The sequence below is a fragment of the Salmo salar genome, chromosome ssa15 (assembly GCF_905237065.1).
Source record: "Salmo salar chromosome ssa15, Ssal_v3.1, whole genome shotgun sequence".
Lineage (NCBI taxonomy): Eukaryota > Metazoa > Chordata > Actinopteri > Salmoniformes > Salmonidae > Salmo > Salmo salar.
The window spans coordinates 75,150,657-75,204,398 of NC_059456.1; the positions used below are offsets into that span (position 1 = coordinate 75,150,657).

The 53,742-nt window shown below is 42.1% G+C and overlaps 1 protein-coding gene and 1 pseudogene across 1 annotated transcript; both read left to right on the forward strand.

Annotated features, from left to right (window-relative positions):
* Nucleotides 1-10,382: 10,382 nt before the first annotated feature.
* On the forward strand, nt 10,383-21,577 carry LOC106572131 (uncharacterized protein KIAA2013 homolog). Its single transcript, XM_014145995.2, has 3 exons — nt 10,383-13,142; nt 16,762-17,648; nt 19,948-21,577. The coding sequence occupies exons 1-3, from the start codon at nt 12,179-12,181 to the stop codon at nt 19,978-19,980; spliced, it is 1,884 nt and encodes a 627-aa protein (XP_014001470.1). The 5' UTR covers nt 10,383-12,178; the 3' UTR covers nt 19,981-21,577.
* Nucleotides 21,578-23,741: 2,164 nt separating this feature from the next.
* Nucleotides 23,742-36,637, forward strand: LOC123727315 (atrial natriuretic peptide receptor 2-like; annotated as a pseudogene).
* Nucleotides 36,638-53,742: the final 17,105 nt, after the last annotated feature.

A 53,742-nucleotide genomic window follows, 5' to 3' on the forward strand; every position in this document is an offset into this window, starting at 1 on the left:
GTTCCATGAACGCCTTCCAGACCCTTGAAGTGAACTGGGGACCCCGATCAGACACTATCCTCAGGCACCCCGTAGTGCCGAAAGACGTGTGTAAACAGAACCTCCGCCGTTTGTAGGGCCGTAGGGAGACCGGGCAAAGGGAGGAGACGACAGGACTTAGAAAATCAATCCACAATGACCAGGATCGTGGTGTTACCTTGTGAAGGTGGAAGATCGGTTATGAAATCCACCGACAAGTGCGACCACGGCAGTTGTGGAACGTGTAAGGGTTGTAACTTACCTCTGGGTAGGTGTCTAGGAGCCTTGCACTGAGCGCACACTGAGCAGGAGGAAACATAAACCCTCACGTCCTTAGCTAAAGTGGGCCACCAGTACCTTACACTAAGACAGCGCATCGTGGCCCACCTTGCCTGGCGAGGATTAAGTCTCCTCGCCTCCCGGATGTACTCCAGATTGTGGTGGTCAGTCCAGATGAGAAAAGGGTGTTTAGCCCCCTCAAGCCAATGTCTCCACACCTTCAAAGCCTTGACGACTGCCAACAGCTCCCGGTCCCCCACATCATAGATTCGCTCCGCCGGGCTGAGCTTATTAGAAAAGAAGGCACAGGGGCAGAGCTTAGATGGCGTACCCGAGCGCTGAGAGAGCACAGATCCTATCCCAGCCTCAGACGCGTCCACCTCCACTATGAATTGCAAAGACAGATCCGGATGAGCCAACACCGGAACCGAGGTAAACAGAGCCTTCAGTTTCCTAAAGGCCCTGTCCGCCCCAGCCGACCACTGCAAACGCACCGGACCCCCCTTCAACAGTGAGGTAATGGGAGCAGCTACCTGAACAAAACCCCAGATAAACCTCCGGTAGTAATTGCCAAACCCTAATAATCGCTGCACCTCCTTCACCGTGGCCAATTACGCACGGCTGCAATGCGGTCACTTTCCATCTCCACTCCTGACGTGGATAGGCGATACCCTAAGAAGGAGACGGACTGTTGAAAGAGCAGGCATTTCTCAGCCTTGACATACAGGCCATGCTCCAACAGGCGACCAAGCACTCTGCGCACCAGGGACACATGCTCGGCGCATGTAGCGGAGTATATCAGAATGTCATCAATATACACCACTACACCCTGCCCAAGCAGGTCCCTGAAAATCTCGTCTACAAAAGATTGGAAAACTGAAGGAGCATTCATCAACCCGTACGGCATGACGAGGTACTCATAATGCCCTGAGGTGATACTAAATGCTGTCTTCCACTTGTCTCCATCTTGGATACGCACCAGGTTGTACGCACTCCTGAGATCCAGTTTAGTGAAGAAGCGCGCCCCGTGCATTAACTCAATCACCGTGGCGATTAGAGGTAGCGGGTAACTGTACCTCACCGTGATTTATTAAGAGCTCGATAATCAATGCACGGGCGCAGACCTCCATCCTTCTTCTTCACAAAAAAGAAACTTGAGGAGACGGGTGAAATGGAGGACCTAATGTACCCCTGACGCAGGGATTCGGAGATATATGTCTCTATAGCCACCGTCTCCGCTTGCGACAGGGGATACACCTGACTCTTGGGAAGTGCAGTGTCTACCATGAGATTTATCGCACAATCACCCTGTTGATGGGGTGGTAATTGAGTCGCCTTCCTTTTACAGAAGGCGAGAGCCAAATCGGCATATTCGGGGGGAATGCGCACGGTGGAGACCTGGTCTGGACTTTCCACCGTAGTAGCACCAACGGAAACCCCTACACACCTACCTGAGCACTCTCGCGAACACCCCATGAGAGCCCTCTGTGGCCAAGAAAAAGTGGGGTTATGACTAGTTAACCTCTCTCGGGTATGTGGGACGAAATCGTCCCACCTAGTCAACAGCCAGTGGAATCGAGTGGCGCGATATTCAAAAACCTTAAAAATGCTATAACTTCAATTTCTCAAACATATGACTATTTTACACCATTTTAAAGACAAGACTCTCGTTAATCTTACCACATTGTCCGATTTCAAAAAGGCTTTACAACGAAAACAAAACATTAGATTATGTCAGGAGAGTACCCAGCCAGAAATAATCACACACCCATTTTTTCAAGCTAGCATATAATGTCACAAAAACCAAAACCACAGCTAAATGCAGCACTAACCTTTGATGATCTTCATCAGATGACACTCCTAGGACATTATGTTATACAATACATGCATGTTTTGTTCAATCAAGTTCATATTTATATCAAAAAACAGCTTTTTACATTAGCATGTGATGTTCAGAACTAGCATACCCACCGCAAACTTCCGGTGAATTGACTAAATTACTCACGATAAACGGTCACAAAAAACATAACAATTATTTTAAGACTTATAGATACAGAACTCCTTTATGCAATCGCTGTGTCAGATTTTAAAATAGCTTTTCGGCATCAGCACATTTGCAATATTCTGAGTAGATAGCTCGCCATCACAGGCTAGCTAATTTGACACCCACCAAGTTTGGTGTTCACTAAACTCAGAATTACTATAAGAAAAATTGGATTACCTTTGCTGTTCTTAGTCAGAATGCACTCCCAGGACTTCTACTTCAACCACAAATGTTGTTTTGGTTCAAAATAATCCATAGTTATGTTCAAATATCCTCCGTTTTGTCCGTGCGTTCAGGTCCCTATCCGAACGGTGACGCGTGGACGCATGACGTGACAAATTTTTTGGAAATATTCCATTACCGTACTTCGAAGCATGTCAAACGCTGTTTAAAATCAATTTTTATGCGATTTTTCTCGTAAAATAGCGATAATATTCCGACCGGGAGACGTTGTTTTCGTTCAAAGACTGAAAGAAGAAAATGGTGTCTTCACGTGCACGCCCGTGTCATTGTTCTCAGATCGACCACTTTCCAAATGCGCTACTGTTTTTCAGCCAGGGACTGCAGAGTCATCATTCCCCGTTCTGGCGCCTATGGGAGCCTTAGAAAATGTCACGTTACAGCAGAGATCCTCTGTTTTCGATAAAGAGGCTATAGAAGGCCAAGAAATGGTCAGAGAGGGCACTTCCTGTATAGAATCTTCTCAGGTTTTGGCCTGCCATATGAGTTCTGTTATACTCACAGACACCATCCAAACAGTTTTAGAAACATTAGGGTGTTTTCTATCCAAATCAAACAATTATATGCATATTCTAGTTTCTGGGCAGGAGTAATAACCAGATTAAATCGGATACGTTTTTTATCCGGATGTGAAAATACTGCCCCTTACCCAAGAGAGGTTAACCAAGGTAGGCCCAGCACCACGGGATACGCAGGAGTGTCAATAAGGAAAATACTACTTTTTTTCCTTGTGACCCCCCTGCGTCACCATACTCAAAGGAGCTGTGACCTCCTTGATCAACCCTGACCCTAATGGTCGACTATCTAAGGTATGAACGGGGAAAGGCACATCCACGGGTACAATAGGGATCCCTAAAATTTGAGCAAAAGCTTGATCAATGAAATTCCCAGCCGCGCCTGTATCTACTAGCGCCTTATGCTGGGAACGCGGGGGGGAAAAAAAATCAGGAAAAGTAACAGACACAAATATATGTGCCACAGAGGGCTCTGGATGAGAATGGTGCCTACTCACCTGGGGTGGCGCCAGAGCGCCCTGCCTGCCACCTCGATTCCCAGAGGAACCTACCCGGCACCGACCAGCAGTGTGACCTCTGCGGCCACCAATGGTGCACGAGCGGGAACCCCCTCCAGTCGCCCTGTGCACCCTCCCTCCCAGTTCCATGGGTAGAAGAGAGGGGGTGCGGGAGGATGGAACCACCAGACCCCAATCTGGACGTCCACGAGCAGCCAGCAGGTTGTCCAGCCGGATGGACAGATGCACCAGCTGGTCGAAGGCGAGGGTGGTGTCTCTGCAGGCCAGCTCCCGACGGACGTCCTCACGCAGACTGCAGCGGTAATGGTCGATCAGGGCCCTGTGATTCCATCCCGTACAGGCTGCCAGGGTCCTGAACTCCAGGGCAAAATACAGGATGCTCCTCGTCTCCTGCCTCAGATGGTAGAGGCGCTCACCCACCACTCTGCCCTCGGATGGGTGGTCGAAAACTGCCCGAAAACGGTGGGTGAATTCCTCATAATGGTCCAGCGCCGCATCTCCCTCTCCACACACAGCGCTGGCCCACTCCAGGGCTCACCCGGTGAGGCACGAGACGAGGGCGAAACTCTTCTCACTGTCAGTTGGAACTGGGTGGACCGTGGCCAGATAAAGTTCTAATTGGAGTAGGAAACCCTGGCAGTTGGCAGCACTTCGGTCGTAACCCTGAGGCATGGCTAGACAGATGCCACCGGGTTCAGGTTGACAAGGGGCGTTCCGGATAGACCCCGGTTGGGCTGGTGGAGGCGTTGGATGAATTCCCTGTCTCTCCCAGAGGTCCATATTCTGGACAACGCGATCCATGGCGGCGCACAGATGGTGTAGTTTCTCCGCATTCTCCTGGATGCGCTCCTCCACCTCCCTGTCCGGGGTATCTTCTCCTGCTGACTTCAATATTGAGGTCGGTGATTCTGTCATAATCATGTATGTAGGTGGCAGGGAAGTCAGGCGCAGGAGAAACCAAATTAGTTAAACTGGAGTATTTAATAACAAAAAACAAACTCCAAAACCAAAGTACAAAAATAACATGGGTAAAAATAACCCGTCGCACACCGATACAAAATACACACTTACATAACATCACAAACAATCACCGACAAGGACATGAGGGAAAACAGAGGGTTAAATACACAACATGTAATTAATGGGATTGGAACCAGGTGTATAGGAAGACTAGACAAAACCAATGGAAAATGAAAAACTGATCAATGATGGCTAGAAGACCGGTGACGTCGACCAACGAGCACCACCCGAGCAAGGAGGGGCATCTACTTCGGCAGAAGTCGTGACAGGTGCCCTTTCCTTGAGAGCAAAACAATTCACATCTCTTGTCCCCATTCGTTTAACGCGGAGTGCCTGCTCCCTCTGACCAGCAGAAACACAAAAATGATCACAAGACCACTTCTGATTACCCTCATCGATTCCACAGCATCCAACTCTGTTTTCACCCACCCTGAAACCACAAATGGATTTGCCAAAAGGCAAGGGTCAACTTTTTCCAAAAACTTTACTCCTGCTATCACAGACTCATCTTTATCCTGACCCTCGGGCTCTGAGAATTTCACCACACCTACCACCTCCGATACTTCGCACTAATTCACTTCAATTTCTCCTCCTGTCTTCAGCTCACTCTGCTTACACTTTCTAGCATTCTTCTTTAACAAACCATCTCCCTTTTTTCCGCCATTTTTAACCGACTCAAGCTAACCCTCCCTCTCTCTCTCTCTAAGACCTTTTCTGCCTCTCTTTTTCCCTCCATTCCTCCTTCATATTCATCTCCTAATAATAATACTGCACTTCCCGTGACATACATCTTGCAGGGGCGGAAATCCCGGGGGGGACGGGGGGGACACGACCCCCCCATCCTGGGAAAAATATGATTTGTCCCCCCCAATATATCACTGAAACATAACTATGTAATTTAAATAATATTAATAATACGCAATGAAAGCAATTGTGCTGATTATAGACACTTAATAGCGCGTTTTTAAGTTTCACAATGGTTTGATCCACTGCCAGTTCCTTAGCTTGCTACGTAACTGACGTGAGGTTAATCCAGTCAATCGCGCACACACACTAGCTGAATATGCAGAGCTAGCGCGCAAATATTAACTATTAAGCTAGCTAGTACCTATTCCATTTATGTGGCGTCGTCAAAGATGGAATCATCATGCAGATAATGTAAGTTAGTGCTTCAAAGTCCCTGTGATAAGGTTAGCGATAAACTGAAATCCAAACTGAACAGAACTACACTCTCTTCTACCATTGTCTTAAATATATTTAATGGTCTCGTTGCAAAAGCTAAATTGTCGCAAGTGAACTTTTATTTATTTATTTTATTTCACCTTTATTTAACCCGGGTAGCAAAGATTATAGCAAACACCACTGAAACTGAATTGGTGCTCGCTAGCTTTGCAAATTCAGCTATTGTTGGAAGCCAGCCAATATGAAACAAACTATTAAAATGACAAAAGGTTGCAGCATATGTTGTGTAAATGGTGAACTCATACAGCTGTCAACTCTTGTCATTTTAATCCGTTTCACATTTGCTAGCTACCTTTTAGATCGAAGCCCAAATAGAACGATAAAAGATAAGATGATTGAAGCCCATCTCCTACTGTAAATAACCTACACACTGTGTGTGTAGCCAGCCAGCCAGGTAGAAAAATGGCAGAAAAATAAAAGACGGACATCAGAGTATTTTTCAATACACCAAAACGCATATTAAGAACCCTAGTAGCCTAATATCTCAAAGACTAGTTGATAAAATGTTCATAAGAAAGAAATGAAATTCTAATGGAAATGTTTCACAATGATGTCATTAGGCAGAGCAGGCAACAGATGGCACACAGACAGCAGAGTTGGGGACAGATATGCAGGGACAGACTGGCAGAGACAGGGAGTCTCAGGTAAGTTTGTTGAGTCTTTGTTTGGCAACATTATGAAAGGTTCTCAATTTTTTTGACTTGTAAAATAGGAACATAATTGGAAAATGCCATGGATACCCCCACTCTCAACTTAAACTGGTGACTGAACTAAGATTTGTTAAAGGCAATGGTATTGCTGTTGTGATTAGTCGTGTAGTTTTGGGTACCGGTAGTTAGGAGTACGGCAAACACCTTATTTCTTTGGTTCCTCAATATACATTTACCATATTACAATGTAGGCTATGTGTTACAGCACTACTGTTGGTGTCCCCCTCAGGAATTGCTCTTGAGAAAATTTCATATAATTGTCCCCTCCAAAGTTGATATCAGATTTTCGCCAATGACATCTTGTTCTTGCCTTCTCAAGGGACACCATTTAACCGGCTTTCACAATTTCCGTACAATCAGCACGTAGCGCTCAACAGTGCATCCCAATTGTAAAGCAGCTGCTTCGTCTTGATGGTCTTCTTTATCAATAGCTACCGGGACCCTTTCCATTTAAAACAAGCGCACTCTTCCATCCACCATTTGAGCCAGCCCCGAGCACCACAAAACACAGGGCTTTTATAGGAAATTACAGCCAATCCCCAGCTACCTGTCTGATTAGCTAACTTGCTGCAAGGGCATCTGATCACACTAGCCCCGCAACCCACTTATCCACCAATCCATCTTGTGACACAACGTTAACATTGCCACAAAGTTCAACGTTCTTAGCAACCAAGACACCATTTTTTAAACATGTACCTGGTCATGACCCTAGCTTAAGGTCAAGGGTGAGCGGTGGGCCTAGTAACGCCAATTAACTGCTGCTGTGAGAATAGCATTACATGCAAGTGCGCTCTTCTCTCTCTCTCACACACACTGTGTGTGATGTAATGGGGGGAAAAAAGAGGGCTCAATTCAAATAATGAGGCTGAATATATCCTCTGAATTGCCTAGTCTGTGGTTGCTCTCACAAAATGCGTACTCAATACTAGCCTACACTACCACCTGGTGGACATGGAATGTACCATAGATGGATTCAGAAGTGTTTTCTTTTTTTATTATGAAACCACGTTCATAATTATCCTCAATCTCTAAATGTTGGGAATTCAGGCTTTATTTGAAAAGTTTAAGGTTACTTTATCAATAGATAATTTCATGAATTTTGACCAGAGTAGGTGGCCAAGACTCAAAAAAAGTGTATTCACAGCTGTCCCCCAGTATGAGATGTTAATGAAGCAATAATACTGACCAAATTGAAGTGTCTTGAATTTTGTTTGCGTGTTCAAAAAAGTATTTTCAGTCAATAATATTTAATGGCTTTTAGAAAGTGCTCACAACTTGTGTCTTTAGTTTAGTTTGTGTGTTCTACAGTCTTTTAAAGAGAGGGGTGACTGGGACAGGCAGTGCAACATCCATAAAGTTTTTTTAGGAAAAGTGTTTGACAAACATGCACCTTACAACAGATCATCTTGAAACTTTCTCTGTAAAGCTAACTTTCATCAAGGTTTTATAGGGTCTATAACTGGTGTGCGTGGCCAAAGAGCTCTATTTTCAACAAATGTAAATGCCTGGGGTTTGCTAAACGGCATTGGCGCTTGGTTTGGAACAGGTCCTATAGTCAGATGACATGAAAATAGAGCTCTTTGGCCACGCACACCAGTGGTGGGCTGAAAAAAATCCCAAAACAAATCCAAAAAAGTATTATATTTGTGTCTAAATTCAACTAGTAAAGTTTCATTATGACATACATTATGATTAAAAAAATAACTATGGGTGTGTATACTATTCAGGCTACCTGTAATCCTAAGGTACTATGCCTTCTGATTACATTTGAAAAACATTTCAAATGACAACTAAATGTGTTATGACAGATGTTGATCAATACAACATTAAGATTTGATTGTCTATTTCAGACTGAAACATCCATAACAGAGGGTGTTTTTTGTTTTCAGCCAGCTTTTCCTTCTAAATGGCAATCCATGTTTTGACTTAAGACTTACAAACTCACAGATTTTTGCTAATATGTTCAGTCTCCCCAAAACGCTTGTCCATTTCCTGTAACATCCATATACACTACATGGCCGAAAGTATGTAGACACCTGCTCGTCAAACATCTCATTCCAAAATCATGGGCATTAATATGGTGTTGGTACAAGCCATCAACCAAAGCCGAGCTGCTTGAATTTTTGCGCCAGAAGTGGCATAAAGTCACCCAACATCAAATGTGAAAGATTGGTGGAGAGCATGCCAAGATGCATGAAAGCTGTGATTGAAAATCAGGGTTATTCCACCAAATATTGATTTCTGAGCTCTTCCTAAGTTAAAACATTAGTATTGTGTTGTTTACAAATGAATATGAACTTATTTTCTTTGCATTATTCGAGGTCTGACAACACTGCATTGTTTTTGTTATTTTGACCAGTTTTGACCAGTTTTGACCATTTTCTGCAAATAAATGCTCTAAATGACAATATTTTGGGGGGGAATTTGGGAGAAATGTTGTCAGTAGATTATAGAATAAAACAAAAATGTTCATTTTACCCAAACACATACCTATAAATAGTAAAACCAGAGAAACTGATAATTTTGCAGTGGTCTCTAATTTTTTCCAGAGCTGTATATATTTTTTGCTCTGAGAAAGCTGGACTGTAGTATGTAGACCTTGCCAAGTTGCTCTGTAATGTTTATTTAAATTGCTTTTCTCTCATCTCTCCTGCCTTTGTACTGGATTTTTTTTGTGGGGGGGTTTCAAGCTCTTTATACTGTAAATTTGAATAGCATTTATTAAATGCATGTGTCAACAATGAAAGTGTACAGTTGCTTATGTTTTTCACTTTGGATGTACAGGAGTTAAAATATTTATAAATGTAATGCATATGAAATGGAAAAGTAAAAAAAGAACAACAAGCATGTTTACCAAAATAATTTGTTTGCAATGCCACTTATTTTTTTTATATATAGACAGAATGGTTCCATTAATAGGCCTACACTCTTTCACTGAACCAAATATACAACCCCAGGGGTTCTTCTTAACTGAACCAACATTTGTTCCATAAAGAACCCTATTTATGAATTATTGCTACTAATAAAAAAACACCATTTATAGCTAAGAATATAATATAATAAACATACACTACATGTACAAAAGTATGTGGACACCTGCTCGTTGGACATCTCATTCCAAAATCATTGGTATTAATATTGAGTTGGGGCCCCCTTTGCTGTTATATTAGTGAGGTCGGGCACTGCTGTTGAGCGATTAGGCCTGGCTCGCAGTCAGCGTTCCAATTCATCCAGAAGGTGTTCGATGTGGTTGAGGTCAGGGCTCAGTGTAGGCCAGTCAAGTTCTTCCACACCAATCTCGACAAACCATTTCTGTATGGACATGACTTCGTGAACGGGGGCATTGTCATGCTGAATCAGAAAGGGGCCTTCCCCAAACTGTTGTCACAAAGTTAGAAGCACAGAATTGTCTAGAATGCTGTAGTGTTAGGATTTCCCTTCACTGGAACTAAGGGGCCTAGCCCGAACTATGAAAAACAGCCCCAGACCATTATTCCTCCTCCGCCAAACTTTACGCTTGGTATTGTGCATGGTGACCTTAGGCTTGTGTGTGGCTGCTCGGCCATGGGAACCCATTTCATGAAGCTCCAGACGAACAGTTATTGTGCTGACATTGCTTCCAGAGGCAGTTTGGAACTCAGTAGTGGGTGTTGCAACCGAGGACAGACGATTTTTACACGCTACGCGTTTCAGCACTCAGTGGTCCCCTTCTGTGAGCTTGTGTGGCCTACCACACAACCTCCTGTGGTGTGCACATACTTTTGGCCATGTAGCTTTTTTTTTTTTTTTTTATATTTACAAGTCTGCTTTTTGGTGTATACAGTCCCCCCAAGGGGTTCTTTGGACACACACAGTATTCATGTATTCTCTGTTCGTCCATTCTGTGAGACATTAAAGTTGTGATTTTGTGTGCAAATGTAATATCCATAACACTGGAATGGCCCTAAAAAACAAATACAAGCAGTATACTAAACTATTACACATGTACAAGAATAGCAAGCTCCTTCATCACATCAGCTTGAAGCATTTAATCAAGTTACTTGTTGAACCTACATTCAACCAAAACTTCAATCACTTGCTTACTGCACAGCCCACGGGAGAGATATCGGTGTGAAATTGGATTTGTAGAATGAGTGGAGTTATTTTCCAAACCAGAGGTAGTACTCACACTGATGTTGTTTATGTGGCGTTCTGCGGTAGTGGTCCAGCTCCTGTCTGAAGGTCTCTGTTGAAGAGCAGCACAGGGTCCCCTGTCTCCATTAGGTGGGGCACCTCTGTGGAGGTATGTGGCCCCCTCCAGAAAACCTCTCTCTGGCATTAGCGTTCAGCATAGATGGCTTCCTCTGAGGAACTCAACACCAACCCTCCCTCTATGTAGGGCAGTGGCTTGGAGAGGGTCGAACGCTTCATAAGATGGAGAAGGTGGGCTTTGGGAGGGAGATGCAGGGGATCCTATCCATCATCAGGGAGGAGGGGGAAATCGGGGGCGGACATAGTCACTTTTGGCTTTACTCCCCGTGACATCATACCGACGAATCTTCATCCCCCAGTAACTCACTGAAACTTCAAAAAAGCTCTGGGCTTCAAGAATAGGGAGGGACAGGATAGGGACTCTTTACTGAGCTCACAAACATCATGTTTAAGTTCAGAGTTCTCCTGCTTTAGGCTGCTCAGAGATCCTTAACTCCAATCTTCCTCTTTTCACAGACGCTCTACCTCTCCTCCTCAGTCTGTCTCAAAACGTTGTATCATCAGAGACTACATCAGTAGTAGCCTAGATTCGATGGATAAACGAGGCTAAAATAGCTATTATTGCTGAAACTTTAAAGGCAATAAAAAACAATTTCAATGTCGTAAAAATGATCATGCGACTGACCCAATTCCGACACTTCCGGTTTCTGTCATCAACATCATTTACGCTAATTTCAGTAAATCCAAAAGTGTCAATGATAGATTGGTGAGTTGCTTGAACAAAGTAATCCACTTCAACAAGGAATGAAATCTCACAACTGCAAGACACAAGCAACAAATGAGCAACAATTGCACTCAATGGACGTATTGCCACGATGTGAGAAACAAATGCAAAGTGTCGCCTAATTTGCATCGCAACAATGCTAGTTTGCAACCACCATAGCTAGCTAACTTTAAATATTAACAGTTAGGTTGTTACAGTCAGTAGCTTGTTATTGTAAGCTTTGTTAGATTTGACAGTAAGCAAGGTTTGACATGGAATGTATGTTGCTCTTGGTCGGATAGCAACATAGCTAGTCATACAATATTTTGAGTACCAGTTTACTAGTTAGCTAACTAGCTAGTAAAGAGCTAGCTACCAGTTTAGCTCATTTCCCCAGTGCATTGCTAGCGAACGTTAGCTAGCTAGTTGTCAACAGGAAGTACAACACTTCACACATTTAGCGAAATACTTTAAGTGGTAATCTAGCTAGTCTGTTAACGTTGGTTTTGGTCAGATTTGAATGGAGAACCAACTTTGACCGTCCATTTTGTTTGTTGTCATTATCTAACGTAAGCTAGTTAGCTCATTAACACGAGTTGCAAACTTGAGTTAAAGTGACTCTTAAGCCTAAATTCAAAATGTGGCTCCAGCAAAGACTAAAGGGCCTACCAGGTGTGCTGTCAAGCAGCTGGGCTAGAAGAATGCTCATTGGACTGCTGGTTTTCCTCATCTTCTACTGGTACCTTAGCTCAGAGGGCGCTTTGAGGTTGTTTAGTGGCTCAGGCCAATCAGGGGGGCCTGCCGGACAATGCCTCCAGACTGAGATCCACAGGTGGAAGTCACTGGTGGACCGGGGGGAGGGCATCTACAGCACTCCCCAGGAGAAAGCGGTCACGCCTTTTGTCACAGGTAACGGCCATTTCCTGGTGGACATTGACTCCAACAGACTGTGGGTGGCCTCGTCCTCCCAGCCCGGCTCGGCCCCTGTCCACCAGACTGAGTATTCGCCCATAGTGGGTGTCCACCTCCCTGGGAAGCGAGCCGAGGCGAGTGCAACCATGCTCTGGTTCCGCAAAGGGGCTGTCCTGTCCGTCCACTGTGTCCTCCCGGGGGACAGCTCCGGGTCAGCCCGTGACTGCCTCACCGTCCGAGAGGAGTTCATCGCCCACCGCAGCCGGCCCAACGTCTACCTCCAGAGGATCCACGTCAACAACCCCTCGGAGCGGGCCGCCACCCTGGAGGTTTCCACTGAACCGTCCTTGTTCGGGAGCAAGTTCTCAGCCAGCGTGGAGAAGGTGGAGGAAAAAGAGGTGGTGTTGTCGTCAGGCCGCGTGGTTCTGCCGGAGAAGAACCAGATATTGCTGGTGGTGGTGGCCACCAAGAAGCTGGGCAGCCGCATCCAGGTGGCGGCCAAGTCGGAGTACGCAGAAAGTGTGCTGTCGGTGGTGTGGACGTCGGAGCCCATTGAGTCGACCAAGTTGCAGGAGACCTTCACTAGGCTTAGAGAGGGGGCCAAGAAAGAGCTGGGCGAGCTGCTGAGGGCTAACATAGAAGATCTGGTCCAGGACCACCAACAGGCCTGGATGGACCTCTTCATCTCTGGTAAGTAAAAGTCAAAGCTGAGATGCCATGTCTTTTCTATTTACAGTATGCAGTCAAAAAGTGATTGAAATCAAATGGAACTACCCATCCATTAATTGTTTTGTCCTGTACAGTTTCCGAAAAAACTCACACACTAAATACCACACACTAAATACTGTGGTATTTAGTGTGTGAGTTTTTTCGGAAACTGTACAGGACAAAACAATTAATGGATGGGTAGTTCCATTTGATTTCAATCACTTTTTGACTGCATACATTTTGATTTTGTTAAGCAGGCTTTTATATAAAAAATGAGTTACATTTTTTTTTAGCGTCAATTATCAAAAAATGCATAAACGTCATTTTCAAGTATGTTGTGGCTTAGACCCTATTTTACACCATCTAAGGTGTTTGCGTTGTGCCCACCATCGGTTGAGACGAAGCTTACGGGCTGCGTCTCGTAATATACAGCAGCATCGTACAGTGAAATATCAGAAGCCATTCACTTTCATTGGAAGGAAAGCAAGAGAAGCGGACTGTGCGGGGGAACCGTTGAGCAATGTGAGCATGGGCGAGGGAGCTGAATAGGGTGGGACTAAAGTTGGCAATAGATTAACTTTATGCAAATTCTCCACGATATTGTGGCGCAAGTGACCAGTCGAAGCTCACCATGGCTTCCAGACCCTACTAGGATTGGCTGACAATGGCTATTGATACCTAGCACTACCAAGCTTGTTTGCTAGCACACACATGAAGGTGAAGCTAACGTGGCTAAGCGAGTATTGCTTGTATAGTTCAAACTAGGGTTGCAAAGGGTCTGAAACTTTCTGGTAAATTTCCAGCATCCCGGAGTCACCTCTTCACTGTTGACTTTGAGTCTGGTGTTTTGCGGGTACTATTTAAGCTGCCAGTTGAGGACTTGTTCAATCTAATGTACTTGTCCTCTTGCTCAGTTGTGCACTGGGGCCTCCCACTCCTCTTTTTGGTTAAAGCCAGTTCGCGCTGTGAAGGGAGTAGTACACAGCGTTGTACGAGATCATCAGTTTCTTGGCAATTTCTCGCATGGAATAGCCTTCATTTCTCAGAACAAGAATAGACTGACGAGTTTCAGAAGAAAGTTCTTTGTTTCTGGCCATTTTGAGCCTGTAATCGAACCCACAAATGCTGATGTTCCAGATAGTCAACTAGTCTAAAAAAAAGGCAAGTTTTATTGCGTCTTTAATCAGAACAACAGTTTTCAGCTGGGTTTTCTAATGATCAATTAGCCTTTTAAAATGATAAACTTGGATTAGCTAACACAACGTGCCATTGGAACACAGGAGTGATGGTTGCTGATAATGGGCCTCTGTACGCCCATGTAGATATTCAATTAAAAAAATCTGCCGTTTCCAGCTACAATAGTGATTTACATTTTTATTTATTTTATTTAACTAGGCAAGTTAGTTAATATCAAATTCTTATTCACAATGACGGCTCACCGGGGAACAGTTGGTTAAAACCTGTTGGGGCTAGGGGGCAGTATTTGCACGGCCGGATAAAAAACGTACCCGATTTAAACTGGTTACTACTCTTGCCCAGAAACGAGAATATGCATATAATTAGTAGATTTGGATAGAAAACACTCTAAAGTTTCTAAAACTGTTTGAATGGTGTCTGAGTATAACAGAACTCATATGGCAGGCCAAAACCTGAGAAGATTCCATACAGGAAGTGCCCTGTCTGACAATTTGTTCTCCTTCTGTGGCATCTCTATCAAAAATACAGCATCTCTGCTGTAACGTGACATTTTCTAAGGCTTCCATTGGCTCTCAGAAGGCGCCAGAAAGTGGAACGACGTCTCTGCAGTCTCTGGGCGAAAAACAGCAGGAGTTTTTGTGAGTGGTAGGGCAGGGAACAATGACACTGGAGTGCGCGTCCACGAGAGGACTCCATGTTTTTCTTTCAGTCTTTGAACAAATACAATGTCGCCCGGTTGGAATATTATCGCTATTTTACAAGAAAAATTGCTTTTAAACAGCGTTTGACATGCTTCGAAGTACGGTAATGGAATATTTTGAATTTTTTTGTCACGAAATGCATTCGCGCGTCACCCTTCGGATAGTGACAAAACGGAGGTATTTGAATACAACTATGGATTATTTCGAACCAAAACAACATTTGTTGTTGAAGTACAAGTCCTGGGAGTGCATTCTGACGAAGAACAGCAAAGGTAATCCAATTTTTCTTATAGTAAATCTGAGTTTGGTGAGGGCCAAACTTGGTTGGTGTCAAATTAGCTAGCCGTGATGGCCGTGCTATCTACTCAGAATATTGCAAAATGTGCTTTCGCCGAAAAGCTATTTTAAAATCTGACACCGCGATTGCATAAAGGAGTTCTGTATCTATAATTCTTAAAATAATTGTTATGTCTGTAGTAAATTCAAAGGAGCTTTGCGGTGGGTATGCAAGTTCTGAACATCACATGCTAATGTAAAAAGCTGTTTTTTGATATAAATATGAACTTGATTGAACAAAACATGCATGTATTGTATAACATAATGTCCTAGGAGTGTCATCTGATGAAGATCATCAAAGGTTAGTGCTGCATTTAGCTGTGGTTTTGGTTTTTGTGACATATATGCTTGCTTTGAAAATGGCTGTGTGATTATTTTTGGCAGGGTACTCTCCTGACATAATCTAATGTTTTGCTTTCGCTGTAAAGCCTTTTTGAAATTGGACAATGTGGTTAGATTAATGACAGTCTTGTCTTTAAAATGGTGTAAAATAGTCATATGTTTGAGAAATTGAAGTTATAGCTTTTATGAGGTATTTGTATTTCGCGCCACGCGATTCCACTGGCTGTTGACTAAGCGTCCCACCTTGCCCAGGGAGGTTAAGATCAAATCAAAGAGGACATTTTATATTATAGAACAAACTTGCCCAGGGAGGTTAACTGCCTTGTTCAAGGGCAGAACGACAGATTTTTACCTTGACAGCTCGGGGATTCGATCCAGCAACCTTTCGGTTACTGGCCCAACACTAACCACTAGGCTACCTGCCACCCCACTGTACTGTATTTCTGATCAATTTGATGTTATTTTAATGGACAAAAAAACAAGGCCATTTCAAAGTGACCCCAAACTTTTGAACGACAGTGTATATTTAAAAGTGTTTTTAGATCATTTACGTTAATGTTATTTAAACTTATTATTTAACTTTTTTTCCAAGAAATTATAAAATACTTTGTCAACCCTGTTTTGGAAGATTGTAAATTATATGAAACTCAACCTTTTATATTTTCCAGTAATGAAGACATGGATGCTTTATGGTAGGGTGGGGTATGCAAAATGGGTCAACTTTGAGCACCTCTATCTCCTAAATGTTTTTGTCATTCATGTCCAAAAAATTACTCTATGACCACTTCTAACATGGGAAAATATGTATAGAATTTTTTGTTCAAATCAAAAGGGGTGCGGTCAAAAAGAGATTGAAATCAAATGTAACGACCCGGATGATATTAACACAACCCAGTATTTACAAAAAATACAAGCGTTCTATCTGATCGTGATGAATGACTAAGCTAATGAATTATGTAGTTCTAGATCAAATGACTATGTAGACATTTTCTGTTCCCACATCTTACTGTGTGTGTCTCCTGCAGGGGTGGAGATGCGTAAGATCACTGACGCGCATACGCCGTCCAGCGCCACGGTCAACACCACACTCTACTACGTCCTCTCGGCCTCGCCGGCACCCCTGCTCGACCGCCGTCTGGGCGCTGAAGAACGCGCCCGTCTGGAATCCAGCCTCAACTACGCCGACCACTGCTTTAGTGGGCATGCCACCATGCATGCCGATAACCTGTGGCCAGAGCGGGTCAGCAGTGTGGCCCAAGTCCTGCAGCTGGTCACCCTGTGGACCCTCACCCTGCAGAAGAGGGGTTGCAAGGTGCTTGTGGCGGCAGGTGCCCATGGCGTCATGCAGGGCGCCGTACTCAGCTTCGGAGGCCTCTCCTTCAACGAAAACCACCTGCAGTTCCAGGCGGACCCGGACGTGCTGCACAACAGCTACGCGCTGCGAGGCATCCACTACAACCAGGACCTGATCAACCTGGCTGTGCTTCTGGACGCCGAGGGCAAGCCCTTCCTGCACGTGTCGGTCAAGCCCTTCCTGCATGTCTCGGTCAAGCCCCAGGAGAAACCCGTAGCTCTGTACGCCTGCGAGGCGGGATGCCTCAACGAGCCGGTGGAGCTGACGTCGTCAATGGTAGAGTCCAAGGGCCACGTGTTCCCGGTGATGGTGACGCAGCCCATCACACCACTGCTCTACATATCCACGGACCTGCGCCACCTGCAGGACCTGCGGCACACACTGCACCTCAAAGCCATCCTGGCACACGAGGAGCACATGGCCAAGCAGGACCCGGGCCTGCCCTTCCTCTTTTGGTTCGGCGTGGCTTCTCTCATCACCCTTTTCCACCTCTTCCTCTTCAAGCTCATCTACAATGAGTACTGCGGCCCCAGCGCCAAGCCCCTCTTCAGGAGCAAGGTATAATAACACAAACACAACAAACTGCTTTGAACTGATGAACACAAAAACTGTCCAAATTATGCTCTTCTCGCTTTGTTTTATGTGTGTGGTGGAGAATTCCCTTTCACTTTCATTCCTCCTCGGGTGTCTTTCTCTGTCTCAGCTGGGACATAGTTTGGATGTGTGCTTGGAATGTTTTTTGGAGTGGATTTGCATAATTGCTGTGCGCCGCCTCGCCCTTTTTTTCTGCTCTCTTCCGTACAAACAATAATTTATTTGGTGATTTTTCATTTTGTGTGAAAGGAATCAGTTTGTGAAGACATTTGACGACAAATGCTTTAATCGGAAAGTAAGGAACAATTTATTTTGCAATACATAGCCTATTACGAATATATTCTAACATGAGCCATGTACATTTTATTTGAAAACTTCTGTCATTGAACGCACCAGTATTAGTCCTCATTTAAAATGGTGGACCATCCCAGTTCTGTTAATCAACATTTCATTACATGCAGTAATGCAAGTTGTTTTAATCCATCGATTTCCGAACCCTTACATATATTTCCAAATGTAGCCTAGAGCATTTCCCGTCTGTGTGAAAGCAAACAAATAGTTTTTTCCCCCAACCATAAGCCTCTAGTGTAGCTAATGTATGTTTAAGTTGAGTTCACCCTCTTTTTGATCCCTATTCTGGTGCCTTGAAGTCTCTTCTCAATCAACAATGGTGTAAATGTGGGTTTCCAATCTTTTCAGTTCTGTTCGCTTCTATAGTAGCCTAGTTACTACCACCTCGATTTGATACACGGCATACTAATTTCGAGTGGTTTAAAGTATACTGAACAAAAATATAAACACCATGTGTTGGTCCCATGTTTCATGAGCTAAAATATAAGATCAATACTCACAAAAAGATTATTTCTCAATGTTGTGCACAAATTTGTTAACGGCCCTGTTAGTGAGCATTTCTTCTTTGCCAAGATAATCCATCCACCTGACAGGTGTGGCATATCAAGAAGCTGATTAAACAGCATGATCATTACATAGGTGCACCTTGTGCTGGGGACAATAAAATGTGCAGTTTTGTCACACAACACAATGCCACAGACCTCGAGTTTTTAGGGAGCATGCTGACTGCAGGAATGTCCAACAGAGCTGTTGCCAGAGAATTGAATGTTCATTTCTCTACCATATGCCGCCTCCAATGTCGTTTTAGAGAATTTGGCAGTACGTCCAACCGGTCTCACAACCGCAGACCACATGTAACCACGCAAGCCCAGGACCTCCATGTCCGGCTTCTCAGGGGGTGCTGAGTAGTATTTCTGTATGTAATAAAGCCCTTTCGTGGGGAAAACTCATTCTGATTAGCTGGGCCTGGCTCCCCAGGGATTGGGTCTATGCTCTCCCAGGTCCACCCATGGCTGTGCCCTTGCCCAGTCATGTGAAATCCAAAGATTAGGGCCTAATGAATTTATTTCAATTGACTGTTTTCCTTATATGAACTGTAACTCAGTAAAATCGTTCAAATAGTTGCATTTTGCATTTAGATTTTTGTTCAGTATAGGCTAGGCTAAGTAACTATCTGTGCTATGTCTCAAAATTAGAAAGAGAGACACCAAAACTGGAACATAAACAGGTCCAACGAGGTGGTACGAACTAGTCCGGGAATTATCCAAAAGCTTCTTGATGCCTGTCTCCTATCATGTACAAAAATACCCATCTATCTACAGCATTGGTTGCAGAATTAGATGTCTGTTTTAAAATAATGGGCATTACAAAGGAGGAACATTTCTACTGTAAGTGGTTGTCTTGGATTAGCTTTGACTGAGTGCTGCCAGTTATCCCTTTCACCGTGTGACATTGTTTTGATTTGGCTGGGGTTTTTTTCGATGGTGTTTTCTATTGATTCACTCTGACTAAATTAAGAAATTAAATTGACAGAAGGACTTGGTTCTCTCTGATATTCAGAGAGCTTGCTGTTACTCATACCTATGTGTGGATAGGTATTTGGCCTATCCCCAACCGATTCCTAGCCGCTAGCTCCTATGCTCTTGTGGAGGTCTTGACAACGGCCAATGCAATGTTGCTGTAGCTTAACATTGCTTTCTGATGGGCCAGGTGGAATTGCTGCCATATTTCTTACGCCTTTCCAATCCTCTTCGATCTCCACATTTGCCCAGGGGGTAGAAGCTCTGGTTTAAATGAGCTCTATGGTCGATTTGGGATTGAGGCATCTGCGAGTAGGAGCTTGCTTCAGTAAACAGCCTTGCATTTCCTGTTTCCTATTCCTGTTTGTAACCCTCCCCTTTAACCTCACCAGGTGACGAAGCCAAGTGAGGAAATGGAAGCTTAGGAAGCAGCCATGACATCACAGGTGCAGAGTAGCAGCCAGCGATGGCAGCATGAGACAAATTACATTTCCAGAAAGTGTGTTACTGTACATGTCATTATTTGTCAATGATTTGTATTGAGATGGTCATCAATGTTTGACTTTCGACATGTTGGAGCTGAATTCAGAGAAAGAAGCTCACCTCACCTGATGACCTCTTTCATTGGCAAGGCTAACGAAAGTCTGTCACTGTTTACAATGCTTCCATTTGTTTTGGCTGGATGACTCCCTCGGTTTGAACGAAGAATAGGGATTCTATTTATATGGTTCTAGACATAGCTTTGTTTTGTTTCTACCATATAGAATTCTGAAAAATGTCAGTTATTCCTTCACCTTTTTTCAAGATGGTGGAATCCTAACCCAAGCCCACACATATATTTTACCCTGCGATCATAACCAAGTGGGATGGTGGTATTTACCACATATGACTGGGGAAAATCCACTTGAATGCCCCTCCAACTGGTAATTACTAGAGGAAAATGTATTTATCATCCCTGAGCTCCTACTTCTCCCACATGGTGACCTCTGACGTCACCCACTAAGGAAATGACCTCGATAACAACATTTTCGGCAATTTAATCCAACAAAACATTATTTATAAAAAGCAATCTATTAATATTGTTTTTGAACACTATAATTTGATAAACTAAAAGAACAGCTATTATGCTGTGGTTGACTCAGCTTGTTGGGTTGGCAGCGTAGCCTAGTGGTTAGAGCGTTGGACTTGTAATCGAAAGGTTGCAAGATCGAATCCCCAAGCTGACAAGGTGCAAAATATGTCCTTCTGCCCCTGAACAAGGCAGTTACCCCACTGTTCCTAGGCCGTCATTGAATAAAGGTAAATTGTTGGCCATTAGCCAATCTGCATTTGTCAATGAGTTCAATGCATGTGAATACATCCAACTGGTATTTACGACTTCACAAGTGGTTATTATCGCAACTTTAAGATAGGATTAGTCCCTAAGAAATCATCTCCATTAAAAATGGATTGAGATGTAAACATTGACATTTAAATTAGTTATTTTAGTTGGTTTACTTAAATGGGTTTTGTAGCCTGTATGTTTCCAGTTTCCACTTCGCACTGTTCACTCTGACACATTAAACCAATAGAATTACATTTGGACATGTAGTAGATTTTCTACTTCATACAGGCTACTCTTAACATTTAAATGTTAGGTTAATTAATCCACCATGATTTAGTGAATTTATGCACATTATCTTAATGTTGTTTAAATACTCCACAGTTACTAGATAAACTGAGTTTCTACAACTGATTTATTGTGAAGTGTGACTTAATTGTTTTCTTCAGTTTTTTGTGTGTTTTTTTTGCATTTATTGTTCATCTTTGTTTATATAGCATTTTTAAGGGCTTTTTTCGAATCTGTTTTTTTGTCTGTAACTAACTACTGAGTGTGCCTTAACAAGTTTAATTTATTCTGATTACACCTAGAATTTGGTTGGATTGTATTTGAATATTGTATGAAAATGTGATTTGGGAGAAAATAAAAATGTACGTTGTAAGTTGATTTCAATTTGGCTAAAAAATAAATGTATACAAAGACTTTGAATTAAGATGTAAATATGTTAAACAATTTCTGACAGTATACAACAACTTGTTTGTGAATTGAAAGTGAAATCTGTTGTATTTCTAATCAAAGTTATTAGGCTCTATGCACGTGTGAAGGGGTTTGAATTAAATTGGTTTAATTACCAAAGGATGGTATATAGCTTTTAAACTACATGTTGTTTTCCACAAAATTGAATGTCCTTTGCGTTCTCTCACCCCATCAAAAATAAAATGATATCAAGGCTGGTCAAAATCCACAAGGCCTAATTAGTAATGCAACATGGGGTTTAAATGCATGACAAGAAGTATTTCTCTGATTTTCCTTTTATTATGGAGCAGACACTGAATTAGGCAAATCAATAACTGCATTCTAGTTATAATTTCCCTTAGTCTCTTGTTCCATTATTCGGCATACTATAATTTTCCCTTTTTATTTAAGCATTCAATAATAGATAAGCAGATACTCAAGGGTGGATGCAGCTGTCATTGAGATCCATGTACAGCAAAAGCAATTACACACTATTCATTGAAGATGCAATATGCAGAAATCGCTCCTCCATTTCCTGGTTGCTAAAATTCTACTGGTTTTTCCTAATTTCAGTTTGTGTGACAAAACAAGCAAGTATAGTTTAGAGAATCATTGTACCATTTACACTGCTATTTTACATAACCAAAAAAGTATTTTTACCTGTTTGAAGCTGGTGTACAAAACCGAAAGTAGAAGATGCAAAAACTAAACTTACGCACGGGAAGGATAGAAATATTGCACATAGAAGTTCCTTTCAGTGTGAATGACAGATGTATAACTCACATTTCTATGTGAATTTGGTTGAGTTTCCCAGATTTACTTCCCCTCTTCATGGAAACACAAATGTTCAACTAATTTAGGAGATTTTCTGATAAAGAAAACACAAATTATTAAATATATAAGCATGAAACTCAATAGGAGTCCATAGATTTGCGTGCAGATAAGATTATGCCCAGCAGTAGCCAACTTGTTACCTCAAAATGTATGTTGGAACGAAATATATTGAGTGTAATAACACAGGATATTTTAACTATCTTAATTTGATGGGAAATTGTCGTCAAAAATGTCAATATGAAAATGTATTTCAAAGAGAAGCAAGATAAATTGAGTTAGAATTTAATGTATTACTTGTTTTCTGTTGAAAAGCCTTGGGTGAAAGGAGGTGAGAGACTTTATTGGCATGTATTCCTCCCTTTGCAGAAATTAAACCACACAATTATCCAACACACGTCACTAGTTGCATCCTATTTATAAGCCTCCTGTCTGATATCAGGAACAAGCAATATTGCGGAGCCAAATGACAGACATTTTTGTAATAATTGTTAACATAATGTCTGCCTTCTATTCTCTTTCAATTGCATCATACAAATGTAGGACTACATAACTTTGATATCCGCATTTTACTTTCGGACGACGAGTCCAAGTCATCTTTGGAGTAACGTTACATGAAAAAGGAATGCTTCGCATTCCTGACTGTCCTCGTCTTCTCTGAAAAGAATATTTACCCAAATTCAGAACAGCAGACATAAAAGGAGAGTCGCACCAACGGCGCAAGAGGAAGTCGACAGCGAATGCGAATATTTGCAGGTAATTGTGAGTATTGTTTTGTTAAATGTTAATAGCCTACAAACCTACAAAACCTTTGTTTACTTGTAAGCCTAGCTAAAGGGCTTATTTTGTTTTTGTAAAAATCATGATAAATATCAACATTATATCCAATCAACAAATGCATTTCGTTTAACTTTTTCCCACATTAAGTTTAAGCAGAACAATAAAACAAACTTATACCAATGTATTCACACAGGCTTATCTGTTGTTTTAGAGGATAAAAGCTATCTAGTTCACTTCCCTGGTTAGTCTGCCATGTTTGGTGTTGTCCATGGAGAGCCTGTCCTCATGTAAAGAGTACTTTTATATACTTATCTATTAAGGTTTTAAAATTATAATTGCATTATGTAATAGTCATATTTCATATTTACAATAAGTTTATTGCATTTTTTTAAATTATGTAATCATAGATCCTTATCTAGGTATATATTTGTTTCTATATTTGTTGTTGTTGTTGCAGGTGCTCTCTCTCTCTGTGTCTTGGCAGTAACCGCACTGTTCGTCGCATATTGACTGGCTCTGGCTCTGCTTAACTGGTTTCTGGCTCTGCTTGGCTCAGTCGCCGTTGACCTCAGCTCAACTTGGACCTGCTGCGCGCCACAGAGGCCGCTTTCGACGAGCTGACTTAATGTAGGACCACGGATATTCTCCAACTCATAGGTGAACTCCAAAACACGAGAAGTCTATGCACATGGTACAGGAGTAACGAGACAAGCCAAGAAAATGGACATTAGTCAGGTCAAGAAGTTTTCAGACTGGAAAGATGTCCTCTCACTGAGACTGATGGTCACATTCCTGGAACTCAATCACCAGTTCAATGAGCTCTCTTCCATTGCTGACCAAGCTGACTTTCACGAGAAGTGGATCCAAGCACTGAGCCGATAGCCTTTGCCCAGCTCTCCTCAGAAACACTGCATGACTGTTGGATGGAAAACATTCACCTAAAGCTCAACCTGACCAACAGCCTCAAAGTCGACGCGTACGTCTTCGTCTCTGCCCCTTGGCAGATTTCAGCGTCTGACATGGTGGTCAAAGTGGGCGTCCTCACAGGCTCTCAGACTGGCTTCCAAGCCCTGAGGGACACCCATGTGGGTCTGCTGGCCGGGGCGGTGCCAGCAGATCCCTCTGTTGACATTGGCCTGCCAGATCTATCCACTGATGCTTGATGTCCTTCAAGCAGATGACGGAGTGGACCCAGAATTTTGCGCGTAGCCTGCGAGAGAGGACTGAGGACCTGAAGCACCAGAGACAACTGGCCGAGGACCTCCTGCACCTGATGGTGCCCAAGTCGGTGGCCAAGCAGCTGAGGCAGCAGAAGCACGTGGAGGCAGAGAGCTACGAGAAGGTGGGTTTGATTGATCTGAGGAGATGTGGGGCTTCAGTTCAATCATGTCGATCAATTCCATTTTGTGCTGTTCCATCAAGTGAATTCCTGTGTCATCATTACCCAATTGTCATACTTGAGTAAAAGTAAAGATGGCTTCATAGAAAATGACTCAAGTAAAAGTGAAAGTCACCCAGTAATAACTACTTGAGTAGAAGTCTGAAATTATTTGGTTCAGAATATACTGAATTAGCAAAAGTAAATGTAATTAATCAAATATACTTAAGTACCAAAGTAAAAGTAGAAATTATTTAAAATTCCTTATATTAGATGGTACCATTTTATTGTTTTATTTATTTACTTACAAGGGCACAATACAACACTCAGACATAATTAACAAATGAAGTATGTTTGTTTAGTGAGTCCGCCAGATCAAAGGCAGTAGGGATGACTGGGGATGTTCTCTTGATAAGTGAGTGAAATTGACTATTTCCTGTCCTGCTAAGCATTCAAAATGTAATGAGTACTTTTGGGTGTCAGGGAAAATGTATGGAGTAAAAAGTACATTATTTTCTTTAGGAATGTAGAAGTAAAAGTTGTCAAAAATATAAATAGTAATAGTATTTTTACTTGACTACTTTACACCACTGCTTTCAAGAACCCATGCTTTCTTAGAGGGTATGGCACCTTCTAACAACACCTTTCAATTTAAAGAAACTCCTTGACATTTCTATAACCAACTTAAATAGCAGCAAATGAGACCCTTTCTCTCCCTCATCACTTTTACAATTTAAACAAATTACTGTGAGGGCCTTTGTCACGTCCTGACCAGTAGAGGGTGTAGTTGGGTCAGGACGTGGCAAAAGGGAGTGTGTTTTTTATTGTTTCGTTGATTTTGGCCGTGTGACTTCCAATCAGGCACAGCTGTAGAGGGTTGTGGTTGATTGGGAGTCACACATAAGTTGCCTACGTTTTCCTTTGTGTTTCGTGGGTAATTGTTCTTGTCATAGTGGTTGCACCTGACAGGACTGTGTTGGCTGTCAGTTTTCTTGTTTTGTAAAATTGTATAGTGTTCTGTTTATTAAATCATGTTGAACACTAACTCCGCCGCATTTTGGTCCATTCCTGAAGACAGCCGTTACAGCCTTGTAATGTTAAGGGACCCCGTTGGTGAAATAGGTTGGCAAGATCACCAAACCAATGTGCTGAATGAACCCTTACATTTGGTTAATTTGCTCTTATCGTTGTCATAATTACCTGTAATTACGGTGTGCCATATTCATTAGGAGATAAAATAGGTTACACGGGTGAAAATTGCATCCAGCTTATTGAGTGGCTTGAACCAGCTGGGCCAAAAGCACTTTGCTCAGGGCTATTGGCTAGCAAAGGGGATGTGGTCCGTTTTGACACAGGCTTCTATGGCTGCGTTCACACAGGCAGCGCAATTCTGATCTTTTGACCAATCACATCAGATCTTACGCATTAGATCTTTTTCAGAGCTGATCTGATTGGTCAAAATACCAATTAGTGGAAAAAAGATCCGAATTGGGCTGCTTGTCTAAATGCAGCCTTTGAGTCCCAGCACTGTAACATTCTCAAAATGGAACACAATATAATCACAATATTATCTGCATACATTTGGCTATCAACATCATGACACACATGAGGAAGGTCATTATAAGTTCATATAAGCTAAAGAGGAAAGGCCATAAGACATATTCCTGAGGAACCCCCATTATTCAGCTGCTAGACAAAGAAACTATACAAGTAGTATACGTATACAATAGAACTGTACAGTACACTTACAAATGACACTTACTCCATTTACCCATGTTTACTTTGGACCACTGTCTGTTTTGTAAAAGAGACTTAAATCACAATGGAGTCAACTGTATACATGTATTCCGCATGCACAGCGTACTTCGCACGCAATTTACCATATGATGTGTTAAGAGAGGCATCTTGTTTTTCCTGTCATTCTATAAAGGTCACTATTTTTTCTCTGATATTGTTGGTTTCACCACTATCTCTGCCTCCTGCACCCCTCTGCAAGTTGTGGAGATGCTGAACAATCTGTACTTGTGCTCGACACTCGCATCGACTCTTATGACGTCTACAATGTAAGACTGGATAGCCTACATGGAGATTGTATTGGACTCGTTCTTGCCTACTACTTCCTACTAGAGTGTGGTCCGAAACGATTGACACCATTGATAAATACAACCAACAATGATTTTTTAAAATAAATAACAAGACATATTGTATTCCAAAAACAAATTATACTAATACAATTGCTCAGAGACTGCATATGTTACCACTATCATGTATCCCAGTGGTTTGCAAACTATTTGACCCGGGAACCTACGACCCCGCACGCACATGCGTGTGTGTGCATCCGCGAATATGCGCGCACATATCCATAAATGGTGATGCATTTTCAAAACGCAAGATAGGCTACAGAAATAAACTGCGTTTAACACCTGAGTTTGGAGCTGAAAGTCATTCGTGTTAGCAGCTAATATCATGTCACTTCTCTGGAGTCCAGAGCAAACAAAATCATACAACATTCTTGTAACATAGGTTGCAGGATCAGATGGAAAGCATGTTCTGTCTGCAGAGTGCTAGTTGCCAGCCGGGTAGCCCTGTTCTTCCATACAAATATCATAATAAATTAGCCGGAATATGATTAATCTTCATCAAATAATATTGAAGGCAGTTCGATGTTACAGGTGCTTTTCTTTAGACCTGTAGCCAGTACGAACCGGGCCTATCTGAAATATGAAAATGATCAACAAAATCACCAGGTAGCCTATTGTTCTGGCAGAGTTCAGTCAGTAGTAGGTTGCTAAACTGTATTTTATATGGATGATAAATGTAGGCCAACCCTGTTTTTGCCAGGCAAAACTGGGGGAAATGAAACCAGTTCTATCTGGTAACTAGGTCTAATATGCATAGGCCTAATACCTGCCTTTGCACTCCAATGCTGATGACTGGTCATTGGTCAACAATCACATTTTGGTTCTGAAGTATATATGAGAATTTAACGCCAACTTGTGGGCAGTTGGTTAAGAACAACAACGACAACAATTATACAAAAAAACTAGCAAAAACATTTTTTATTATACTACCAGCGAAAATGGCACTTAGGATACTGTAAGGGCAAATGGACATGTGTTCCGCACGGGTAGAGCCATTCCTTCATACAGAATCCTTCCAGATCCTTGATACATTTCGTCTGCGCTCATGGACTGCCCTCTTCAATTCAAACCACGTATTCAATGGGTTTCAAGTCCGGAGACTGAGATTGTAAAATGTTGATTTTGTGGCCAATTAATTATTTGGGGCAGATTTTGATGTTTTCTTGTGGTTATTGTCTTGCTGGAAGATCCACTTGTGGCCAAGTTTCAGCTTCTTGGCAGAGGCAGCCAGGTTTTTGGCTAAAATGTCCTGGTACTGGGTAAAATTCATGTCTTTTATCCCAGGACCAGTGGAAGCAAAATAGCCACAACCATTTTACAGTGGAGTATTGCTACATTCTGAAATATAATTTTACACATTCATTTATTCAACATTAAAACTATTAATAATAATGTTTTAAAAGTACACATTTAGATTTTGTTCATTTTTAGACATATTGCTTTAAACAATGTACTATACAAGTAGGCTACATCAAATATCCGGAGTGGACTGTCTGCTACTTTTAAAGTTATGATACATTTTATAGGCACCACAAGCTTTCGACTGTAACACCAGCGGTGGCGACCGTTAAACAATGTAACAAATACAAATTTGAGTTATTAAAGCCGCATACAAACATGGGAGTAAGGCAACTCCAAAATGCAGGTGTTTCAGCCTAGCTCAGTGCTTTCTGCGGTGGAGGGGCGGCCAGCGGAATATACAGAGCGCAGGTGTTGGTAATCTTCTCTAGTTGCGCCGTGATTGGCTCAGTGTTCTGTCACTCATGGGGACACTACGTCACTGCAGAATCTACAGGGAGAGCTAGGCAGTTCAAGCCCCCTTGGGTGCTGCCATAGATTTCCATTAGAAGTCTCCATCCAAGAAGGCTCAAGGTCATTGGCCACAGATAAAATGATGTCAAATCATGTTATATCTACCGTAGCTTTGATTGGACTCATCATATTACTTTCAAAATCTTAGCTAGCAAGCTAGACAAGCAGTCATCATCATGCATCACGTCAACAATCTACTGACAAATCCTTTTCAATCCTTGTCATATGAAGATTAATTATAGATAAAAGGTATCGGTGCTCATTGGCCATTGGACATAAACATTACACAACAAGTCGGAAAATTGAAAATTCAATAATGAGTGGTTTGGAAGGAATCAGTGGCTAACTGCAAGCGTTGCAAAGCAATTACTATTTTGCTTCCCCTGCCTGCTATTCGGTGGAGAGGGTGTTTAAGGATTTCATACATACATGTATGTCTGAAATGGTCTCTTTTCCAAGCTTAAAAGGATAAACATTCACTCGCAACACCATTGGCCAGAAAAGGTTGAAAACATTGACCATGCTGTCAATCCAGCATGACTTCTGCCGCGTTCAAAACAACTGGAAACTCGGAACTGGAAAATCTCAGACTTCAGTGAGTTCAAGACAACTGAGAACTCGGGGAAAAAAAAGAATCTCCAACTGGGAAAATAAGTTTTGAACGGTCATTCAACTCAGAATTCCAAGCCGGGTACTCAAGCCTCTTTCTAGAGCTCTGACCTGAAGATCACTGATGTCATGATTTGATCTTGTTTTTTTCCGAGTTCCCAGTTGCCTTGAAAGCAACTTTTGATGACAAAATTTGCCCACAAGAAGAATCACTGCGCCACCTTCCTTTTCAAGTGTGCACAGCACAAAAATGTCTTGTATGCTGCTGCATAAATGAGCTGGTGCTTTTCTTCACGAGGAGCGGATACTATATAATGTTGTTGGGTCTGTAACCATGTTTGCCAGTGACAGTCGCTTCCCATTCAAATATTTGTTTTCAACAAAACGTTCAGTAATAGACCCATGTAATTACAGTTGACATTGCAAGAGTTGTTGTGTTTGCCCAATCCGGTGTCTGTGCGTCGGTATATTATCTATTAAAGTGGATCCTCATGATTATTTTCCTTCCTTTTTAGGCTTAATAAAATACTTCAAATGGTAGGCTAACCGCATCTCTCTCTCTCTATCTGAATCTATTTGAATATCTGCCAGTTTCCATTTTAAAAGTGCTGAACGAATAGGCCTGCCTCATCACAGCTTGTTTGCTTGCACTTGCTTATACTTGGAGCTAAGTCTTAATGATATAACAACAAACATTGTGAATTTACTGAACAGAAATGTAATAATCCTTGTGAATGGTTCAAAAGTCATAACTCATGTTGGTGTTCGTTATTATTGAAGGACAAAAAAGTTCTTATCGATTTACACAAATCCACAAGGAGTCAGTAGAAACCACATTTGTTTAAGAAAGTCAGTCATATCAGCTATGGTTTTAAAAAGTCAGTAAATGAAGCTGAATGAACTGTTTTGCTGCCAGACAAGGCTCCACGGATAGCCAGGTGTAGCGGTGGTAAGGATTCACTCCATGCTGCTGAAAGGAAAGCTCCGCTGTCGTGACAGCGTTATGTAGGCCCTAACAGTTTGTGGGCACCGTTATAGTGCAATTAATGTATTGTTTAGTGTTGTGCAGTGGCTTTGCTGGCATGCATCTAAACAAAATAGTTGAGTTTACCCCACCAAGATTTACATGCTAAAATCACCACTGAACACCAGTGTTACACTAGTGTATACACCCTTATTTTATACTAGGGAAATTGTGCTAGGGCTGACAGAGAGGACTAAACAACTTCTGCATAATCAAAACAGTTGCTTTGTGAGAAGGTGTTCAAGTTCACATTTAGCCATTGTTATGTAAATGACAGCGGAAAAGTACCAGTGGCCTGGCTTTGGCCCCAAGTGAGAGCAGGTCCACCAAAGCCATGGCCCAGTGAAACACAGGTGCCATCCTGCGTATATGGAAACAGAAAAGTCTGAGCCTTTTGGGTAAAACACTGGGGTAAATCCTGTAATGTCCCATGTGTGAGCAACATCGACACAGTGAATGGGAAAATGGATTCAAAGGGAACTCCCTCTGCTGGTGATTTGCTGAATGTGCAATCCTACAGGACGACTCTCATTGGTTAATTACCTATGTCAATTTATATGTATAAAATAGAAAATTCCTTAAAAAATATCAGAGCCCATTCTGGAAATTTGATGTGTTTTGAAGAGTATATTGTTTCAAACAATGTCTAAAAATAAGCACAATCCAAAAAGTAATTCATAATGTGGTGGAATATTTTATTCAAGTGAGAGAGACTTTGTCATTTCTTCAAACAATCATTTTTATTCAATATCGATTCATTATTGCAATTATGAAAAGACTGTTGGGCCGAGAGCCTAACTGATAATGATAAAACAGAGACCTTATATAGGACTTAAAAATGCTATGTCAGACTGGTTCCAACTCCCATAAGCCACCTTGGTTATCCACACATGATGGTGTTTTACCCCCAACCCGGCTTAGTTTCCCAGATGCCAGGAAGACGAGACAATGAGGTATTGTTCTAGACTCTTCCAGGCTCTCTCTATCTCGGGTCACCCACACCACATCTTGTCTATAGAATGCCAGCTTTAGGTAGTTATCACCAAGTCATTGTCAGCCCAAGCTATCTAGCAAAACCCATTTCCCTTGACCATACGTCCATACTAACTGCAGGAAGCTAGAGTGGAATGCTCTGGATAAAAAGTGTCTGCTAAATGACTAAAATGAAACCATCTTTTTAACAGTTGCCAGCCCAAGCTTCAAAAAGACTAAGAACCTTAGTCTATTTCATAAAACAACCATTTGGTGCGTATATGTAACATCATCTTGTAATCCTGCTACCACAAATGTTGAATTAGTTCATAGTTCATTTCTCAGAATCAAGACAAACTCCATATCTTAGAGCACACTATAAGTAGTATAATGACACCAAGATGTCTGTACGGTTCTAAAAAGGGCCTAAAATGGACACTTTCATTATGATTTTCTCAAAAACTCCCAATGGAGTTTTTATGTAAGAATTGCCAGAACAATCTGTGATAGCGTGGAATCACCCTATACTGTGTACTAACCATACAACATACTATTTAGAACATACTGTTTAGTTAAAACTGAACAAATATCAACATCCATACTGAGAAGTGGTCATCTAATGCACAATTGGGTTTTCCCCTCCCATTCGTTCATTTTGGTACAGCCTGTCCCATTATCTGATTACCAGCTGTTGTCAAACATACAAACAGAGTCATCTTATCAGACTAATCAGTATGCATAGCCAATACATCACTTTATACAAAATTGTGTGTACGTATTGGGATGTTTTTGATCTATCCAACATGCCCTTATCATGAGTGGACCCATTGACGATAGACGATGCCTACATGGTGGTGAGCGGGCTGCCTGAGAGGAACGGGGACAAGCACGCTGACGAGATAGCCAAAATGTCGCTGGACCTGGTGGCGGCCATTAGACAGGTGGCCGTACCCCACAGCTTCGCGCAGGAATACACACAGGGGACAAAACACACACATACCCATGTTCAAATCATATCACATAAGGGTTTTAGGTGCTGCAAAAGTACCTGATAATCTCAGCTAACAGGCAGATGCTTTGAGTTTTGAGACGTACAGTTTGTGTATGCAAGCAATACTGAATTCAATTCAAATAAATTGTATTTCCTGAGAGGGAACTTCCTGTGTGGTAATATATATTGCATATGTACTGTTGTGGTAGGTTTGATATAAGTCTATAACCCGATTGCCTTTTAATAACCTGGGATTATTGTATGGAGTTATTGCCAATGTAAAGATCAGTGAGTCAAATATGGCATAGCAAGCTTGTCTTTCTCTTCATTTGTTTCCTTGCTCCAAGTCCATGTGTGGCAGGTATTGTCAGCTACAAGATGCCCAGATACTGCCTGTTTGGAGATACTGTCAACACAGCCTCCAGAATGGAGTCCACCAGCCTGCGTAGGTGTACACACACACTGGCACACACACATACAGTATGCAGGCACCTGTTCTCAATGCTGTGTGTGTGTGTGTGTGTGTGTGTGTGTGTGTGTGTGTGTGTGTGTGTGTGTGTGTGTGTGTGTCGTGTGCGTGTGCGCGTGCGTGCGTGTATATATTCCTTTTTGGAGCAATGTCTAGTTTCAGCCACTAAAATACTATTATTACTCTGAGCAAATCATTGGCTATTCATATCATCTATATACTGTCTCCAGCGAAGTGGAGTGGAGAAGCTCACATTATGACTTTTGAATGACTAAGTTACAGTTCGACAGCATGATCATCACCTCATTTATTTAATCTAACTGAACATTATAAAATCATTAGGGTACTTAGTAGGTCAACTGTCCTCACACTGACATAGAGGGGAGAAGTACTGTGTAATGAACTGTCAATAGACCCTGTGGGTTGAAGTGAAGTGTATAATTATTTGGGACCCATCCAAACTCTCTAGCTAATTAACTTACAAGTCAAAAGTCGTCAGATTACCTCTAATAAGTGTGTGAGAGATTTCTGTTCAAAGCAGTGGGGGGAAAAGTGAATTTCCTGTTTTCTAATCCTTAGTGTGATTTGTCTTTGAGCTACACCTGCATTGCTTGCTGTTTGGGGTTTTAGGCTGGGTTTCTGTACAGCACTTTGAGATATCAGCTGATGTAAGAAGGGCTATATAAATAAATTTGATTTATTATGAAATAAAACAGCATTTCCCCTCTCAGGGTAAACGGAAAATTAACATATATAGGCTGATCGGACACAAGAACTACAGTGTTCAGAAGGACAGCCTGGTGTGTCACTGGAACCCAAATCTACCCCACAAGAAGAAGACATTGGAGGGGAGCGACATTTCTATGGCGAATGTGAGTGCATTTACGAAATAATACATTACGATACAAGTTACAACTCCCTAGAGTCTACTGACACACCGGTGCGTCAATCTAAGTAACACAATAAAAAAATCCCCATCAAAATCCGTCAGTTTAAGCTAGAGATATCAGAGCTGCGTCTCAGACCACCATATCCGCCTATGGAAGACTTCCGCATCTGCGGTGGAAGGTGGCCGAGCTACAGCAGTGTTTGTCAGACCATGAGACATCCTGAAAATCTGCCTTCTCACTTAAACGGTGTTTTGGCCTACAAACTAATACGAACACTCTTTGGAAAGATGAGGCTCTGATATGAACAGCATGGTGGTCTCTGCTTCTTTCGTCTGAAGGTAACCGTTACCGGTTTAAAAAATGAATGGAAGTATGGAGGTAGTTTTGTACCTACCCAAAAAAAGGGGTTAAATATGTGTAAAAAAAAATCCTACTTATAGGACAGACACTTCAAAAGCTTATTTGTTATGCTTTATTTTTTGACTGTCTTTTTTTGTTGCTATTTATGAATGTGTTATTCAATGTGTTTCTATGGGCTATAGTAGTAAAGGCGAAATTCAATATTTTATCGTAACATTTTTTATATATTTTTTTAACCAAAAGGGCCCCCAACAGCTTAGACTTTTAAGAATGAATATATTGTAACAACCAGTGCAATGCTGCTAACGTGCCAACCACTGCTCAAACAGGGTTAACCCTGACCATCAAATGAAGATAATTGTAGGTTGCTCAAAGTGGAAAAAAGTTCCACTTGAAGGGTACATCTCAATGGTCTGAATTGGCCTCTTCTCCTTGATCCACACTGAGGACAACAAATAGCACCGTAGGCTATCCCCTCAAAAACCATCTTAGTGGGAGTGGTAATCTAGGATCAGGTTCCCCCTGTCCATATAATCATAATTAATTGTATCTCGAAGGCAAAACTTATCCTAGATCAGCACTGCTGAATACAGGCACTGTAGATGTGAAATAATTAAGCAATATGTCCAAAACCACACCCTGCCCGCATGGCAAAGCAAATACTCCATCTTTAACCTACGATCTACAGCAGTGGCTAGTACGGATTGCGGATAAGGGTGGATTTTGAGTTCAGAAATCATGTGAGTGAAACACTGGGTGTATAATGGATGGTACTGTGTATGAATCATGTAGCTTGTCAAGTGTAAGTTGTTCTGTCAAGGATGGTATTATTATAATTGTTTTATTAACTTTTATTTAACCAGGGAAACCCATTGAGAAACCCTGAGAACAACAATTCACTACGCTATTACAATTACAACATTTGAAATAAATTACGTTTTATTCAAAAGGGCAGTAGAAACAAATATACACTGAGTATACCGAACATTAGGAACACCTTCCTCATATTGAGAGAGGGAGAGAGACTGACCGGTGAGCATTCAGGCACTGTGTATGAATCATGTAGTTTATCAAGTGGTGGAAGTTGTTCTGTCAATATGCCACAAGGGGGCACAATTTGATCAAACTTGAGCCCTTTGCTAATGTTCAAGCTTAGGGTGCATTACTAAATGGCTGTGGTTCTGTTTATACTAAAACAAACTTTATCACTCTCAGGATTCTGAAACTGAACAGCCTGAATTGAGCAGCACTGAAATGAAACCTATAAAATCATTTGTGAGAGTAAGAGTATTATTTTGGGTTCAAGATGGACTGACATATCTGTTTATATGTGCACATTAAGCCCTCCTCATTTTCTGATAATTTCTGATTACAGATTTGCGTACAGAAGTTCAAACATCGAAGCTACTTCAAGTGGTCCAGAACTACACTACAAGACCAAAAGTATGTGGACACCCGCTCGTCAAACATCTCATTCCAAAATCATGGGCATTAAATGGAGTTGGTCCCCCCGTTTGCTGCAATAACAGCCTCCACTCTTCTGGGAAGGCTTTCCACTAGATGTTGGAACATTGCTGCAGGGACTTGCCATTCAGCCATAAGAGCATTAGTGAGGTGAGGGCACTGATTAGTAAGGGCACTGATGTTGGGCGATTAGGCCTGGCACGCAGTTGGCGTTCCAATTCATTCCAAAGGTGTTCGATTGGGTTGAGGTCAGGGCTCTGTGCAGGCCAGTCAAGTTCTTCCACACCAATCTCGACAAACCATTTCTGTATTTACCTCGCTTTGTGCACTGGGGCATTGTCATGTTGAAACAGAAAAGGACCTTCCCCAAACTTTTGCCACAAAGTTGGATGCACAGAATATTCTAGAATGTCATTGTTTTCTGTAGCGTTAAGATTTCCCTTAACTGGAACTAAGAGGCCTAGACCGAACCATGAAAAACAGCCCCAGACCATTATTCCTCCTCCACCAAACTTTACAGTTGGCACTATGCATTCGGGTAGGGAGTGTTGCAACCGAGGACAGACGATTTTTACGCGATTCAGCACTCGGCGGTCCCGTTCTGTGAGCTTGTGTGGCCTACCACTTCGCGGCTGAGCCATTGTTGCTCCTATACATTTCCACTTCACAATAACAGCACTTACAGTTGACCGGAGCTGCTCTAGCAGGGCAGAAATTTGACGAACTGACAGGTTGGAAAGGTGGCATCCTATGATGGTGCCACGTTGAAAGTCACTGAGTTCTTCAGTAAGGCCATTCTACAGCCAATGTTTGTCTATGGAGATTGCAATGCTGTGTGTTCGATTTTATACATCTGTCAGCAACGGGTGTGGCTGAAATAGCAAAATCCACTCATTTGAAGGGGTGTCCACATATTTATGTATATATTGTGTGTATAGTGTACATTTATAGACGTCGTTATTAAAACATGACAACTGATTATATTATTAATTGGATACCCTTTGCATATTCAAGCTTGAAGTCCAAGATACCCTGTGCGGGTTGAGAATGTGTCGTAGTGTGAGTCCTTTATTTGAGCTAGCTGGCTTTAGGGAGAATGACCTGGGCGATATTCATTTGGTCACACTGTAGCAAAATGTTTCAAACTGGTGTACAATGGAAAGCGTAAACAAGTGTTTTGTATTGGACAAGTTCAGATAGTACCTCACTGTTCAGGGCCATTTGCTTCCATTTCGTGCCTAATGAATATGACCCTGCTATCTTTGCCAGGTGTACCACATGCTCCTGGGACTGGTGCTGCAGTAGGGTCCTGTGAACACTTTAACATTTTGCCACGTCCCAGGAGTGACACCCAGAGTGAGAGAGAGAGATGGGAGGGGTTCACTGTAACCGAATAGCAAGAGACCCGTGTTTGATACACACAAACACAAACGCACAGAGGCACAGCAGCACCAATCCTGTCTAGGCCAGCCATAAGTGACACGGTGACAGTTGAGTTAACAAAGATGGGGACATAGGATACATAGGAAAAAGTCTTGTCCCGAGCTAAAATAAGTTGAACCTTTTTCAGATCAGGATACAACGATCTGAATGCACGTTATCTATGTATTCACATTAGCACTTAGCCATCCACTATAGTTCGCTATTGAAAAATATACATTTTATCCCAAAGAGACTAACCAGTTGATTCCCATGACCGCTATATGAACACCTGCTGATGAGAGGTGATATTTACAAGAAGCTCTTGTCATATGGCCCAACAATTAATTGCCACCAATCTGGGCCATTTTGAATGCCAAGCTTGTCATTTACTTAAATTACTGCTAGCAGCAGCCAGAGACTTGACATCTGACCTCTCAATAACTGAGCTAAGTGTATGAACACTGGACCTGGTGACATTGGAATATTGACAGAGTTTATGCTGCGTTCGTAATCAAGTTCGTAATCATGTGGTAAGTGGGAATTTACCACCATAGAGTTAGATAAAGGACCACCATTTTAAAGTAGTAAACTGGGTGGGCCTTCCTATTGGTCAAGGAAGAATCACATGATTCCATCCGGGACATCAGGAGGGATCAGCCAATGAATTATACTCCTGAGCAAACTTTCCGTAACTGTAGGTGGCAGTAAATCACCAACCTTTGCTTTATACCTGTTCAAACAACACATTTTAGCTGGCAGTATCCACTCTTTCAGTTTGTTGTACGAGAAAAAGAAAATGACTACTACAAAATGGAGAGGGCCTCAATGGCGCTGCCCGTGCGCTCACATACGCCATAATGGGACATATATAAAGATGATATCTCTATCATGCTCAATGTTTACCACATATGACTGGAAAAAATCTATTTGAATGGCCCTCCAGCTGGTAATTACTGGTGGGAAACTCGTCATTGAGCTCTATTTAGGCCATCTCCATTTTGAACTAGTCAATTTTCTTCTTCTACCGCCATCTAGAGTTTTACATTAAAACTATAAGAAAATGTCATACAATTCCACGTGAATTCACAATGCAGCTGCGCTGCTGCCAGCAATGGTTTGGGTCTCGGTGCATTGCACCTATACTACCATTCAGGGGTTGGAACCAAAATAAAGTCCTGAACCGGTTCAATCCCCCCAAAAAGTACTGGTTCTTCTGTTCCTTTTTAAATGGATTATTTTACATTTAGTTTGACATTAAATCACTATACTATGCTATGGAGCGGGCAAGCTATAGATCAGTGAGGTGTTTACATGCGTGATGGAAAGACAAGTGTTGGGCACGAGATGCAACTGACATTTTGTAGGTGGGGAGAGAGTGAGAGAGGGTGGAGGAGGAGGCTTGGCTTGAAGCGCTGGGCATCTTGTGATCATAGGCATTATCTATTATCTATTTATTTACCGGTTTTGGGTTCTGTTCCCTGAACCGGTTCCAACCCCTGCTATTATTACTGTACCTCACATCCATCTTACAAAGTTTGCATTTCCTTCTTGTTTAACTTCTCAACGTACTTCCATACAGGACTTCACTCTGCTGTCGGTCGCCTTTCAACTCCAAAATAATTAATTCCTCGACTCTTTGCATGTCGGCTCCCATTTCTGTGTGTCAAGATTCGATTCCACTAGGAATCGACTCCTAAGATTCAGTATTTTTGGAACAGAGACTGATTAGTTGTCGTACTTCCGAGAACACAAACACTTGAATCTTTAGTGAGCTAGCGAGGGACAGAGAGAGAAGGGAGGGGCACAGTATAGGCAGGTCGGCCACCAGGCAGACGGAGTCAGAACCGTGCACTAGGGCTATCTATCAGCAATCAAAAGCTGTATCTTGCAATATCTTGGCTGGCAATGTCTCACAACTTCAGTAAAGCAGGGTCTATCATCAATAAATAGGCTAGGATATTGAGATGAGTGAGATGCAACACTTCGCTCTCACACGGTCACACACAATACAGTTTGCTTCATGCTGTTCACAGCATGGTAACCATCTCACCAGAACAGCAGAGAAGTTGAGCCTCAGGCTTTAGCACTATTAGTTGTTGTAGACACTGACCCACTATGCTGTTTTTTTCTGCATCTATGTCATTTTCACACCCCTAATCTAGAGTGAGTTGTTTGAATAGGTATAAAGCCAAGGATGGTGATTTACTGCCACCTACAGTTATGGAGTGTTTGCTCACAATTTGGTACCTTTTGAGATGTGTAACTTGATGAAAACTAATTTGAGATTTTACCTCATTTTAACATTAACATTCTGTCATAAAGAGCAAATGTTCAACTTTAAAAAAAGCATGTTTCCCCATCTCAAGAGGTTGAATGAAAAGAATACTATAGAACATGCCTATTAAGTGCCAAATAAAGTAACAGGGTTGAGTTGACAATTACATCTTAAATCAGCCATAAATCCCCTTGTGACAGGGGAAGCTTGATGTGTGCAACAGGGAGTGGCAATTGAATGCAAGCTTCACAAGAACAAATTAAATTGTTAAAACATTGGTTACCTGTCTATCTGTGGGTAACAGGGTTGACGTGTGACGATCGACCCACTGTTTTCAATCACAAAACATCAGAAAACTCTGAAAAGAGTAGAACCAACTCACCTGCTCTCACACGTTGATTTGTCTATTATATGTTTCTTTAAAAAACATGTTTTTTGAAGAGTAGTTTCACTGTATTAAAATGAGAGTTCAGTTCACGTAACAGCGTTGACCTTAAAATGAGGGACAGGTTGTTTTTTAACTTATAATGAATCACAATCACATTTAATAAATAATAATCTTCAGAAATGACTGTCAAAACAATAAAATAACTAGGGCTTTAAAATGATGGTGAAAACTTGGAGAAATGTTGTGGACTTTAGTAAATCTGATTTATGGAATTCTCCATGTGGTCTATATTAAAGGGCATTTCATTGAATATAACAGGCTTTTAAAATTCAATCTTGGTTTAAAATATCAAAGGGATGCAAAGGCACTCATTTCGTAGAACAACCCTTGTTTACCACAGTGAGCAACATACCTGCTGCCGCGTTATTTATCTATACAAATAAGTGATTGGGAGTAATGTAAACCAGCCGTTCAGAGTGTAGTGTTGACTGCTGTTCTTGAAGAGGAAAATTATCAAATGCATTCTCTTCTGGTCTGTCTAAGGGGAAATCGCTCAGTTCTGCCTCAAGGGCAAGACTCATGACAATAAATGTCAACCTGCGGTTATTATGCTGATACTTCATACCACAGTAATGTGTCCCAATGATCAACTTGAACAAATTAAGCCATTTGATAGAAAGGCTCTCAAAGAAGTCAAGATGGGCATTTACCTTTCCATCTCTAATCCTCCCTCCGACGCCCCCTCTAATACTCCCTCCACCTCCACCTAGTACACACACACCGCCTCGGAGGGCCTGCATGTCATACCACACTCACTGGCAGTGCCCTGATAATAAAGGTGTCTTGGGGGGGACAGCGTGATGACGGCCCTCTCTCGGCTCTCTCTTGTATTACCTCTATACATCTCTTTCTGTCTCTCTCCCTCTATTTCTCTCTCACTCTGTTTCTTTCTCTCTCTTTCTACTTCTCTCTCTGTCTCTCTCTTTCTCCTGACCCCAGGTGCTGACTCACAAAGACCTTGCTGCCATCTACGTCATATGCACACCTCTGTGTGACTGCTATATTATATGACATTGTTTCACGTACGTCCTCTAAAACGGGTCCAATGTTGTATAAGTCTATAACAGAACCTATTGAGGGAAAGGAGAGTCAAGATGTCTTACTGCCTACCAGCATCAGGGACTGAGTGGTTTTTGCCCAGGACCAGTGAAAAGGTATTACATTTTCAGGAGGTATCACTGTTACTTCTCAGTTCTTAGTGCTCCATGCCCTGCATACATATCTTAATGCTTCTCTGCTTTAAAGAGGTAACTGTTCTTCTAAAAGTGAGAAGTTTGTCGAAATGATTTGCTCTACATCAGACCTCTGTTCCAGTCACCAGGCTTCATGTGTGACGTTCTGGCATAAAGTTGTGAAACGCATTCCACCCCAAAAATGGCAGTGGTGCTGTGCAGATAGGGCGAGCCGAGACACCACCCTGCCTCTGACTCAGGGTGCCAACACAGGAACCAGGGCCTGGGGGTGTGTTCAGAAATAATTAAACAGAAAACAATTTGAAAAAGGAAAACAAAAATGTGCATATTCATTGGACACTTACTTTACAGGAAGTACATCCTTTTTTAAAGTGTTTTCCAATTAAATACACATTTTCCCATCTCAAGAGGTGAAATGAATAAATGACCTAAGTAAGTGTCTTTTAAGTGCCAAATAAAGGAACAGGGTTGACAGTAACAGGGTTGATGATTTCATCTTAAATCATCCATAAATATCCTTGTGACAGGGGGAAGAATGGCGCCGGAGGAGATGGCTGCCGTTTTATGAACTCCTAACCAATTGTGCTATCGTGTCTGTTTTTTTCGCGTTATTTGTAACTTATTTTGTACATAATGTTTCTGCTACCGTCTCTTATGAGCTTCTGGATATCAGGACAGCGATTACTCACCTCGTACTGGACAAAGATTTTTTTCTTTAACGAGTCGGACGAAAAGGATTTACTTCAGACACCGGACAATGCCCAAATCCCTGTGATTCGCATGAGAAAGAGACAGATGTCGGGGACGTAGGTCGGGGTGCCTTGTAAGGATCCCACAGCGAGTGGGTAATCTGTCTCTACCATCAGTCCTATTAGCCAACGTACAATCATTGGATAACAAAATAGATGAGATACGATCACGAATATCCTACCAACAGGACATTAAAAACTGTTATATCTTATGTTTTATCGAGTCGTGGCTGAACGATTACACGGATAACATACAGCTGGCGGGGTTTGCGCTGCATCGGCAAGACAGAACAGCTGCCTCTGGTAAGACAAGTGGTGGCAGTCTGTGAATATGTGACCCGTTTCAGGAAACTAGGCGTATGTCGCAAGTCACGACTTCACAGGAGAGCCTTTTGACATTTTTTTTTTAATTATTTTTTTTATCAAAATGTGTTTTTTGGCAGAAATGCCTTCTGGAACATGTGAACTTTCATGTGCCTTAACAACAAACATGTATGGCATCTGTAAATACGAATAAAATTGTTAAATTATGAGCCTTGTTGGTAAAGCTACAGAAAACTCCAGCAACCTTCCCACCAGCCATGATTGGCTGAGACACTGAGTGGGCTGGACATGCCAAGAGAGGAGTTCGGATTGGGCTGCCAAATAGAAGGCTTCTGTCTATTTGAGCTGATCAGTCTGTGTTGGTAATCCGGTCGAACAAGGCTTTTAAAAAAAAGTATTGTGTAGTGGAACTGCATTAGTGTTGCTCTCCCAGAGCCGTTTGCTTTGCTAGTTGGAACCTAATGTTAGCTAGCTAACATTGAACCTGTTTGGTTAGCTCCCAGTAGATTCATGCAGGGTGTAACGACATGATTTGGCACTATGTTCATTGTTGTTTAACTAGCTAACGTTAGCTGGCTGGCTCATTAGCTAACGTTATGTGACGTGTGTGATCTTACACGTTGGTTACCTAGCTAGGTTCATTGTTTACCTAGCTAGCTAGCTACATGTCTTAAGCTAAAGTGAACAACTTGGCCGGTGTCAGTAAACATCTGCAAAAAAGCGGAATTACATTTTTTCCAGATGAGCTGGTTTGGCTGTTTTCATGTTATCCAGAGGTAATCAAATCATCAGCCAGAGCGTCAAGTGTGCGCTCTGAGAGCGCTCCGAGATGGGTGGGGCTAAAGCTTTAGAGGGTGTGAACGATGCTGAATGGGTGTAGACAAAGAAGAGCTCTTCACTAGATACCAAAACATTCAAAGGCCATTTTCTCAAATGTGAGTTTACAAGTTTATCAACTTTCAAAGCATAATTCCTTTCCCATTGTTCATCAAAATGCAGTGTATGATATACCATTTTGTAGCTCTGAGTCTCTACTATTATCCAATGTAAAAAAAAAACACACTTTCAAATTTTGCTACGTAAGACCAAATCCAGGTGGTGAGTCACATATTTCTAAACAACAGCTGGTGCACGAAATCTAATATTAAGGAAGTCTACAACTTATCATGAGATACTCTATCTACCTAGAGAGTTTTCATCTGTATTTCTTGTAGCTGTCTACATACCACCACAGACCAATGCTTGCACTAAAACCGCACTCAATGAGCTGTATACCGCCATAAGCAAACAGGATAACGCTCATCCAGAGGCGGCGCTCCTAGTGGCCGGGGACTTTATTAATACAGGGAAACTTAAATCCATTTTACCTAATTTTTACCAACATGTTAAATGTGCAACCAGAGGAAAAAAAACACTAGACCACCTTTACTCCACACACAGAGACGCGTACAAAGCTCTCCCTCAGAATATGTTCCGGGATTCTTCCGATGGCATTGAGGAGTACACCACATCAGTCTCTGGCTTCATCAATTAGTGCATTGATGACGTCCCCACAGTGAATGTACGTACATTTGAAGTAGGAAGTTTACACTAAAACTAAAACTCACTAAAACTCCTTTTTCAACCACTCCACATATTTCTTATTAACAAACTATAGCTTTGGCAAGTCGGTTAGGACATCTACTTTGTGCATGACACAAGTAATTGTTAACAAGCAGATTATTTCACATATAATTCACTGTATCACAATTCCAGTGGGTCAGAAGTTTACATACACTAAGTTGACTGTGCCTTTAAACAGCGTGGAAAATTCCAGAAAATGATGTCATGGCTTTAGAAGCTTCTGATAGGCTAATTGACATCATTTGAGTCAATTGGAGGTGTACCTGTGGATGTATTTCAAGGCCTACCTTCAAACTCAGTGCCTCTTTGCTTGACATCATGGGAAAATCAAAAGAAATCAGCCAATACCTCCAAACGCCTGAAGGTACCACGTTCATCTGTACAAACAATAGTACTCAAGTATAAACATCATGGGAACACGCAGCCGTCATACTGCTCGGGAAGGAGACGCGTTCTGTCTAGTAGAAATGGACGTACTTTGGTGCGAAAAGTGCAAATCAATCCCAGAACAACAGCAAAGGACCTTGTGAAGATGCTGGAGGAAACGGGTACAAAAGTATCTATATCCACAGTAAAACAAGTCCTATATCGACATGAAAGGCTGCTCAGCAAGGAAGAAGCTACTGCTCCAAAACCGCCATAAAAAAGCCAGACTATGGTTTGCAACTGCACATTTTTGGAGAAATGTTCTCTGGTCTGATGAAACAAAAATAGAACTGTTTGGCCATAATGACCATCGTTATGTTTGGAGGAAAAGGGGGGAGGCTTGCAAACTGAAGAACACCATCCCAACCGTGAAGCACGGGGGTTGCAGGATCATGTTGTGGGGGTGCTTTGCTGCAGGAGGGACTGGTGCACTTCACAAAATAGATGGCACATGAGGAAAGAAAATTATGTGGATATATTGAAGAAACATCTCAAGACATCAGTCAGGAAGTTAAAGCTTGGTCGCAAATGGGACTTCCAAATGGACAATGACCCCAAGCATACTTCCAAAGTTGTGGCAAAATGGCTTAAGGACAAGAAAGTCAAGGTATTGGAGTGGCCATCACAAAGCCCTGACTTCAATCCTATAGAAAATTTGTGGGCAGAACTGAAAAGTGTGTGCGAGCACGGAGGCCTACAAACCTGACTCAGTTACACCAGCTCTGTCAGGAGGAATGGTCCAAAATTCACCCAACTTATTGTGGGAAGCTTGTGGGAGGCTACCCGAAACGTTTGACCCAAGTTAAACAATTTAAAGGCAATGCTACCAAATACTAATTGAGTGTATATAAACTTCTGACCCACTGGGAATGTGATGAAGGAAATAAAAGCTGAAATAAATCATTCTCTCTACTATTATTCTGACATTTCATATTCTTAAAATAAATTGGTGATCTTAGCTGACCAAAGACAGGAAATTTTTCCTAGGATTAAATGTCAGGAATTGTGAAACTGAGTTTAAATGTATTTGGCTAAGGTGTATGTAAACTTCCGACTTCAACTGTACATGCCCCAACCACAAGCCAAGGATTACAGGCAACATCCGCACTGAGCTAAAGGGTAGAGCTGCCGCTAATTAGAAATCCCACTATGCTGTCTGATGAACCATCAAACAGGCAAAGCGTCAATACAGGACTAAGATTGAATCGTACTACACCGGCTCTGACGGTCGTCGGATGTGGCAGGGCTTGCAAACTATTACAGACTACAAAGGGAAGCACAGCAGCGAGCTGCCCAGTGACACGAGCCTACCAGACGAGCTAAATTACTTCTATGCTCGCTTCGAGGCAAGCAACACTGAAGCATGTATGAGAGCATCAGCTGTTCCGGCGACTGTGTGATCACTCTCTCCGTAGCCGATGTGAGTAAGACCTTAAAACAGGTCAACATTCAAAAGGCCGCAGGGACAGACGGATTACCAGGACGTGTACTCAGAGCATGAGCTGACCAACTGGCAAGTGTCTTCACTGACATTTTCAACCTGTCCCTGACTGAGTCTGTAATACCAACATGTTTCAAGCAGACCACCATAATCCCTGTGCCAAGAACACTACGGTAACCTGCCTAAATGACTACCGACCCATAGCACTCACGTCTGTAGCCATGAAGTTCTTTGAAAGGCTGGTCATGGGTCACATCAACACCATTACCCCAGAAACCCTAGGCCCACTCCAATATTCATAACGCCTCAAAAAAATCACAGATGATGCAATCTCTATTGCACTCTACACTGCCCTGTCATACCTGGACAAAAGGAACACCTTCGTGAGAATGCTATTCATTGACTACAGCTCAGTGTTCAACACCATAGTGCCGTCAAAGCTCATCACTAAGCTAAGGACCCTGGGACTAAACACCTCCCGCAGCAACTAGATCCTTGACTTCCTGATGGGCCACCCCCCAGGTGGTAAAGGTAGGTAGCAACACATCTGCCACGCTGATCCTAAAAACAGGGGCCCCTCAGGGGTGCGTGCTCAGTCCCCTCCTGTACTCCCTGTTCACCCATGACTGCATGGCCAGGCACGACTCCCAACTCCATCATTAAGTTTTCCGACACAACAGTGATAGGTCTGATCACCGACAATGATGAGACAGCCTATAGGGAGGAGGTCAGAGACCTGGCCGTGTGTTGCCAGGATAACAACCTCCCTCAACGTGATCAAGACAAAGGAAATGAATGTGGACTACAGGAAAAGGAGGACACAGCACACCCTCATTCTCATCAACGGGGCTGTAGTGGAGCAGGTTGAGAGCTTCAAGTTCCTTGGTGTCCACATCACCAACAAACTATCATGGTCCATACACACCAGGGCAGTGGTGAAGAGGGCACGGCAAAGTCTATTCCCCCTCAGGAGACTGAAAAGATTTGGCATTGGTCCTCAGATCCTACAGCTGCACCATCGGGAGCATCCTGACTGGTTGCATCACTACCTGGTATGGCAACTGCTCAGCCTCCGATTGCAAGGTACTACAGAGGGTAGTGCGTACGGCCCAGTAAATCACTGAGGCCAAGCTTCCTGCCATCCAAGACCTCTATATCAGGCGGTGTCAGAGGAAGGCCCTAAAAATTATCAAAGACTCCAGCCACCCTAGTCAAAGACTGTTCTTTTTGCTACCGCACGGCAAGCGGTACCGGGGCGCCAAGTCTAGGTCCAAAAGGCTTCTTAACAGCTTCTACCCCCAAGCCATAATCAAATGGCTACCCAGACTATTTGCATTGTCCCCCCCCCACCCCCTCTTTTACGCTGCTGCTACTCTCAGTTTTTTTTTCTTTCACTTATCTATTTTTACTTAACACTTATTTTTCCTAACTGCATTGTTGGTTACAGGCTTGTAAGTAAGCATTTCACTTTAAGGTCTACACCTGATGTATTCGGCGCATGTGACAAATCGAATTTGATTTGATTTGAATGGAAGCGTGTTGTGTGCAACAGGGTGTGGCTATTGAATGCAAGAAACACAATGTGTTATTTATTGTTAAAACATTGCTAGCCTGTCTGTCTATGGGTAACAGGGTAGCCAGGGCCGGTTGACATTACTCTCTGCCGCACTATGTGAGAGCAAAACATGTCGCCTGAAATTGTTGTGGCAAGCCTACCGTTTGTAAAACACCAACAAAAAGCCGTTAATAGGACCAAAAAAAGAAGTCCAAAAGACAACAGCTCGTGCTTACTGGGGTATAGCCTACCATGTCCCCTCAAAGGAATTTTATGAATGCCCATCCATGTGGTAGGCCCACCATTTGTAAAACAGGCCTTTGCATTGGCTTTATTAGTCTTGATTCCTGTGACTAATCAATTTGACTATTTAAGCTCTGAGTATCAGCTATCCAACTTTATCAGGAGTTATTGTGAGCCTATTTGCAATGTGTTTACACAGTGGGAAATACAGAAGTATTTTGTTGTTGTTGCCATGATCAGCTTGCCAAAAATGGACGGATACAAACTTGAAACCACTGATTATGACAATGGGGTGAAACCCCTGGACAACAGTTGTGATTGTCCATTCCATATTGTCCATTTTACTTTGACCTGTCCTGTTTTTAGGATACGTTGTTTGTTGACATGACAGCGCATTTTTTATTTGATTGGATGCCATTTAGGTTAGGCTATTTCGGAGAAACCTGCATGATGTAAAATGTGTCTGTCTCATTACATTGTCATACATTTTATCTCCAGCCTGTAGGCTACAGAAAAGAAGCCAGATGTGGAGGTCCTGGGCTGACGTGGTTACACGTTGTCTGCAGTTGTGAGGCCGGTTGGACGTACTGCCAAATTCTCTAAAACGATGGCTTATGGTAGAGAAATTAACATTCAATTCTTCGGCAACACCTCTGGTGGACATTCTTGCAGTCAGCATGCCAATTGCACGCTCCATCAAAACTTGAGACATCTGTGTTATTGTGTTGTGTGACAGAACTGCACATTTTAGAGTGGCCTTTTATTGTCCCCAGCACAAGGTGCACCTGTGTAATGATCATGCTGTTTAATCAACTTTTTGATATGCCACACCTGTCAGGTGGATGGATTATCTTGGCAAATAAGAAATTGTCAGTAACAGGGATATAAACAAATTTGTACACAAAGTTTGATAGAAATAAGCTTTCTGTCCGTATGGAAACTTTCTGGGATCTTTTATTTAAGCTCATGAAACATGGGACCAACACTAATCCTGCCTAATGAGCAGGGCGGCCGTGAGGGTAGCCCTTCATCATGGCTCTCAATTCCATTACATTACACATAGTCATTGGACGAAGGTGTCTTCTGTACAGTTTTGTTAAGAGCCCCGATGGTGTCTGAACATTAACACGCTTCACTTGTGGTACGGTTTTAGAAGCATAAGGTCTGATGTATTGAATTCTCCATGTGGTTTATATTAAAGGGCACTTTGTCTAATATAACAGGCTTTTAGAATGCAATATTGGTGTACAATTTCTACTTAAAATACAATTTCAAAGATTTGTACGGGGTGATGTCGCAGGTGGGTTTCATGCAAAGCCACCAGCCCAGACATAGTAGCTCATGTCAACCGCAAAAGCATGAATTCAAAGATAATTACTCATGAGTTTGAAACCCTGTGGACTGGGCTTTGATAACGAACTAATACGTTACCACAGGAACACACTAAATGTCTTTCAGGTGAGTTTTTTTTAAGCCATTAAAAAAACCATTACACATTACACCTTTACAAAAATGCTATGTCCATTGTGCCAACTGTCCCTGACTCCCCTCTCTGAGGGGAAAGCTGGCAACCTCTGAAAAGTCTGAAAGTAGCCTGGGGCTTACGTAGAGTGGACACAGTGTTTTCATCATTACTGCGCATGGTTCCTCTGACATTCGCCACGGCAGGGGTGCGTGTGGCCCGGGGTAACGTCATTGATATATGTCAGTGAGCTACGGGGGGTCAGTGTTGGGAAGAAGAGGCATTAAAGAGATTTTAATGATCTTGTAAAGCTAGCTCTTTTTGGATTCGTGTGCCAGTGCAGAATGTCTTGGAGGCACATTTAGTCATTGACTGTAAAAGTGGTACATTGAAATGGATCTTTTATGTTGTTGTTGGTGTTGTTATTGTGTGGTGAAGCCACACTCTGTAAGACGTGTAAAGTGGGCCTGCCAATATTCACCTGGTGTATTTGTGGAAATCCCAGTGGATCCCCAATGGAATTCAGATTGTGTGTGACATTTTCCCAGCAAAAAAAAACCGGGAATTATCTGAGGACTAGGAAATTCTAAACTACGCACCCAAATCTAGCATATATTTAACCTTACAACGTTTTTGCCATTTTGAAAACTGTACTTGGCTTGTTTAAGCGACACACAATAAAAAAAATAGCATGAACTAATGCTAAATATATATGCGAGGAGGTCTCTGACGTTAAAATAGCCTTATCTATGTTAAACCACGGGGTGTGATGTAACTGTGCAGGCTAGGACAAAGGCTGGAAAGATAGGCTTAAGACACGCAAAGGGCAGTGGGCCGGATTCGAACCATTGCCAACTGGCATATGTGCTGGGGTCAGTGGCACTAACCGCTGACACATTCTGGCCAACTGAGAAACAATGAGATGACATGAGTCACACGGTGAGGAAAAACTCCTTGCCCTGGGAGTATTTAATCACATATATTAATGTTCTAAAGGATATGTTTGCATTTCTGCATCTTTGATATTGAGGTGATATGTCCAACAAATGCCTGTCTTTTGAGTCCTGTCATATCTCCTGCCCTGCAAATGCCATTCCATTATGAGGTCAGTGCACACACCTCTCTCTCCCTGGCCTTTCAGAGGCGAGCCACACACACGCAACCCATACTATGCACAAACCCCCACACACATGCGAACACACCCACGCACGCCCACACACAGACACACACTCCACCAGAACACCTCAACAGCCAAGCTAATGATCCCCCAGTGGTGACTCAATCATTACACAGGTGCCATGAGCAATACCCTCAATTCATAGCCGAAAATAGCATTGATACTGTCTTCAAAATATACCTTAATTGTTTTTGAAAAGGTTTCGCCAGGTATTTTTTCACATTTTCATTAATAATTGTTTAAAAGGGATATGGAAGTGCACAACAAAATCAATGGTGTACATTGATTAACTCTGAAAGTGCTAAATGTACACTATTTTCAGTGAACATATGAGTCCCACTGAACTGGTGTGAAAATAAAACTTCTGAAAGTGTTAAATATTTAACTTGTTGCACTGCTCCCTATTCACCTCTTAAAGTGTTAAAATGAACTTGACTGTGATGTTTGCATAGCTCTACTGTAGAGTAATACATACCACCTACAGTGTAAAACATAACACTGATTTAGAGTGAACGGGACTCACTTTGCTTAGTGCTGACGCTGTAACACTTTCTCTGTGTAAGAAATGAACACCTGCAACGTTACAGTAAATCATTTTGGGATATTGTTTTAACACTGTATGGTGTAGAGCCTAATTTGCATATTTAACACCCATGACTGTATTTGTTAGTGACAGAGACATGGTTATTGAATTATTTCATTTGAAAGGCCTGTCGCTTTCACCAACTGAGTATCTAGGCAAATGCTATCATTAAAATCTATGACAATACAAGACATATATCATAAGGCCTTACTTTGATGGGCTAGTTTTACCCTAACACAGAGGTGTTAGGAAACTCCTGGTTTGCAGCCCAAATCAAGCATGCAAGTCCTATTATGCTGGCTTGCAAAGTGATGTGTATTTCCTATTGGAATCCAGCCAGAGTTAGGATGTTCAACAGTTGGAATTTGTATTCACCTGCAACCTGCATTCAGAGTGACTGTCAGGATTAGGAAAGTTGATAAGAAGACTACCTAAACCATTTAAACTGGAGCAACCATTCCAGTAACAGGTGCAATAAATCTAACTGACTGATTGGATTAGTTTAGAAAAATGCATGTTATTTATATTTTTGTAGCATAAGATGAATCAGCCAATGTACTGTACAGTATATGCAAAGACACAGATATTAAAAACAATAGAGCATGCTGGAAAATATGATAATGATCGGCGTGGTTTTGATGTGGCTGTTTTACTCTCCACAGTGTAAAACAATAACTCTAGTTATTAACACCAACACTGGGTGTTATTTTGCTCCACTGAGTGTTAATTTCACTCTTACAGACTGAATTTACCTCCTGAATCAACACTAGAAATGTTACAATGAAAATTCAACTGGCCAATTTCCTGTGTGGGGGTGGACAGGGATTCAAACAAAGCCTTTCTCAGAAAGACAGTAGTTACATCCTAAATGGCACCCTATTCCTAATCTGTATGGGCCCTGGTCAACAGTAGTGGGAATAGGGTCTCATTTGGTATGCATCCAGTGAATCGGGGATAATGAGTGTTCTTCCCGCTGTGCTTTAGCAATGTCTGTATGATAATCAGTGTGTGTCGGAAGAGTGAGAGGACAGTGCTGACAGACTGCGTTAGTTGAGAACATCCGTGGTTCAGTGGCTATCTCTCGTCCGCCTCTTTTTGTCCCTAATCAGGTGACAAATTCTCGACCCATTCTCGTCCTGTCATATTATTCATTCAAGTATCGGAGCGGGTGGATCATTAGCATCATTGTCATAGTAATCATCATCAATGATTTGTTATTAATGTTCATTAGCTATAATATATTATACTATGTGTATTGTATCTATGTGTATATGTATTGTATTTTGCTGTAAAATACAATTTAGGCTGGGATTCAATCCGATCAGTGGTAGATCCGTGTTATAGCGCACTTGACATTTAAAGGTAATTTCCAATTGAGCTGACATATGTGGTCTCCATGAACTCGGGAACATTGCCTTTTAAAAGGTGCATAGCTGACAACGTTCATGCAGTCATATTGAATCCTGGCCCTAATCTTCAACGTTTTGTCACATATCAGCATTTTGAACTTTCTTACTGATGCTGTGTCTTCCAGTTTGTGCTGAAGAGTTTACTGACATTGTTGTGTGAACGCTTAGGATAGAGGATTGCAATAGAAAATGGGGGAAAATGACAAATTAATCTGTCTACTGTAAATCACATTCCTGTTTTGAAGTTTCACTTCTATTGGAAATAGTGTGCGCGTGTGTATGCGTGTTTGCGTGTGTGTGTGTTGGTGTGGTATGAATGTGTGTGCCTGTGTGTGTAAGTATGTGCATGCATGTGTGTAGACTAGAAGCTTGTTCCAAACAACCCCACACCCTAGCGCACACTCACACACTACCCTAGTGAGAAGAGAGACCAAGGGCAAATTATGAGCGATTAGCCCGATTACCACCACCTCCCGCCGCCTCGGATGTGGGGCACACAGTGTGGAGGTGGAGGGGGACTAATTGACAATTCACCAGCCTCTTGGCACAAGGAGCTATCATGCCAAATTGACTTAGGTCTCAGGGCATCTGCCGATAATGTACTTTTCAGGGGTTTGAAACACCAAGACTGTTCAGCAGACTCAAATTTTTCAAAAGTAGCACCTGGCAGGCCAAACACACACATTTTATTTGTTGAAAAATATGATGAGGTAAGGTTGAAATGTTTCTTTCTTTCTTTCTTTCTCTCTCACTCTGTCTCCCGCCCTCTCTCTCTCTAAGCTCAAATATAAATCAATTATACACTGTGTACAAAACATTAAGAACACCTTTCTCAGTATTGAGTTGCACCCACCCCCTTTATCTAAGTTATATTAGTGTTTATTTTTCATACATTTTTAAACAAATGTTAGAATTTGTTCTTCCACTTTGACATGACATAGTGTTTTGTGTAGATCATTGACAACAATTGACAATTAAATCCATTTGAATCCCACTGCAATACAAAATGGGTCAAAAGTAAAGCAGTGCTAATAGTTTGAAGGCACTGAGTAGACCACATATTGAGTTGAACAACCCTTCTGTCCTCAGAACAGCCTCAATTAGTTCTGCCATGGACTCTACAAGGTGTCGAAAGCGTTCCACAGGGATGCTGGCCCGTGTTGACTCCAATGCATAACACAGTTGTGTCAAGTTGGCTGAATGTCCTTTGGGTGGTGGACCATTCTTGATACACACAGGAAACTGTTGAGCATGAAAAACCCAGGAACGTTTTCCATTCCTTGACACAAATCGGTGTGCCTGGAACCTACCACCATACCCGTTGGTATGGTAATTAAATATTTTGTCTTGCCTATTCACCCTCTCAATGGCACACTTACACAAACCATGTCTCAATTGTCTCAAGACTTAAAAATCCTTCTTTAACCTCTCTCCTCCCCTTCATCTACAGTAGTTGAAGTGGATTTAACAAGTGACATCAATAGGGGATCATAGCTTTCACCTGGATTCACCTGGTCAGTCTCTGTCATGGAAAGAGCAGGTGTTCTTAATGTTTTGTAAACTCAGTGTTAATATGAATCAAAATGAATGATGTCAACGTTTCATCACAGTTGGAAACAAAGATGTGTCAACTCTCAAATGGCAATACAATGTGGATCATAGAGGATACAATCCAGTTTTATCGAACCATGTGTTTCATTTGTCTTTTCTAAATCACTACAGCTTCTGGACCACATGAACCTATAGCGGAACATGAGCGACATAACTTCCCCAGAGCTGGTTACGTTGTGTGACATTTAAAACAATACACTGTCACTCCGATGAAGAATGTGTCTGTTCCAGCTAACGGGGGTTCCCCCTCATTAACGTTTTTAATTAGCACATCAGTGCTTCATCATATAAACGATGCACAGCGCTAACGGATCTGAACCTGGTACTGTGTGTGTGTGTGTGTGTGTGTGTGTGTGTGTGTGTGTGTGTGTGTGTGTGTGTGTGTGTGGCTGAGAATAATGAACAATAGGTGTATGCAGTAGCCTTGATTAAACACAGTTACAGTAGCCTTAGCACCAAAATACTGTAT

Coding starts and splice junctions, on each gene's coding strand:
- LOC106572131 (XM_014145995.2), top strand. CDS start 12,179: ATGTGGCTCCAGCAAAGACTAAAGGGCCTACCAGGTGTGCTGTCAAGC. Junction 13,143..16,761: donor GATGGACCTCTTCATCTCTG/GTAAGTAAAAGT, acceptor TGTCTCCTGCAG/GGGTGGAGATGCGTAAGATC. Junction 17,649..19,947: donor AGCCCCTCTTCAGGAGCAAG/GTATAATAACAC, acceptor TAACCTCACCAG/GTGACGAAGCCAAGTGAGGA.